This window comes from Acanthochromis polyacanthus, chromosome 9 (assembly GCF_021347895.1).
Source record: "Acanthochromis polyacanthus isolate Apoly-LR-REF ecotype Palm Island chromosome 9, KAUST_Apoly_ChrSc, whole genome shotgun sequence".
Lineage (NCBI taxonomy): Eukaryota > Metazoa > Chordata > Actinopteri > Pomacentridae > Acanthochromis > Acanthochromis polyacanthus.
This window is the reverse complement of record NC_067121.1, coordinates 5,562,813-5,634,901: the sequence shown is the minus strand read 5'-3', so window position 1 is coordinate 5,634,901 and position 72,089 is coordinate 5,562,813. Positions and strand designations below refer to the sequence as shown.

General features: G+C 39.2%; 3 protein-coding genes and 1 long non-coding RNA gene across 4 annotated transcripts in view; 2 read left to right on the top strand and 2 right to left on the bottom strand.

The window, feature by feature from the left end:
* The window catches only part of LOC127535367 (uncharacterized), a 20,823-nt gene extending 5,431 nt beyond the window's left edge, over positions 1–15,392 (top strand). Inside the window, exon 2 of the long non-coding RNA XR_007944200.1 lies at positions 14,452–15,392. This is a non-coding gene — a long non-coding RNA (uncharacterized LOC127535367). The remainder of the gene's footprint in view (positions 1–14,451) is intronic.
* Positions 1–18,791, bottom strand: part of LOC110970603 (prohibitin-2-like) — a 25,745-nt gene extending 6,954 nt beyond the window's left edge. The window contains exons 1-7 of the mRNA XM_051953191.1: positions 18,660–18,791; positions 17,236–17,365; positions 14,722–14,806; positions 10,790–10,869; positions 6,811–6,995; positions 4,862–4,991; positions 742–845 (exon numbers count right to left, since the gene is read on the bottom strand). Coding sequence (XP_051809151.1) covers positions 742–845; positions 4,862–4,991; positions 6,811–6,995; positions 10,790–10,869; positions 14,722–14,806; positions 17,236–17,365; positions 18,660–18,680 — 735 coding nt within the window. The 5' untranslated portion in view covers positions 18,681–18,791. The remainder of the gene's footprint in view (positions 1–741; positions 846–4,861; positions 4,992–6,810; positions 6,996–10,789; positions 10,870–14,721; positions 14,807–17,235; positions 17,366–18,659) is intronic.
* A 1,689-nt stretch (positions 18,792–20,480) lies between these two features.
* Positions 20,481–48,655, top strand: LOC110968722 (CYFIP-related Rac1 interactor B-like). The gene is made up of 11 exons (XM_022218677.2): positions 20,481–20,655; positions 30,598–30,671; positions 30,750–30,871; positions 32,561–32,666; positions 37,488–37,624; positions 37,722–37,799; positions 38,500–38,616; positions 41,821–41,900; positions 42,005–42,131; positions 44,179–44,249; positions 45,179–48,655. The coding sequence occupies exons 2-11, from the start codon at positions 30,599–30,601 to the stop codon at positions 45,246–45,248; spliced, it is 981 nt and encodes a 326-aa protein (XP_022074369.2). The 5' UTR covers positions 20,481–20,655; position 30,598; the 3' UTR covers positions 45,249–48,655.
* Positions 48,656–69,884: 21,229 nt separating this feature from the next.
* LOC110968724 (transcriptional regulator Myc-2-like) overlaps positions 69,885–72,089 on the bottom strand; it is a 4,499-nt gene continuing 2,294 nt past the window's right edge. Inside the window, exons 2-3 of the mRNA XM_022218679.2 lie at positions 71,740–72,089; positions 69,885–71,277 (exon numbers count right to left, since the gene is read on the bottom strand). The exon at positions 71,740–72,089 is cut by the window's right edge and continues 263 nt beyond it. Coding sequence (XP_022074371.2) covers positions 70,781–71,277; positions 71,740–72,089 — 847 coding nt within the window. The 3' untranslated portion in view covers positions 69,885–70,780. The remainder of the gene's footprint in view (positions 71,278–71,739) is intronic.

Here is a 72,089-nt window from a genome sequence, read left to right as displayed (position 1 = left end):
GAACAGGAATTCACGTGAGGCTGTTTAAACCCTCTGAACTCCAATAACTCACGTTTTCGATCATAATATAATAATAATATCAGATGTATTTGCAGCATTTATCAGCCAGAAACTGTAAAAACACGAAAAATCATCATGACTGTAACTGAACTACTCATGATGTGATGTTTTGATCAAAACATTTAACAAAAAATGATTAAAAATCAAGATATTTCCCTTTATTCTATGCGTCTCATTTCAAAATAACTCACTTTCTGTAGCTAGATTCTGTAAAAAACTACAAAAAACGTGAAAGAAATGATCGAACAACAGTCAAAAATTCAGAGAGCTTTTGGCTGAACTGAACAAGTGTGGAAACAAGTCATTTAATTAGTAAGATATCTAGAATATATACTTTATATTATATATGACTGTATTTATCAGTACGTTTTGTGCAGTGTTGGTGGACACTTGCTGATTTCTTTTTTGTAAAATAATCAAAATGTAACTTTTTTAATGCATTATTGCGCTTTAACTGTGCAGGACTTCAGACTGCAGAGAAAAATGAGTCGACAGCGAGTGAAAACTGACAGAACCTGTTTGGAGCTCAGAGGGTTAAAGGCGGCTTTAGGTGTTCATTAGATCATTAGAACCCAGTTACTACTTCCAAGAAACCACAAGAATGCATCTCATTAGTCTGCTGCGTTCAAACAGCCTCTGAAGACTCTGATGAAGAATCCTCTTAGAAGCGGATCAGCTCACCATCTTGGCGGCCTGAGCTTCTCCTTCGGCCTGGATGATCTTCTGCCTCTGGTCCTGTTTGGCCTTCTCGACGTAAAACTGAGCTCGCTGCGCCTCCTGCTGGGCTGCAGAGGAACAAAAACACAGTAACAGTCAGAAGGAGGAAGATGGAAAACCTTTAATGACTGATTTTTAACACCACATCCAGACTGAGAACTTTTTCAGAGATGAAACTACCAAATATGAAAACTAGGAGCACCAGTGCAACTTGTCAATAAGACCTCCATTTTTTTAAGTCCAACTATAACTGTCTATCATGTAAAACACGTAGATGGAGGGAGAACTTGTCAACGATCCAACTATTGAACTTTTCCAAGCAGCAGACCTACAGTCAGGTCCATTGACACCATTATCAGCGTTCAGCTCTGAACACCACGAATGAGAAATGAAACAATCAAGATGTGCTTTAAGTGCAGACGTTTAGCTTTAATTTGAGGGCATTTACATCCAAATCAGGTGAACGGTGGAAGAATTACAACTCGTTTTAGAGAAGCCATCCACCTTTTTGAGGGACCAGAGGTAACTGCTCAGATGAACAGATGTTTTTATTCCTTCATTATTTCATTTAGAAGGAGCAGATAAAAGGTCTGGAGTTCATTTCAAGGGTGGTATTTGGAAAATGATTGACAATATCGACTGTTTCATTTCAGACCCATTGTACGGAGCCAAAAAGCTGAAAACTGTCAATGTTTAAGTATTTATGGAGCTGACTGCATCCATCTGTTGCCATAACCGATTAATCAACCATTTTTCAGAGCAAAGACGTCTAAATTCCCCGATTGCAGCTTCTTAATTGTGATTCTTTTCTCCTTTCTGACAGTAAATTGAAGATTTTTGTCGCTGTTGGGAAAGATCAATTTCTCACCATTTTTTTGACATTTCAGAAACCAAACAACTACATGATACAATAATTTAGGAAATGACAATAAAAGTAACGGTTAGCTGCATTTTTTAAAGGTTTTTGTCGCTATAACACACAGTGGGGAACTCTTGATGTAGGATGTCATCTACAGTTGTAAGAAAGAGCATGTGAACTCTTTGGGATTAGTTGGATTTCTGCATAAATTGGAATATTTTCTGATCTTCATCTACACACGTGGACAAAATTGTTGGTACCCCTCAGTTAAAGAAGGAAAAACCCACAATTCTCACTGAAATCACTTGAAACTCACAAAAGTAACAATAAATAAAAATTTATTGAAAATTAAACAATCAAAATCAGCCATCACTTTTGAATTGTTGATTAACAATTATTTAAAAAAAACAAACTAATGAAATAGGGCTGGACAAAAATGATGGTACCCATAACTTAATATTTTGTTGCACAACCTTTTGAGGCAATCACTGCAATTAAACGATTTCTGTATTTGTCAATGAGCGTTCTGCAGCTGTCAACAGGTATTTTGGCCCACTCCTCATGAGCAAACAGCTCCAGTTGTCTCAGGTTTGATGGGTGTCTTCTCCAAATGGCATGTTTCAGCTCCTTCCACATATGTTCAATGGGATTCAGATCTGGGCTCATAGAAGGCCACTTTAGAATAGTCCAACGCTTTTCTCTCAGCCATTCTTGGGTGTTTTTGGCTGTGTGTTTTGGATGGTTGTCCTGTTGGAAGACCCATGACCTGCGACTGAGACCAAGCTTTCTGACACGAGGCAGCACATTTCTCTCCAGAATGCCTTGATAGTCTTCAGATTTCATCGTACCTTGCACACTTTCAAGACACCCTGTGCCAGATGCAGCAAAGCAGCCCCAAAACATTACTGAGCCTCCTCCATGTTTCACCGTAGGGACAGTGTTCTTTTCTTCGTATGCTTGGTTTTTGAGTCTATGAACATAGAGTTGATGTGCCTTACCAAAAAGCTCCAGTTTGGTCTCATCTGTCCAAAGGACATTCTCCCAGAAGCTTTGTGGCTTGTCAACATGTATTTTTGCAAATTCCAGTCTGGCTTTTTTATGAGTTTTTTTCAGCAGTGGTGTCCTCCTTGGTCGTCTCCCATGAAGTCCACTTTGGCTCAAACAACGACGAATGGTGCGATCTGACACTGATGTACCTTGGCCTTGGAGTTCACCTTTAATTTCTTTGGAGGTTGCTCTGGGCTCTTTGGATACAATTCCAACGATCCGTCTCTTCAATTTGTCATCAATTTTCCTCTTGCGGCCACGTCCAGGGAGGTTGGCTACTGTCCCGTGGGTCTTGAACTTCTGAATAATATGAGCCACTGTTGTCACAGGAACTTCAAGCTGTTTAGAGATGGTCTTATAGCCTTTACCTTTAAGATGTTTGTCTATCATTTTTTTTCGGATGTCCTGGGACAATTCTCTCCTTCGCTTTCTGTTGTCCATGTTCAGTGCGGTACACACCTTTTCACCAAACAGCAGGGTGACTACTTGTCTCCCTTTAAATAGGCAGACTGACTGATTATGAGTTTGGAAACACCTGTGATGTCAATTAAATGACACACCTGAGTTAATCATGTCACTCTGGTCAAATAGTTTTCAATCTTTTATAGAGGTACCATCATTTTTGTCCAGGCCCGTTTCATTAGTTTTTTTTTTTTAATAATTATGTTAATCAACAATTCAAAAGTGATGGCTGTTTTTGATTATTTAATTTTCAATAAATTTTTATTTATTGTTACTTTTGTGAGTTTCAAGTGATTTCAGTGAGAATTGTGGGTTTTTCCTTCTTTAACTGAGGGGTACCAACAATTTTGTCCACGTGTGTACGTCTCAACAACAGACAAACACAGTCTGTCTAAACTAATACCACACAAAAAATTACATGTTTTCATGTTTTTATTCTTCCTGACTGTCGTGCGTTCAGATGTGCAGCTACAGGAAACATCTGGCTGAGGTTACTGCTGTCAAAGGAAGGTCGACCAATCATTAAATCCAAAGGTTCTCAGATTTTTTCCACCCTGCACTGTGAATGTTTACATATTGTGTTCAATAAAAACATGTAACTTTTTGTGTCAGACTGTTTGTCTGTAGTTGTGACTTAGATGAAGATCAGGACACATTTTAGGACCAATTTACGCAGAAATCCAAGTAATCCCAAAGGGTTCACATACTTCTTCTTGCAGCTGTACTTTCTATATTAATATTCAACCAACTGAAGATGACTGACTGTCTTCCTGTGCTACTACAGCCTCCTGATGAGGATCTCATGTTGAAAAAGGCAAAAACCGCCTCATGATACGCAGGTCGACAGAGTTCAGAGTTAAAAACTGACACAGCAGCGACATGATTCATTTAAAAATGACTGACTGAAGTTGTAGTTTGGTTTATGATTATCAGTCCCCCTTGTTTTATTTCTCAAGGCTCATTCTTACAATAAATAGCTCGACATTAATTCAATTTAAGTCGATGTCTGCATGAGGGCCAAAATTAAAATCAATGTCTGGTATAAATAAAGACAATAAGAGGTGATTTTCCATCATTCACAGGTTTATTATTCATAAATGAAAGAGCTGTAATTTAATCAGTCAATGTGTTCTTTGGAGGAGTTTTAAATTTTAGATGATCATTGATGAACGTAGCAGGAAGTTCTAAGTTCTCCAGATATCCTGAGCTCCATCCGCTTCAGGAACAATCACATTAAAACGTTGCCAATATCGTGTTCTGAGTCAGTTTAGCTGCTGCTCCCTAAAAGTCCTTCATTCAGCATCGTCACTGCTAACGGACAAAGCTCATCTGGAGCCCTAGATCTGATTTAAAACCAGATGTGATAAATGACAGAAACCCCGTAGAGTCAATAAAACTAAAAAGAAGGTTGTTTAGTATTCATGTACTATCTTGTAATTATTGTGCGACGGTTCTTATGGCCTGTAATGGTTCTTTTTTTTATATTTATGTGATGGTTGCCGCTTTCTTTATTTGACTATTCAAAGACTTAATGCACTAAGAAGACAAAAAAGAACCGTAATGGAACAGGAATATGTTAGCAGAGGGTGCAAACTGATTACACAGTCATTAAATCGATGAATATGTGTTTCCAGATTAAATAATCTGAGAAGTAAAGCAGGATTGAGACAATATTCAGCAGCTACAACCGTCGGTCTGAGGACCAACTGGACTCACCGACTTGCTTGGCCTCCACGGCGGCCGTGTACTCGCGGCTGAAGCTCAGCTCGGTGATGGCCACGTCGTCCAGGATGATGTTGAAGTCTTTGGCTCGCTCAAACAGCTCTCTGCGGATCAACAGGGAAACCTGCCGGGCAAAGGCACGCAAAATCAAAGAGATAAATGAGGCGAACCAGCAAAATAATTAAAGCAGTAAGAACAAATAGGACAATTAAGATCAAAGACAAGGTGAGAAGACTAAAACAAGAACAACTGGAAGCAAAATAAGATGGAATTAAAAGCATTTATTGCTGTTAGGTTAGAAAATAATCAAGATCTGAATCTTCCTGTTGATTATTCTAGATTGTAGGAGCACAATGAGTTAAAATGGATTTACTGAGTTCATAATCCAAACATTTAGTGTTTGATCAGAGCCCATAGAGGTTAAAAAACAGTAAGAACCTTATGAATAAACCAAATAAAGAGTCTACCTCAGCACACAGATCACATTAACGTCATAATCATCAGAAATAAATCTCAGTGTAGATGATAAAGGCTCAGCTGATACATGTAGAAAATGTTAAAATAATCCAACACAGACACAACAACCAGTTTAAATGCAGTCCATTTGATCCACTCAACCACAAACGCCACGGTAAGAACGCTTCAGATGCTCAACACGGATCAGAAGAAGCAAATCATTGACCTGAACAAACTAAGAAAGTCCCACTGAGTCATTTCAAAGCAGCTACTCATCCCAAAATAAACAGTCTGAAGTTCATGGTCCAGTTGTGTTGCTGCCACCATCAGGAAGAAAACACAAACTATCACCTGCTGCTGAGAAACAACTGGTCAGGATGGACCAGAGTCAATCAAGAATCAACAAGCAGCAGGTCTGAATGAATGAGAAGCTGCTGGAACACAGCTGTCAGTGTCCACAGGGTTCTAGAGGATCCATGAAGAAGGAAGTTCTTCCTCTAGAAACAGAACCTTAAAGCTCCACTCCTCACAAGGACAAAGAAAAGGCATTCTGGAGGAAAGTTCTGTGGTCAGATGGAAGATAAACTGAAGGTGAGGCCTTTAACCCCAAGAACACCAAACCACCAAGCATGGAGGTGGCAGTATCATGCTCCAGAAGTGCTTCTGGACTGGTTTCACATGTCTTGGGTGGGTCTTGGACTTCAAGGAGCAGTTCAGATCTTGTCTTGGTTATTGGTAATCATCCATAGCTGTGATTATTTAAATACTTAGATATAAACCCACTCTCAAGGTAGGTGGTATTAGTGGGATTATGCTGAAGTATTGCACCTTTAGCCTCTTTCAGAAATCTGCTAGTGTTTAGGACTGGTTTCAGACTGTCTTGGGAGGGTCTTTTTTAAGCCCAAGAACACCAAACCTACCATCAAGCATGTAAGCGGCAGTATCATGCTCTGGGGCTTTCGAGGAGTGCTTTTGGACTGGTTTTGGACTTTGTGTTATGCTTGGTTTCAGTCCTGGTTCTCCTGGTTTTGGATGCGATTTAAAGTTGGTTTAGGATTTATTTTACTCTGGATCTGGTCCTGGATGAGGACTGGTTTCGGACTGTCTTGGGTAGGTCTTGGATTTTTATTTAAGGTTTGGTTTTCGTCCCGATACTGTACTGGTTTGTGACTTTTATAGGAATTGTTTCAGAGCGTTTCTAAAACTGGTTTCAGTTTTGGCATAGGACTGGTTTCAGACTGTATTCTGGTTCTGAACATTTATTTGGAATGCTTTAGGATGGATTTTGGTCCGGCTTTGAGACCTTTTCACGACTGGTTTCAGATGGTCTTGGGAGGGTCTTTTTTCTTTTTAAACCCCAAGAACACCAAACCTACCATCAAGCATGGTGGTGGCAGCATCATGCTCAGTGGAACTGGAGCAAAGTAAATGGAATAATGAAGGAGGATTTCTTCGACATTCTTCAGGAAAACGGTTGCTGTTAGTACCTGTGCTCTCTGTGTGATGAGCTGCGAGGCGTTGAACTTCGCCACGACGCTCTTCAGAACCTCGTTGACGATGGACGGCAGGACGCGCTCGTCGTAGTCCTGTCCCAGCTGCTGGTAGAGGGTGGGAAGGTTGGACGCCAGCGGCCGAGACAAAACTCTCAGCGTCAGATTCACCATCTGAAGATCTGAAGGACAGAAAGAGTCAGAAGCAGTTAAGTCTGCTAACAACAAGTAGCATCAGTCCAGCTAAGACAATCAGCAGGTACTGTATTTTAATAATCGATTGTAGGAGTCGCCTTTTAAGCAAACATTCTTCTAATTCCTGAACAATGAGCATTATGAAAAGCACTATTCCTACAACAACATGATACTATATATGCAATTATTTAAAAGTTTGTATTGAAAGAAGACAAAAACAAAGATTTGAGTATGACTTTTCAATATTTTCTGCCCGTTTATCCACAAAAATCAAGACAGCAACTTACAGCTGTAAATTATTCAATTAGTCAGAAAAATTAAAATGTTTTGATCCATTAAACAAAAGTTTTCAGGGTTCACAAATATTCGGGTTTTCTAGTTTTCTTTCACTTCTGAAACAAAAATGGTTTCTTGACTTTTTCATTCAAGTTGATGGTTAAATCAAGTGAAGGGTTTAGAAGCAGAGTGGTCGAACCCACAAAAAAAATCAGGCATCAGTTTTATATAATTTCTGTAATATTTTATGGTCTAGATTTTAGTGTCAGAGTGGTCGAACCCACAACATAAATGCAGTGTTACAGTGGTGCTTGGAATGCCAGACCACTCCTGAAAGCACAAAACTTTGAACCCATTTTTTCTCAAAAACTGCAGAAAGCGGATCAGACCACTTTGATTCCAAACCCTTAAAGGAATAAAAATAAGCATTAGCCGCAATATACAGGGTGACCCAAAAGTTTGGAAACAAATGAAAAGTCTATAATCCAAATAATATAATGTTATTTCAATAAATCAGTACCACAGATATATTCAGAAGAGTAACAGATTAGTGTAAAACAAACATATTTCGACATGTTCATGTTTGTTTCTTATACAAAGACGTGAACGTTTCCACCAACTGGTTACACTGGTATCTTCTGGAATGTATCTTCATTTATGCTTATGAAGGTTCCTCAGACTGGCCAGTAAATGTTGCCTCATAGTACTTTTTGATGTTTAAAAAAACATTAAAACTGTCAGATACTTTACCATCAAGAATTCTGAAATCTGACACTGATGGCCTGCATTTTGAAGTGATGCTCCAGCATACCTGGACCTTATGGTTCTATTCATTTTCTTCTGAGTTACTGCACTCGGCAAATACTATGCTTTTAAATTATTTTATTATGCTATAACAAAAATGGGTAAAATAAGAGTGAATTCATGCACCCCCAACTGAAACAGACACTGCAGTTAAACTTTGTTTCCAAACTTATGGGGTCACCCTGTCGAACTTAAGATGCTGATTTATCAATCTCATGTTGTGATGGCACTGGGATCTAAAGCTTTAATGGGTTTTAATGGAGACATTTTCATCATTGAGGTCCTGAATATAACCTACAACTTTTTTTTTTTCCCACACACTGTAATATTTATGTATAATGGGAGGTATGGTAGAAAAGCCCCACAAAATATACACACTAACACGACAAGGATCCGTCATTAGTATACTTTAATATAGGAGGCAGTACATGGACTAATGCCCACCTACAATTGTTCCTTAACTGCACAGAACATCTCCTGGTTAAAAAAGTTAATAAGTAAAGAAAATAAACTTCCTCTCGCTGACGGGCTACAGCCAAATATCTGACAGTGTCTTGAAAAAAAGAAAACATCAAAATGAGCACCGTCCTCATCTTATTCACAGCAGCGCCCCCTCCTGGTCTGTTCAAAGACATCAAACACAATCAAACTAAACCTAAACCAAATCTGTCATGTTTGTCGCATTTTCAATACCTTAGACAAACTTAGCGAGAAAAGTCACAAACAAAAAAAGTCCTGAGTTTAGGTTCTAAAGACTAAGGATTCCCTGATGAGTACCGTCCTTCCTGCACGTTGTCTGTGAGGCCAAAATATAATCTGTTTTGAATATTTTTCGATTGTTTGGTCTAAAAACCAGGATAAACTACAATGGGTATCTCAAAATCAAACGTCTTGTTTTGTCCGAGAAACAGTCAAAAACCAACAACATTCAGTCAACTGATGGAGAAAAGGCTCACGTTTGAATGACAGACATACACACGTGGACAAAATTGTTGGTACCCCTCAGTTAAAGAAGGAAAAACCCACAATTCTCACTGAAATCACTTGAAACTCACAAAAGTAACAATAAATAAAAATTTATTGAAAATTAAATAATCAAAATCAGCCATCACTTTTGAATTGTTGATTAACATAATTATTTAAAAAAACAAACTAATGAAATAGGGCTGGACAAAAATGATGGTACCCATAACTTAATATTTTGTTGCACAACCTTTTGAGGCAATCACTGCAATTAAACGATTTCTGTATTTGTCAATGAGCGTTCTGCAGCTGTCAACAGGTATTTTGGCCCACTCCTCATGAGCAAACAGCTCCAGTTGTCTCAGGTTTGATGGCTGTCTTCTCCAAATGGCATGTTTCAGCTCCTTCCACATATGTTCAATGGGATTCAGATCTGGGCTCATAGAAGGCCACTTTAGAATAGTCCAACGCTTTTCTCTCAGCCATTCTTGGGTGTTTTTGGCTGTGTGTTTTGGATCGTTGTCCTGTTGGAAGACCCATGACCTGCGACTGAGACCAAGCTTTCTGACACTAGGCAGCACATTTCTCTCCAGAATGCCTTGATAGTCTTCAGATTTCATCGTACCTTGCACACTTTCAAGACACCCTGTGCCAGATGCAGCAAAGCAGCCCCAAAACATTACTGAGCCTCCTCCATGTTTCACCGTAGGGACAGTGTTCTTTTCTTCGTATGCTTGGTTTTTGAGTCTATGAACATAGAGTTGATGTGCCTTACCAAAAAGCTCCAGTTTGGTCTCATCTGTCCAAAGGACATTCTCCCAGAAGCTTTGTGGCTTGTCAACATGCATTTTTGCAAATTCCAGTCTGGCTTTTTTATGAGTTTTTTTCAGCAGTGGTGTCCTCCTTGGTCGTCTCCCATGAAGTCCACTTTGGCTCAAACAACGACGAATGGTGCGATCTGACACTGATGTACCTTGGCCTTGGAGTTCACCTTTAATTTCTTTGGAGGTTGCTCTGGGCTCTTTGGATACAATTCCAACGATCCGTCTCTTCAATTTGTCATCAATTTTCCTCTTGCGGCCACGTCCAGGGAGGTTGGCTACTGTCCCGTGGGTCTTGAACTTCTGAATAATATGAGCCACTGTTGTCACAGGAACTTCAAGCTGTTTAGAGATGGTCTTATAGCCTTTACCTTTAAGATGTTTGTCTATCATTTTTTTTCGGATGTCCTGGGACAATTCTCTCCTTCGCTTTCTGTTGTCCATGTTCAGTGTGGTACACACCTTTTCACCAAACAGCAGGGTGACTACTTGTCTCCCTTTAAATAGGCAGACTGACTGATTATGAGTTTGGAAACACCTGTGATGTCAATTAAATGACACACCTGAGTTAATCATGTCACTCTGGTCAAATAGTTTTCAATCTTTTATAGAGGTACCATCATTTTTGTCCAGGCCTGTTTCATTAGTTTGTTTTTTTAAATAATTATGTTAATCAACAATTCAAAAGTGATGGCTGATTTTGATTATTTAATTTTCAATAAATTTTTATTTATTGTTACTTTTGTGAGTTTCAAGTGATTTCAGTGAGAATTGTGGGTTTTTCCTTCTTTAACTGAGGGGTACCAACAATTTTGTCCACGTGTGTATGATCAAACTGAACACACAGCCAAAAGGTTTCTTCATTCAAACTGAAAATGGGCGTTTTTGGGTTTTTTTTGCAGGTTAAAGTTTCTGACCTTTGCTTCCGGTGAGAGAGGAGATCTTTCTGGGTCGGGCTCGGATGTCGTAGATGATGGGGTACTGGAACCACGGTATCCTGCAGACAGCAACATGTTTAGAGTTTCTCTGGCATTAATGCGCTTCATTGAGTCAGTGGAAATGCAGCATCCACATGAGAACCAATAGAACGACTAGAAACAGCAGACAAAGCCAGAAAAACAGCTCCACTCTGTAAATCAGTTCTGCAAAACAGTGTGAGTAGTTAAAAGATAAAAAAATCCTCCTGTTCGGATGGAAAAGGTTATTTTTTTCCTTTTAAAACCAGATTATTTCACTCGCTTTCTGAGCCAGGTTAGTCAACTGTTGGCTTCTTAGTAAGCCATGCTTCTTTTTCTGTTCACACTGAACTCTCAAATGTGTAAAAAAGAAAGACAGAAAAAGAAAACCTCAAATGTCTTACAGAGACCATGTAATGCATGTCTTCTTTGAATTTCTCAGCCCTCATGATCAGCAGTTCCAAATATTTTACCATTATTTAAGTATAAATGCTTAAATAAAACAAAATTCCGAGCAGAAACCTCAAGAAACTGATCAAGACTATAAAATGAATGCATCAAATATCAGATAAATTTGTCACTTGTCAAATTCCAGGTTTAAGTCTAAGATCTTAAGGACAAAATTGTGTACATTTTTCAAATTATGGCATTTAAAGTCCAAATTGTAAGATAAAGTCCATATCAAAAACCTGATCTCTAAATTAAAGGTGAAGCTCGGTTACTACTATAGAAACAAGGCTTGTTTTTCCTCTCAGAGCTCGGAAGTTTCTGATGTCAGCTACTTTTCTGCCAATCCTTGATTATGGTGATGTGTATATGTGTGCTTCAACCAGCTGCCTGCAGTCCTTGACTCCGGTCTACCACTGTGCTCTGAGGTTTGTCACTGGCCGTAGCCGCCTCACCCACCACTGTGAATTGTACGCTAAAGCTGGCATGCCTTCCTTGAACGTAAGACGATATACACACTGGATGACTCTGGTTTACAAGGCACTTCTTGGCATGGGTCCCACTTATTTATGCACTCTTCTTCAGAGAACTAGAAGCTGTTATGCCCTAAGATCTTATGACATTTTACATCTCTCTGTTCATCATGTTGAAACTGAAATGGGTAAAAAAAGATTTCAGTTACTCTGCTCCCTCTGCTAGGAATGCCCTCCAAGCCAAATTGAAGTTGTCAAAATTTGTTTCATTGGGGGCTTTTCGCTCTATTTTAAAGGGGAACTTCGTTTTTTTTTTTTCAACCTGGGGTCTGTTTTCATATGTGTTTTCATACATGTGAGTGATGGAGAAATGAATTTTCGACATAGCTCCAGTATTTAGCCAGGCAGTCAGCTTAGCAGCTCAGCTAGCAGCTCAGCTAGCGAAAAGTATGGGGCAGCTGCCCCCCCCCCCTCGTCAAAGTCCGCCCTAACGTGCTTTTTTCCCCACACTGACCGGCTCAGATAGTCTCAACGAGTGTCCCACAACATACTAGAGATGAGAAGTGAACGAAAACCTCCACATTACCTGGTGATCGCTCTTTGTTGTGGTCTGTATCCAAATCTCAGGACGCTAGAAATCAAATCTCGTTCCGAAATCGCGCGATAGCTCGCGCCAAAACACCGGTTTTGGCGTCCTGAGATTTGGATACAGACCACAACAAATAGCGATCGCCAGGTAATGTCAGGCATGTCATTGGGAAATTACCAAATAAGTGAATCCTTGGAAGCAAGGGAGCAGAGCGACCGGGGGTGGGGGCAAGAAACCTTTGAAATTTAAAGGCTGAAATGGTGCATTCTGGTGAACTCTGACACCTAGAATTCTTTAAACATGAAGGCTTAAAAAATGTCTGTATGGGACCTTCTCGGCACCCCCCAAAAACAGCACAAAGTCATGTTAATGTGATGAAACCAAATATTTATACTGGATTCAAATTTGAATGAGCCACACGAAGTCATCACTATGTGTGCTTTCCGATCGACCATGGGAGTGAGCCTCTTCTGTTGAGGAACTTGTGGGGCAATACCACTGGGTTGTTGCAAGTACACACTACTGATCCCGTATGTTTGGTCCTGTTGTCGCGTCTCTTCCCTCCGCCGGGGGAAAAAATTGCTGGGCATTTGGTGGTTAGAGCGCTTTTCGTACAATTTCCTGGCATGATTTTTCGTTTTCATGGGGTCTATCAGCGCTTGGCATCCTCTGTCGCTGTATTTTGTCTCATCGTCGCACACCATGCACCTCGCTTTCCCAGCTACATCTAACTTTCGATAATGCTCTCAAAATCGTTGTTTCCAACTCGTGCTTTTGGTGCGTAAGCTTCATGGGTTTCGCCAACCACTCCCAATTCCACTTGACGCGACACCCATCGTCCACTTCCCTTGCTCTATTCGCTTCTTTCCTGTCAATAATTCTAGCCATAGTCCTCTTTCTCCCTGTCCTCCTTCTTCGCGCGACCACACAAACTCCTTCCACTCTAGTAAAATGGTAGTTCTCACGTTACCGAATTTGAACACGATGTACGTGAAAGTAAACATTGCAAGCCAGCGCACTGTTGACAACTACGTGCGATCCAACCCTATACCCCTTACACCCCATATTTTTTTTCTCATCGAATTTGGGCGATTCACGTTGGGTCTCAAAATTGATACCTCGATACGCGAATTTTCGCGGATCCGCGACCAAATAACATGCCTGTAATGTGAAGGTTTTCGTTCACTTCTCATCTCTAGTATGTTGTGGGAAACTCGTTGAGACTATCTGAGCCGGTCAGTGTGGGGAAAAAAAGCACGTTAGTATTTAATATTTTAATGTTTGCTGTTATCTCTCTGTTTTGTTTACTTTGACGATTACTGCTGCCTCTCTTGGCCAGGTCACCCTTGTGAAAGAGGTCTCGATGTCAATGGGTCGTTTATATGGTTAAATAAAGGTTAAATAAAACAAAAATAAAGATAACAAATGAATATTTTCCACTTTGTAAGTCAATACTGTTCAGATTCAGAAAAGTTTATTTCAAACCTGCACACAATTACATTTAACAAAACAGAAAACAACAACATAACACAATAACATGCATGATTTGAAAAGGGGATGGATGAGGCAAAAGCTTTTAAACTACTACTGTGAGACACTAACGGAAATTTGTGACGAAATTCCAGACTAAAGAAGATCCAAATTCTAATTTATAGTTTAACTTAAAGAAGCTCAGAGTGAAAATTACATTATACAGTTTAACTCTATGACTTTTAGGTCAAAATTATGTTGAAAATACGAGATAGTAAAGTTAAAATTTAAACTTGTAAAGTCAGAATGGGGAGATAGCGTCTGCAGTAACTGATTCAACTCAACATTATAAACATGTCTGGAGATTTGTGACGTGTGTTTCACCGTTATGACTTAAAAAGTAAAAAAAGAGAAAAAGTTAAGCTTTTTAAAGTCATGATTATGATACTAAATTGACTGTTTTGATTTAAATGACTTAAATATTCACTCACATTTTAACTTTGTCAGGGTCTGAAACTAGTGACTAAACTTCAGAGGAGACGAAGAGAAATTTGCAACTTTTAAATGAAATCCAACTATAACTTTTTATTGAACTATTAAATAACATCAATACCACAGAATGATGTTAATGTTTTTCCCCACAGGACGCTATAACAGGAGCTGAGGATCGTCATCTGCAGCTGCTTAGAACTATTTCCTCTGACGGCATCAGGATCTACATGAACTGAGCTCATTTACGCACCCAGAAACACAGACAACTTTGTTGTTTGTTATAAATGATGCCGACACGCAGACAGGACGGATCTGGATCTACCAGCAGGTCACAGCGTGAGGAACGTTAACGGACGCAGTGATGAAGCAGCATTCATGATGTCATGTCTAAGAAGGGAGCTGATTGGTGGACGGGCTCCTACCTGAAGTGGAGTCCTTCTGCGAGCACCGTGTCCATCTGCATCCCTCCGATCCTGTTGAAGACGATCGCTCTCTGACCTCCTTCAACTGCAGACAAGACGAAAAAAATTAGGTTTTTAAAAGTCGAATCTGCCAACTGGATGAGTTAAAACTAATAAATATGAATTAATTGTACACTACTGTCCAAACGTCTGGGGTCGCTTAGAAATGTCCTTATTTATAAAAGAAAAATAGCTTTTTCAATGATAACAATCAGAAATCCAGTCTAACTGATGATCAAAAAACCCTTGTGAAGTTACATTAGCGCATGAAAAAAAGTGTGTTTTCATAGAAAACATGGAAGAGTCTGGATGGAATGGTAGAGTAAATTACCTCATTACTAGCCATAATATTTAATATGCTATTTAGGATCTGTCAGTTATCATACTGTTGTTTTTCAGGATATTTTGTTACGTTAGTAAAGTTTTTCTCCATAATTAAGGACACTGAAGGGCATCAGCCTAAATATGTATCGTAGTCAAGAAAACCAGTATTTTATGTAATTTATTTGAAGTTTCAGTCCTTATTGTGCAAATGATTCAGATAAAAATCACACCATTAACAACATGACAGGGTTTTAAATCCAACAGCTGTTCTTTTGAATCTACTGTATTAAAAACAAACATTGACTTGACAGTTTTATTTACCATATGTTTTATGTTTGGGATTGTATTTATCTAATTTGACTTTAGATTCTGTTTTAAATGGGTTTCGCTCCAAATCCTGACTTCTAATAAGTGATATTTGGGGCAATAAGGATTTAATAAATCCCACTGAAGCTACCACATTGGTATTAACGTTATAAAACAATCTTTATCAGATCAGGAGAAGTGCATTTCAAAAATATAGATGGAAACATTGGCCCCTAATATCTCTAAAAACTGAGAAAAGTGTTCAGCGTCTACTGGCTTTAATTTCCCCGTTAAGAACAACTTCAGCAGTAAAACAAACAGCTCCTTTGGCCACATGTGGGCAGTAATGAGTCACTGACATTTACTTTCTGGAAAACGGCTGTACCGCAGCAAACTTTGTTGATTTTTAGAGGAAAAGTCTGAACTTTCACTCAGTTTTATCCGGATGTTTAACATCTGATCAACATTAAGTTCAGTCAGCTTTCGAGGTTTTCATTTTAAAACTCTGAACTTAAGCTACGTTTGAGCGCAGCGTTCAGATGAGAGTTTTAGGACCTTAAAATGGAGAAATTAGGGAAACACGACTGACCCTGTTGTATTTTGGAAAGCTTCAGGGTCACATTTCAGTGTGGACGGACAGAAACAGATGAAAGATTTCCACTGAACGGTCATGAAAATGGATAAACATTTTCATTGAGCAAACATTGTCTCCACATCGACAGTGTGATGCGTGAAGGACAGCAAATTAACTAAAACGCATCAAGTTACAACTTTTTCTGCAGCTTGATACAAGAAGATTTCTCATTTTCTCCACTAATCTGCAGAGGAGCATAATTCATTCTGATTCGAGGGTTCTTGGATTCGCTTAGTTTTTTGTTTTTAGCTTTATTTAACCCTCTGAAACCCCAAAAACAACCCACCAGCAGGTATAAAAGCAGGCAGAATTGTTGAACGTTCAACTTTCCAACAGTCCTTGAACTATTCACGTCTTATTTTTGGTTTCTTACACGACTTTATTAACCACCGCAAGGAAATAGAGTTGTTGCAGCAGTCTGGATATTCAATAAAGGGGTAAAGAATAAGACAATACAGAATATTAGGGTTTAAAATGAAAGTAAAATAAAATAAGCAGAATATACAGGAGTGACCAACAAAAGTGCAAATGACATAAGAAGGTTACAGATACAATGGATGACATTTAGAATGTAAAGCTTTGGAAAAACAACCAAACCAAAGTTAAAAATCTGGATATTTCACTTTTATTCTACACGTGCATTTACAAATATGCTTAAATTAAACGGTTTGATGTAAGCAGATTCTGTAAAAAAATAAAAAATAAAATAAAATTCTCTGCTACAATTAAGTGACAAAAAATAATCAAAAGTCCCTGCTGAACTTCAGGCTGGTTTTTTTTTTTTTTTTTTTAAAAAGCAGATTTGTACATTAGCAGGAAAGTAGCACAGCATGAAAGTGGCAGCAGTGCAGTTTATTCAAATGTGACAGCACATTTAAAAGATTTCATCCTGAAAAACTAAAAATATTTTAAATAAAATGTAGTGTTGATAAAGTCAGTGTCAGTTTGTTTTCCAGTGTCATGCATTCTTATTCTTTATCAGATACAGAATATTTGCCTGCTTAAAATTAGTCACTGTGTACATTTTTTCAGTTTTACTGCAAGACAAAGAAGCACACACTGTAATCACTGAAGTGTTTTTCTTTATAGAGATGGTGCGTTGTTTGAATAAAGTGCAAAACGTGACAAACTTGCCAAAAACCAACAGCATTCGTTCTCTGATGTGTTTGATCCAGATGTGCTGAACACTAATATAAAGCACAGCAGCTTACCTGTGTACGTGGCTTCCTTCACTCCATAAGCCAGAGCTCCGGCTCCGATCAGCAGCTTCATGCCGAGTCCTGCACCTCGAGGTCCAGACGACATCCTCGCTGCAATCTGCCGCAGCTGCTGCAGAAAACCCTGAAACACAAATATCACGGCTCAGACCACCAAAAGGACACACAATGTGCTGAATGTGGAGTGTAAATCCATACTGTCCTTCATGGTTGATGACCTTCACAGCATGATGAAGGCTGACACCCTCCCAAAAACTCTACAAGGACTGTGCCCAGCTAACAATCACGCTCTGCACAGGACAGTCAAAACTTCCTCTAAAAAGCGACTATTTTAAAATTCCACAGCACACAAGCAAAATAAGACAAACCTGGACACAAGCGATTGTTTGCCTCTAATTCATGAGCTCCATACGTAAATTCGGGTAATATAAAACCCAGAAAGATAAGCTGGTTCAAAAGAATATCGACTGTCATTATTGGATTGCTACAGACGTTTTTGTACGTTAGGGATTCAGTGTTTGAGTAAGATAAGTGGCTTCAGGCGTAACTGCCCTCACATCTGATGCTGTTCACTGACAGACACATATGCCAAATTAAAGAGAGGGTTCTGGAAACTTCTGCCAAGTGTCGCTGAATGAATTTATAACGCGTTCACGGCTGTGAATAAGCGAAGATGCGTTAATTGTACGATTTTCAAATGGAATTTGGCGTTTCTGCGCAGCACCCTGCAAGACTTATGACATGCTGCCACATTAACACACAGACGGATCCAGATGATGATCCAAAGCATTTGTTTTTAATTTATGGTCTCAAATATTACCTTCGGCTAACATTAACCTCACGTAGCGGGGTTAATTTAACAGAATATCAACGTTTTTAATAATAAATTTCTTATGCTAACGGTGGTTTGCTTGTGTAACATCGGTGGCTTCAGGCCCACCTGTCCGCACATCTGATGCTGATCAAGGTAAAACACACACGCCGAATTAAATAGGAGAGTCTACAAATTTATAGTAAGATTAGTGGAATAACTCACAACACATATAAGTCTGTAAAAAAGACAAGATTATGTTAATTTGTACGATTTTTAAACGGAACTGTGCGTCACTGCGCAACTCACTTGAACATCCCTGCTACACTGTTATTAAAATGTCCACACGTCGACATTAATTATCCTCAACGAAGCCACAGCTGTAACTTCTGTCTCACTGTTCGTCTTTAAAGCAGCTGCACGAAACTTAGCTGACATTACTGTGACAGTAAGCTAGCTTACATCAGACTCACGTGTCTAACTTTTAATAAATGCCATGCAGGGCAGAACCAAAGAAACGCGAACAGCCCAGCCGAACCGAACCGAACACACGAGCTGTCAGAAAACATCCAGTAAAAGCAAAATTTATAAAAACAAACACACTCACGCCGGGATCTTTATTCGCCATGCTCTTCTCTGCTGCAAAACCAAGTGAAGAGAACCAAGGTCACGGGTGATGACGTATTTCCGTGAGCGACAGGGCACCATGGGAAATGTAGGATCTGGTGGCTGTGTTTCATGATCATGTTTCCGTTTAAAATCAAACAATTTCTTAATACTGTAGCTGTGTAAATGATAAAATATGTTAAAAAATGTACAAGAAGGCTTAAAATGTGAAATAAGAATCATAGCTTCTTATTTTATACAATATAACAAGATAAATAAGGTATAAAGTGAAAATCTGGCTGCAACAGAGAAAGAAAAAAATATGTTAAAGTAGTGTTAGACTGTAAAAAAGTGGAAATAACAGCAAATACCTGTAAAATAATCATATTTTAAAACTGAAGATTAATTTTAAAAATGAAATTTGAGCCTTTTTAGCTCAAGATTAAGAGACATGAAGCTAAATTCAACTTACTGACTCACAAAGTAAATTATGTCATTAGTTAAATTTAAGATGAAAAATATGCCAAAAATATAACTGTTAAAGTCCAACCTACAAGATATGAAGTCAATATTTGATATGATTGACTTTTGCTTCATAATTTGTACTTTTTCTCTCATAAACATGATTTAAAATGTAAAATGTGAAATATTAAGAGTAATATTTTAACATTTTTTAACAAGGATTGTGAGCTACTGACTGAAATTGATGCCTAAAGTCAAGATTAGTGGACGTAAAGTGACCATTGTGACTTTTTAAGTCATCATTGTGAGATATGAAGTTCTGTTTACACACTTTCAAAGTAAGTTAATGAGTAAAATTACAACTTTTTGAATCCAAAATATGAAATATCAAAGTTAATACTTTAACTTTAATGCAAGATTTGTTGATACAAAATGACATTTGTGACTTTTTAGGTCAAGATTAGGAGACATGAAGCTCAATTCTTTAAACACTTTAAACTCAACTTTATGAAGCACAAAGTAAAAATTTGCTACTGGGATTAAAATGTGATTTAAAATATAATAATGTCAAAATTTAAGTGCAATATTTTAACTGTAACTCACGATTAGTAGATGTAACGTGAAATTTGTGACTTTTTAGGTCAGGATTAACAGGCATGAAGCTCAAATCATGACTTTGCACTTATAGAAATGTAATATAATTACATTTTTCTTCATATATTTGAGTTTTTTCTCACAAAAGTGATTTATAACTTAAAATGTGAAATTTTAAATGTAATATATTAATTTTAACTGAAGATTAGTAGATATAAAGTGCCATTTGTGACTTTTGAAGTCATTATTATGAAACATGAAGCTCAAATCACAACATGGCACATGTAGAAAGATAATATAATTGAATTTTTCCTCTTTATTTGGACTTTTTCCACTCATAAATTTGAAAAAATGTAAAAATGTGAAATATTAAGTGTAATATTTTAACTTGAACTCAAGATTAGGCAATGTAAAGTGAAATTTGTGACTTTTAAAGTCATTATTACAGAGCATGAAGCTCAAATCATAACTTTACACGTTTGATTTAAAACGTAAAAATGTGAAATATTCAATGTAATATATTAATTTTAAGTCAAGATTAGAAATGTGAGACTTTTAAAGTCATTATTATAGGACATGAAGCTCAAATCATAACTTTGCACTAGTAGAAATATAATATTATTGAGTTTTTCCTCATAATTTGGACATTTTTTCCCCCATAAATGTGATTAAAAAGTTAAAATCTGACCCAGTTTCCTCCCTCTCTGAGCTCCGGTTGCCTCCGTCGGCCGACCCCTCAGGTTGCCGGCCTGTGATTGGCTCAGAGCTCAGTTCCTCCTGAGGAAATCACTCCTTTTATAGTTAACGGAGCGCGCAGCGGCTGTTTTCCGGGTTCACGGTGGCGCGGCATGTAGAGGAGGCGGCCCGCCGGGAGACACCTGGACGCACCGGAGCCGGACGCAGCGCATCGATCCGCACTTATCGATCAGCTATCGGTGAAGGTGAGGAGGGGGAGGGCGCGGAGAGGGCCGGGGGAGGGAACGGGGCCGTTTGCGGGGCCCGGCGGCTCGGTGCTCAGGGTGGATCGGACATGTCAGGTCCTGCCACTGCGCAGGAGAAAAGCTGCGCCTCCGGGCTCGGTTTTAACTCTCCGCAGCAGGAGGCTCGTTCACGAACATCCCGGAGGTTTCCACCGACGGTTCAGCTGCAGCCGAGCACCGAGGGTTTACCGGAGAACCCGCCGTGTGTCGGTGCGTGTCGATCAAACCGCAGATACACCCCGATGATCAGTGTCAACACGCAGCCAGACTCTGACAGTTTCACTAAACACACCTAAAAATGTAAACCCTGATGATTGCTGAGGCAAAACCAAAAAGAACTGAACATAACCTGCATGCACAGAGCTGAGAACATCTTTATAACGTCACACTGACTCCAAAGTTTTACTTTATTTTACATTAAGTTGATGTTTTTCTCAGTTCCTTAAATGCATTCACTACAGACTGCAGTTTGTCAAACTTTGCTGTTCCTGATCCATCAGTGTGTCGCTTATCTTTTATACTTTTAGGTGTTTTATTTGCATTAAACAAAGTCCTCAATTCTGGATCCTAAAATCAAAGACACTGTTGTTTATTCCTGTCTGCAATTCACTAATTTTTACATTTTAAAAGAGGAAAACGTTTTAGTGTACAGTCATGTACACTTAATGTTTACTACAGTGGCAAAGCTATATAAAGATGGTATATTACTAGAAAGAAGTCTCAGGATTTTCCTGTAATTTTGCAGGAAAATCTGTTACAGGAAGTAAAAAGTACACTGTAAATCGTCATAACAACACAGTCAAACTAACGTGTCTTTTTTAGGTTACTTAATGTAAATATAAGAGTTCTGCTAATTTCTTAAACCTAAACTGTCTTTTTTGTGTGTTTTCATACTGTTGAACTTTAAAAACACGAGTACATATAACTTGAGGCATTTCTGTTAATGTTCCTCAAAGATTCAATCAGCCAGCGACAGAAAAAGACGCGGTGTGATGTTTGTTGTTCACATGAAATTAGACGACACACAAAGTGATGATTAACACATTATAATTAAATAATAATCAAACTAACAGCAGCTTATCAGACGGCCCACTTCATTTACGATTTCCTAAAAACCTGAAATGTTCCGTTCGTCCTGATCCATCCCGTCTCCATGTTGGAGATAAATTAGAATTAAAACTCTGAAGTTTGATGCTGCAGGTTTTTAATTAACTCAGAGGAAATATTCCTAAACAACCGGAAGCGACAAACTAAAAGTGCGACTTCCTTTTGGATCCTTAATAACGTGGCACAAACCTGACCTGTCCTGTCTCCATGTTGGTTCTAATGTATGATTTTAAGTAATTAATCAGATTCAGATTAATTCAGATGCAAATACAGTGGTCCCTCGCCTTATCGCGGTTCACTTTTCACGGTCTCACTGTGTCGCAGATTTTTAAATTGCATTTGGTATAGCGGACTTTTTGCTGTATCGCAGGTATTTGCGGCATGGTTATATATTTATTATTGTGGCGAGAAAATTAACGTTGGATAAAAGAAATATTTATAGAAATAAAACATTCCTGTACAGTGTCTGCAGCTGTGACTATAGAAATAGCTATTTAGCTTATTTAACTTTGCTTCTATAAAGTTGGACAAAAGTCCTAAAGACGTTGCTTGGAAACCAGAAGTGACTCCTGTGTGGTGAAGAATAGTAGAATCCACGAATCCTTAAATCAGTTCCAGAAACATTTCAATGACCTTTTGGCTAAAATGTCCCCAATCACAGTGAAAATGTGCAAAAAGCTTCTTAGAACCATGTTTGTGCTCAAGATTGATCACTGAGAAGACTCTATTTTTTAATCAGTGTCAGATCTGAATCTGAATCTGAACTGTCCTGTCTCCATGTTGGTCATAATGTATGATTTTAAGTCATTAATCAAACTACTGCTGTTGTTTTCTCTTTTTGGAGACGCTCGTATGGATCCTGCTGTTGTCTGTCGCTAATAAACTCAAACTAAATATTCCTAAACAACTAGAAACGTCAAAGTATCTGCGATTCTCACCAGTCTGAGGTGAAGAAAAGGACAAAGAGATCATGATCCATCCTGTCTCCATGTCATTGATAATTCATAATTACAAGTAACTGCTGCTGTTTTCTCTTTCTGGCGGTGCTAATGTGGATCCTGCTGCTGTCTGAGGCTGCAGTATAGAATAAACTCAGAGGAAAGACTCTCTGCCAGGTTTTTTTTTGATGAATAACGGTGATTAAATGGTCATAAAGTCTTGCATTAATCACAAATACTGTACTTGTACTTGACTATCCGCTAATGTGACTGGAGGTCTAGCATGACGAGTACATGTTTGATCTTTATTAAGCGATTACAGTGAACCATGTTTGCATCACTAAAGCTGGGCCCTTCCATTATTTAGTGCAGAATGATGTCGCTTTGGACCGGACAGGTTTTCTCTCACAGCCCATAGACGCCATCGCCCAGGAGATGGGTGTAAAAGTTGCCACTCAGGGGATAAACACTTTAACTGAGTGACATGCTGTGTCTGTGAAGTGTGAAAAATAAGTGTGTGTGTGAGAAAACATGCTAGAATTCAGTGGTTTGATGAGGATGTGAATTCAGAAAAGTGCCTCTAAACATGAAGCCATCTACTTTTTAATTCAGAAATGACTATTATTAGTACTTGGAGTGGCTGAAGGTGAAATTTACCATCAGAAAGTTTACGGAAAAGTGTGGATTGAGACATGAAGGCAACAAGCTGAGATAAGTTTAGGTCTGAAGGAGGCTTTGGACTTCAAATAATAACGGCTAAACATTCACTCATATCGTTTAATGACGTTAATCAGAGACAGAAGCAGCCGATCAGCAGACTTCCCAGAATGAATCATTAGAGTTAAAACTCCTCAGAGTCTCCTGTTTGTTTGTAGTTTGACAAACTGCCTTTAATAAACGTTAAATTAAGTCTCATTAAATTAGTGAATTCAGTCGCAGCGCTCGAAGAAGCTCCTTAGAAAACGTAAAACAAGACTAGTTGACTCTACTTAATGTTTTAAGTCGGCTGAACTTGTTTTCTCAGGTTTAGCTTATTTATCTGAGCTTGTTTAGCATTTTTACGTCTCATAAAACGAGTCTGGAGTAATAAATGAAGTGGAGTGAAGCTGATGGGAGCTTTCATCTCTCAGCTGAATTAGCTTTGTGTGATTCTCAGTGCAGAGCTGCCAGTTTTCTAATAAAACACAGAGTGAAAGAGCAGAATCTAAAAATAAGGATCAAAGTGAGAGAAGTGGTTTCAGAGCTGCATTTATTGTTTGATGTGTAAAACTGAGAGCAGGATTTTAGTGCTGCAGCTCAGTGTTTGTTCACTGCAGCATCACTGTGAGCGACTCCATGTTCACTGCATGAATCTGCAGCAGAAAGACAATTCCATACATATCAAGCAGTAATGATGATTAGAATACTCATTTAAGAAGCGCGCTTCAAAATACGAGTGAGAAACTGCAAACAGACAATCATAAAATCATTAGATTTAGTAAGAGACAGGCAACGACACAGTTATCTGCTGAAAAACATTTTTAAAAATACATTAAAGACAGCTTAAAAGAAATGAAACTCAAGTCTATGATAAAAGAAGTCATTAAAATGTGAAAGTCTGTCCTCAAAGCTACCAGAGCAAAGAAGCTGAAACACACCGAGACACAACGATTTAAAGTCCCGAAGTCAAGATTTTTCAGAAATATGGAGGCTCTACATTTGACAGATATTTAACTATTTACATTTTTACAGCCTCTAAAAGCGTTTTCTCTCTGTTGTATCTGAGCTGTAGAAAGACGTTTCACCATGCTGAATGCATCTTCCAACAGCTTCTGTCTCATTTTTATTGCTTTCTGTGGCTTTTTTTTTAATCTCTTTGGGAGAATTTTGTCCCTTTTCCATCGTTTTCATGTCGTCTTGTTGCCATCCAGCGTCTCATTTCTCTTGTGTCATTTTGTCTTCATATACTGTAGATATTTATCTATCTCCATGTTTCCTCTCCAGACTTTTCCTCTCTCCTCTGTTCATCATCAGTACAAAGATGTTTCACCAAGCTGAATGGATCTCCAACAACCTGCTCCTCTGTTTCTGAGCCGTGCTGCATTCGTCTTTTTGTTTTGCCTCGTGTCATTTTCTGTCTCGTTTGTGTCAGTTTGTCTTGCTTTTGCCATTGTGTGTCAGTTTTTGTCTCATTTTTGTCATTATGTGCCTCATTTGGGTCAGTTTGTGTCTATTTTTGTTGTGTTCTGTGGCATTTTGACTCTCATTTGTCAGTTTGTCTTGTTTTTGATGGTTTTGTGTCTCATTTGTGTTGTTTTGTTGTCTTTTCATGTCTCTTTGTGGTGGTTTTGTGTCCACATAGTCCAGATATTTAATTATTTCCAGCCTCTCCAGACGTTTCCTCTCTCCTCTGCTCATCATCAGTAGAAAGATGTTTCTCCATGCTGAATGCATTCTCTGTTTCTCATCCGTGCTGCATTTGTTTATTCATCCAGTTGCTTTTATTTGCCTCTCTGCTCTGCGGAAACACTGCCTGCACTTCAACCTAAAACCACTGAGTCTTTTTTTTTTTTACAGGATCTGGTGCAAACAACTTGCTTTTGAAGATTTTTATAAATGAGGTGTACAGAATAGAATGGTTTTAGTGAAATATCACCTTTTTAAGCTTTGATTTTTCTGAACTTTCCTGATGGAACTGCACGTCTCAGATGAGAAAAGCTGTTGGAAAGCGGAAAAATCGATGGATTCTATCTGTTCAACCAGTCTGTGGTTGATAAATGGATGCATTTCTTGAAAAGATTTAGTGTGTTAGAAGTTAAGCTAGAGGATAGCTTTGAAATGTTTCCAGGATGGTAAAAACATTATTTTGAGTTGCTGCTGAAAACTCAAATCACCGTCAGATTCTTTGTCCTGATTAAATCCAAAAGTTGATCGTTTATTTCACCAGGTGCTGCCACTGAAAAAGTAAAATCTCTCTTTCATCAGCTGAAGATCAAAGTTTTGTCCTTACCAGGGAGGAACAGCTGTGTGTCATCAGCGTAGAAACGAAAGTTCACGATCCACTGGAAAAACGTTCACGTGTCTGAAGCTTTAAATAGACACATCAGAACCAGACTAGCATCCAGGGTTCTTCATTTATGATGCAAAACAATCAGTAACCGATTCATAATAGTGCATTTGTTTAAAGATTGATGACATCTGGGTGACAGCGAACGTAAACAGAGAGCTTCAGTTAAAAACACCTTAATCGAGCAGATTACATCACATCCTGTAGTCTTAGATCAGGGGTGTCAAACTCAGTTCCTGGAGGGCCACTATCCTGCATGTTTTAGATGTTTCCCTGCTCCAACACACCTGATTCAAATGATCAGCTTATCATCAAGCTCAGCAGAAGCCTGATAATGAGCCTGATCATTTGAATCAGCTGTGTTGGAAGAGGGAAACATCTAAAACATGCAGGATAGTGGCCCTCCAGGAACGGATCTTGACACCCCTGTCTTAGATAATTATAATAAACTGTTAAATAAAATGAAACTTAAATGCTTCTAATTGATTCAGCTAAATCTGCTTTACTAATGTGACTGCCAGCTGACCAATGATGATGCAATCATAAATAAAAAATCCAGTTAAGTGGAATGAAATCAGATAAAAAGGATCAGAAAATGCTTTTATACACCCCCTGTCAAAAGTTTTGAGACAGGTTCTAATTTATTTGAATGAGAAAGTGTCTCAAAACTTTTTACAGGGGGTGTATGTGCAGGAGAACGGAATTAATGTTTTTGTGTGAATAAGTGTCAGATAAGTACCTTTACTCGATCACGTTTTAAGATGGTTTGCTTGTTTATTTTCATTTTCTACCGCTTGGTTAAACTTCTGCCACATTTAAGAGGGAAACAAGTAAACAGCTGTTAAAAGAGAAACCAAATGAACGTCTCCATCTGAAGCAGCTTCAACACAGAAACAGTCGATTAATCAGTCAGACCACCAAAAGACAGATTTTTCTAATTAATAATTTATCATTTAGTATGTTCTGACACCAAACAGTTGCTGGTTTAACCAATGTGATCATTTTTCTTTTAGATTTTTGCTAATACTGGAAGAAATATCAGAGAAATTGGGAAGTTTTTTAAACTAACAGAATAATCTGCAGATAAATCTTTAATGAAAGTTGCTGCTTCAAACCGTCTGGATGTAACAGTCCCACAGAAAACCTCTTTGTGCAAACCACATGTTCCTTAAAGCAACTTTACATTTCAGGAGGTCAGTTATTAGTAGAGGAAGATCTTTTTAAACAGCCGCTGAGCTGACAGTAAAATATCTAAAATTGGAACGGTTCATTTCTCAGTTTTAGTCTCTCCAACTGTCTGGACTTTATTAAGAAAACAGAAGAAATGCGGAGCTTTCACACACTTTTCTCTCATTTGTGTCCTAAAAATGTGTGAATATTTTCAGCTAAAAACAGACTTTGAAGGACGTGTTGGTTTAAAGTCACTTTATATGTAAAAAGACTAAATTGTAATTTAATTTCTTACATTTTTCAGCTGCATTTCTGTGTATGAACAGAAAACAACATGTAGACGTCTTTTGCTCGTATTTGGTTGTGTTTCTCTGAGGCTGAGTTGTGCCTCTTTTTGTTTTTGCTTTAGTGTCTTTATAGTTGTTTGTATCCGTTGCCCTGAATGTGTTTTAAGTGATTTTGTTCCTCCTTTCTGTAGTTTTGTTTCACTTTTAATCTCTTTCTGGTCATTTCTCATCAGTTTTTCTTTTGGTTCTTTTGCTTCATTTTGCAGTAATTTTTACATCTAGGAAGCATTTTGTATTCACAAGAGGGGATTTTTGTGTCTGTTTGTGTTTAATTAAGGATTTTTTGTTTTAATTTTGTGTCTTTTTGAGTCAGCTTTTTGCTCTTTCTGGTCATTTTGTGACTCTTTCCATTGATTTTGCATTTACTTGTGTTCATTTTGCATCTATTTTTGAAAACTTTTTTGTGATTGTTTTGTGTCTCTTTGCAGCCACGTTGCATCGAGTCATCCTGTTGTGTGTCTTAAAGGAGATTTTTCTATCTGTTTACATTGAATGAAGTGGTTTGCATAGTGAAGGATGGGCTTTCTCCCTGTCAAAGTAACATTGGTTTTGACTTCTTGGCAGCTCCTTGCTTTAACGAGGAAACCGTGCATGTATAGAAATTCAGTCTGGACCTTAAAACCCACCAGCAGCTTTGAAAGGTATGTTATGATGTTCAAAAAATGGTCAAAAATGATCCCATTTATCAGTCAGAAACAGCATTGTTGTTGTTACAGAATTTTCCCAGTAGATTTCTATTCAGAATTCTGTAACACTCCAAACCCAAAGCATGCTGGTGGGTTTCAAAGCCGTATTTCCTTTCAAACAATTGCCGAAGTGACACCATTTATTAGCCAGACTGTAAAAACAGAAAGGATCATCAGATTTTCAATTGTGTGACATGTTGTTCCATCAGGAAAAGTAAGTAGAATAAGGCTTAAAATTAGGAGATTTCATCATCCATCCATCCATCCATTCTCTATACACCGCTTTCTCCTCACTAGGGTCATGGGGGGTGCTGGAGTCTATCCCAGCTGACTCAGGTGAAGGCAGGGGACACCCTGGACAGGTCACCAGTCTGTCACAGGGCTACATATACAGACACACAATCACACTCACATTCACACCTACGGACAATTTAGAGTAACCAATTAACCTCAGCATGTTTTTGGACTGTGGGAGGAAGCCGGAGTACCCGGAGAAAACCCACGCATGCACAAGGAGAACATGCAAACTCCATGCAGAAAGATCCCAGGCCTAGGTCTGGAATATGAACCGGGGATCTTCTTGCTGCAAGGCCAAAGTGCTAACCACTACGTCACTGTGCAGCCCGAGATTTCATCAGAATCTCTTTATTTTATTTTATATGACTCATATTTTTAAAAAATCACCAAAAATGAACAGTTTGCTTTAACTAGATTCTGTAAAAAACTAATAATTCTGCGCTTCTAGTCCCAGTTGAGACGCCTTGAATGACTCAGCTGTGAACAAGAGTCATGTGACAAAAATTCAGGGAGTTTTCAGATGAACTGCAGGCAGTGTTTTTAGAAAAAACACCATCTTTTTCACCAAATTGAGCAATTAAAAAATGGTACACATGCTGATTCAGGTTTTTTAACTTTTGTAAATTAAATAATGCAAAAAGAATCCACTTTTTTAAAGACATTTCAGACTTCTGTCTCTTTCTTCAAGGTTTTTCTGTTTCCATAGAGGTCTAGGACTTTAGAGTGCAGTGAGGAATAATGTGTGAGGAGCATAAAACACAGAGGACCTGTTTGGAGTTTAGAGGGTTAAAGACAAGAAGTTGGTGAAAATCCACTAAAATGAGAGTTTAGAAAGCCTTAGAGTTGTGAGGATCTGTTTTTAAACGTCTGATTGTGACATTTTGTTATCGTGAGAACGTCTCTGAGCGTTTCATGATGTTTGTTTCACAGTTTTTGCCGCTTTGTGTTCGGCGCTGTGGTGTCGCAGTTTCACTTCAGATCTGTTTTCTGCTCGGCTTCTTACCTGACCTGAGCTCAGTCTGCGTTACTTCCTCTGCTTTAAATTTAGGCCAAACTTTCAGAGACTTCATCACTTCCCCTTTTCGCTGTTTTTAACACGAAGGCGCTGCTTCCAGTTCAGCTCGCAGCCGTCAGTCTGTAGCAACACCGCGTTATTTTAAGCTTTCACTCGTTTGCAGCACAGAGTCACCGTCCTGATGTACGACAAACTCCACTTTCCTCTCATGTACACGACGCTGTGACCAATATATGTGTAAAAGTACAGCAGTTACAGTGTTTTACTACATTGTTTACAGTGTGTGTTACCGCGTTCCAATCTATAATGTGGATTTACAGTCAAATACTTGCAGCTGTCGTCACAACTAAATAAGTATGCACTATAATGGATTAAAGGACTTTGCAGTAGAATATGAGGTTTGCTGTTTTATGCTGCAGCTACACTTTCCAATAATAAACCTTTTCATTGCCTTTCCACTGTCATCAACATGTTTCCTGCTGGGAATTCCATTTTCATCTTTTATAAATACAAACACTGCTGTGAACTGCAGATATATGCACCAAATAACAATCCCAGAAAACAGGAACATTATTCAGGGAACATTAGAGGAACCTCCAGGGAACGTCGCCCACATCAGATTCAGAAACTTTGAGAACAGAACCATGTGTGGTGTGCAGCTCAAAGCTTCAGATTCAGATATTCGATCAAAGTCGCTCTATTCTACACGTCTCGTTTAAAAATCCACCAAAAATGAACGGTTTGCTTTAACCAGACTCTAATTCTGAGATGCTATGAATGATTCAGCAAAATGTCAGGGAGTTTTCAGACGAGCTGCAGGCAGTGTTTACACAAAACACCACAGTTTTATCACACTGAGCAGTTTATTAAAAATGTACACATGCTGATTCTATTTTTCAACTCAAAACAAAATGCTCTGCTTGGTGCTACAAATAAGTTACTTCCGTCTCAGCTCACATGACAAAAGTCAGAGTTTTTTCGGCTTAACTGCAAAACTATAAGTAGTAAAATACCTTAACTGTGGAGAGTTCTCATTTCTTTTCCAGTACTTGTAACCCCTGTGGGAATTTGAAAAAAGGAATTTTTGTCAGCTAATTCAACTTTTTACAAATTGCAGCACCTGAAGCATGTGAGAGGACATTTCTGAGCTCTTCTTCGTGATTATTCTGTTTCCATGGAGGTTCAGGACTTTGCATTGCAGTGAAAAATGAGCCCGCACAGAGGAAAATGTGACTGGATCAAACAAAAACCACCCATAAACTATACAACGCTAACACTGTCTGAACTGTGTGTGCAGCATGGGGAACCTGATCAAGGTGTTGACCAGAGACATCGACAACAACGGAGGAAACTTCTTCCTGGACTTTGAGAGTAAGACTCATGGACAGACAGAATCTGTGTGTTTAACGACACCGGCTGGTTCTAACCTTTGCTCTTGTGTTTTTTCAGACGCTCAGCCCTCCCAGTCGGAGACGGAGGTGTGGGAGAAGGTGAACCAGGTGCTGACGGAGGCTCGGGTCATCCTGGACGACCTGCAGGCCTACAGAGGAGCTGGAGAGGAGATCCGACAGGTAACAGGATGGACTATACACAGAGGTGGAGTCATTCATGTCACTCCATCTCATGATTACAAGATAACGTACAACAGACCGATGGTACCACAGTTGGCGGCAGTTTGGGCGTCTTCTTTTCTTTTCTTCGTGACACTGATTGGCGGGATTGTTAGATCTCAGGTTTCCAGATGTGAGATTCTCTGTCAGGTGAAAGAGACACAAATTCCAATCTTATAATGACATTCTAATTTGGCAGTTAAAGGGGAACTTCGTTTGTTCGAAAGCAAATCTCGTTCCGAAATCACGCAATAGCTCGCGAAATCACACAATAGCTTGCGGCAAAACCCCGGTGCTGGCGCGAGCTATCGCGCAATTTCGGAACGAGATTTGCTTTCTAGCGTCCTGAGATTTGGATACAGACCACAACAAAAGCGATCGGCAGGTAATGTGGAGGTTTTCGTTCACTTCTCATCTCTAGTATGTTGTGGGACACTCGTTGAGACTATCTGAGCCGGTCAGTGTGGGGAAAAAAGCACGTTAGGGCGGATTTTGACGCGGGGGGCCAGCTGCCCCATACTTTTCGCTAGCCGAGCTGCTAGCTGAGCTGCTAAGCTGCCTGCCTGGCTAAATACTGGAGCTATGTCGAAAATTCATTTGTCCATCACTCACATGTATGAAATGACATATGAAAACAGACCCTAGGTTGAAAAAAAACCGAACTTCCCCTTTAAGAGAAAAATACATGAAACTTAATTCACAGCACTGAGCGACCTACTCGCCACATTTTATTCATGTAGAACCGGGTTAGACAGTTTAAATAAACCATTAATGCTGACTGAAACCCACTTTCTAATGTGTGTAGCCTTCATTCTTCATTGTTTGTGAAGATGCAAAAAAGAGCTTTCCCTGCTTCCCCCCCATTCAGACCACATTAAACCAGGTACAGATCAAAACCACTGTATTTATATATGAAACTGAAATCTTGCTGGGTCCAACCTAACACGTTCTCTTTGAGTTTTACAGTTCACTTTCACCAGGAGCTGCTATTAAAAACTGAAATGGTGAACTGCATAGAATGATGAAGAAGAAAAACTGACTCTGGCAGTGTGGAATCACAGATTTACCTAAAAAAAATAAGACGAGTCTGAAGGTGAAGCCTAAAACCTGCATTCTTTCTAGCAGCCAGCAGGGGAGGACTCTGGACGTATAGACGTCTTTGAGAAAATGAGCTTACTTCTTACATGATTTATTCCCTCATTAGATATTTTTCTGACAAATTATTGGACTCAATCTGTAGTTTCAGGTCTTCTTCAATACAGCATGGTGTTCATTTTGTAAATTCTGGTTCCTTTTGGAAGATAATGGATGATAAAGTTAGAATATGTGTTAGCACAGTGTCCTCAAGTTTGATCCAACAGTTCATTATTTATGGTTTCATAAAATGAAGAATCAGAACCAAAACTTGCCACTGATGGAGCTGATGAATGACATCATGGTTTCTACATCCAGTCTATGAGTATAATCTGTACATTTGAAATTATGGGGTGAAGTCAACAGGACGATTCTGGCAAAAAAAAAAATATCAGAAAATCTCATGTTTCTTTAAATTTCATTTGATCTCTGCTGTTTTCTTTATGTCGTCTTCAGGCTTTCGCTGTTAAACGGCGTCTGATCAGTTCAGTTTTTTCTCTGTGTTTGTGTTTTCAGGCGATCCAGAGTCCTGGAGTGGAGGGTGTTCAGGAGAAGGCCTGGTCAGCTGTGGTTCCTCTGGTTGCTAAACTCAAAACCTTCTACGAGTTCTCCCAGAAGCTCGGTAGGACATCCACCCATCCATACATCCATCCATCCGTCCGTCCATCCATACATCCATCCATCCGTACATCCATCCATCCATCCATCCATCCATCCATCCATCCATCCATCCATCCATCCATCCATCCATCCGTCCGTCCATCCATGCATCCGTCTATCTATCCGTCCGTCCATCTGTACATCCATCCATCCGTACATCCATCCATCCATCCATCCATCCGTCCGTCCGTCCATCCATGCATCCGTCTATCTATCCGTCCGTCCATCCGTACATCCATCCATCCGTACATCTATCCATCCATTCAAAAATACAAATGTGCATTGATCAGCCACCATTAAATCCACCGGCTTAATATTCTCCAAGTCGCCTTCTTGCCCTCTGATCAGTTTAGTGTGGATTCTATGAACCTGTGAAGGTTATCTGTGGTTTAAGACACCACGATGTTACCAGCAGATGCCTTGAGTCCTGGAAGTTGTGAGTTGTGGTCTCCATGGATCCTATGTTTTTTGCAGAATATCTCATAGATACCTAACCCTCTTAAGATCTGGGGAATTTAAAGGTCGAGTCAACGCCTTGAACAATTTCCTCAAGTTCCTCAAACCATTCCTGAACAGTGTTTGCCGTGTTGCTAGGAGCATTATCCTGCTGAAAGATGCCACCAGGGAGTGCTGCTGCCATGAAGGGTGGATTTGGTTTAGGAAGGTGTTCTTTAACGTAGCTGCAGACCACATCCTTCCATCCATCACCGCTAATCATTCTCGTACATATGAGCCAGTAGAGGCCTCCTCTACATTCTAGTAGGATCACTGGGCTGTTGTCACCTCATTTGGTGATAGCAGAATTCAATTCAATTAGATTTTATTTATATAGCACCAATTATAGTTCAAATTGTTTACAGAACCCGTATGCCTGAACCCCCAGAGCAGCCCTAAGGCGACAGTGGCAAGAAAAGCATCCTTTTAACAGGGAAGAAGCCTCGGTACTATCAGGTCTTTAAGATATGATGGAGGTTGGTCGTTAAGAGCTTTATATGTCAGAAGAATGAGTTTGAATTTTATTCTAGATTATGCAGGAAGCCAATGAAGAGAAACCAGTAGAGGAGAAATATGATCTCTCTTGCTAACTCCCGTCAGTACTCTGGTTGCAGTGTTTTGGATCAGCTGTAGATGTTGTAGAGAACTATTGGGACATCCTGCTGACCTGTGATTATGCGTCTACAAAGAGGAACAGATGTCTGTATTGGGAGGTTGAAGGGGCAGATGGAGGGTGTGTCAGTTGAACTTCAGGACATTTAGTCTCATTTGTTTTTTTGGTTTCACTCGCTGTTTTTACTCTGTGCTCATTTCGATCAAAGTTTTGGCTCCAAAACGACTGAGATAGTTCAGACGAGGATCTAGTTTTGGGTTTAGATACAACCTGTTGTTTACCACATGTTACTCAACAAGAGATTTTACACACAGTAGCATCATTGGGGCTATTTTTTGTTTGGGGTTGGAGGAGGTCCCATGAAAGCATGATTAAAGGTTTCCCAGCAGAATATTGTTCAGAGAATCTTCCTGCTGCCACTTATCCCCAAATAACACAACTGGCCATCCACACGATGGAGAAGAAAACACGATTCATCGGACCAAGATACCTTCTTCTGTTCATTAATAGTCCAGTTGTGAAGCTCATTTGTTTATTGTAGGAGCTTTTTTTTCTGTACACACGTGGACAAAATTGTTGGTACCCCTCAGTTAAAGAAGGAAAAACCCACAATTCTCACTGAAATCACTTGAAACTCACAAAAGTAACAATAAATAAAAATTTATTGAAAATTAAATAATCAAAAACAGCCATTACTTTTGAATTGTTGATTAACATAATTATTTAAAAAAAACAAACTAATGAAACAGGCCTGGACAAAAATGATGGTACCTCTATAAAAGATTGAAAACTATTTGACCAGAGTGACATGATTAACTCAGGTGTGTCATTTAATTGACATCACAGGTGTTTCCAAACTCATAATCAGTCAGTCTGCCTATTTAAAGGGAGACAAGTAGTCACCCTGCTGTTTGGTGAAAAGGTGTGTACCACACTGAACATGGACAACAGAAAGCGAAGGATAGAATTGTCCCAGGACATCCGAAAAAAAATGATAGACAAACATCTTAAAGGTAAAGGCTATAAGACCATCTCTAAACAGCTTGAAGTTCCTGTGACAACAGTGGCTCATATTATTCAGAAGTTCAAGACCCACGGGACAGTAGCCAACCTCCCTGGACGTGGCCGCAAGAGGAAAATTGATGACAAATTGAAGAGACGGATCGTTGGAATTGTATCCAAAGAGCCCAGAGCAACCTCCAAAGAAATTAAAGGTGAACTCCAAGGCCAAGGTACATCAGTGTCAGATCGCACCATTCGTCGTTGTTTGAGCCAAAGTGGACTCATGGGAGACGACCAAGGAGGACACCACTGCTGAAAAAAAGTCATAAAAAAGCCAGACTGGAATTTGCAAAAATGCATGTTGACAAGCCACAAAGCTTCTGGGAGAATGTCCTTTGGACAGATGAGACCAAACTGGAGCTTTTTGGTAAGGCACATCAACTCTATGTTCATAGACTCAAAAACCAAGCATGCGAAGAAAAGAACACTGTCCCTACGGTGAAACATGGAGGAGGCTCAGTAATGTTTTGGGGCTGCTTTGCTGCATCTGGCACAGGGTGTCTTGAAAGTGTGCAAGGTATGATGAAATCTGAAGACTATCAAGGCATTCTGGAGAGAAATGTGCTGCCTAGTGTCAGAAAGCTTGGTCTCAGTCGCAGGTCATGGGTCTTCCAACAGGACAACGATCCAAAACACACAGCCAAAAACACCCAAGAATGGCTGAGAGAAAAGCGTTGGACTATTCTAAAGTGGCCTTCTATGAGCCCAGATCTGAATCCCATTGAACATATGTGGAAGGAGCTGAAACATGCCATTTGGAGAAGACACCCATCAAACCTGAGACAACTGGAGCTGTTTGCTCATGAGGAGTGGGCCAAAATACCTGTTGACAGCTGCAGAACGCTCATTGACAAATACAGAAATCGTTTAATTGCAGTGATTGCCTCAAAAGGTTGTGCAACAAAATATTAAGTTATGGGTACCATCATTTTTGTCCAGCCCTATTTCATTAGTTTGTTTTTTAAAATAATTATGTTAATCAACAATTCAAAAGTGATGGCTGATTTTGATTATTTAATTTTCAATAAATTTTTATTTATTGTTACTTTTGTGATTTTCAAGTGATTTCAGTGAGAATTGTGGGTTTTTCCTTCTTTAACTGAGGGGTACCAACAATTTTGTCCACGTGTGTATGTTTAAGAACTTCAGCAGTTTGTGCTTCAGTAGCTCTTCAAATCATCCAACCTTGAATCCCCATGACTGTCTCTCTGAGCCTTGGGTGTCCACGGCCCTGTCTGTGGTTCACCGGTTGTTCTTTCTCCTTCTGGTGGTTTCTAATTTCTGCATACCAGGAACACCCCACCACAGCTGCTGTTTTAGGGTGCTTCTGACCCCCCAGCCCGATCTCACGAGGGTTCGTGAAACTGTCACGTAAATTTTTGTTTCGGTTTCGTGCGCACCAACACGATTTCATCATGTTTTTCGTGCCGCTCACCACGAAATGCGCACCAATGTATTTTTAACGACGGACTTTTCGTGCCACTCAGAACGTATTTCAAACGAATGTGTATATTATATTTTTAATGTAAAACCGTGGCGAATCCAACGCTATATTTTGCATGACATCGTCCCTAATCATAACCATAACCTAACCATAACCATAACCCGGTGGTACACTTACCAATTTGCATAGGAATTTAAAGAATGTCCGGCCGCAAACGCGATCACACAAACAGTATACGCCGATGGACAGCTGAGATCGCCATGAGTCCGCCGGTATAAACCACTTTCAGATGTGATTACTACAGCGGGTTTCGTTGTGAGCAACACGAAAAACATTTCGTGGTGAGCGGCACGAAAAACATGACGAAATCGTGTTGGTGCGCACGTAAACCGAAACAAAAATTTACGTGACAGTTTCACGAATCCCCGTGAGACCGGGTTGGACCCCCTCATCTACCCTCACAGTTTGTAAAAGTCTCTTAGATCTTCTCACTGCACATTTTTCTTGCTTCATCTTCAAGAACCGACTTGTTCATCTGCTACCTAATATGTTCCACCCACCGATTGGAGCCATTCTAGCAGATCATTCATCTCTTCACCTGTCAGTGGTTTTAAAGGTTGGGTTGATCGGTGTACAGCACAGTCAGTTTCATCCAGTGGCTCCTAAACATCAGGGCACTCTAAAGGCTCACCTTTCCACAAATGTATTTTTACTTGAGTTGAATGTATCTGAGATGTTTAGAGAGGAAATAACAGTCATGTTGAAACTATTGATGTTGTCTTTCCTACTGTCTAATGGGGCATCTGTTATTCTGAGAACAGACCATAATATATAGCAGTAAACACCTTCATGCTGATGACTTGTTGGAGGCAAAATCTTTGGAAACACTGGTTTAACCTTCACCAGTGTATTTTCTAAAGGTTTGTTTTCATATACAGTTGTGTTCTGAAACAATTGGGGTGCACCTCTGGCAACCAGAATCCAACAGACTCTCTGACACCATAAAATGTACAGATTTAGTCCAATTCTAAACCTTGTTAGTGGTGTGTGGAGTTAGAAGTGGTCACCTGAACATATCCAGAGTGTAAAATGACAGTAAGTTGACGTGTTTCTTACCTTTTGGTCTGCTATTTGATGTATTTTAAAGACGCTTTCCTGTATCCCACCAGAGTCCAGCCTGCAGTGTCTCCTGGACGTCCTCACCAGCTCCAGCTCGACTCCGACTCAACACCTGGAGCAGAAACAGGCTCTGGCTCGTCAGTTCGCCCACATCCTTCACTTCACGCTGCGCTTCGATGAACTCAAGGTCTGACTGAGCTGCTCCTCACCTCGTCTTCATCTCCAGCTGTCCTCACCTGCTCTCCAGCTGCTCACCACCGTCCTCTTTATCTTCTGTGTTTCAGATGACAAACCCGGCAATCCAGAATGACTTCAGCTACTACCGCCGGACCATCAGCCGCATGAGAATCAACAACCTGTCTGTAAGTCACCAACACACTGCTCACAGCAGAGATGTAGAAACAGGTCAGATTGGTAAATGTGATCAGAAAAAGGATGGAAAACGACCCAACAGAAAGGTTTAGGGCATTTTTTCAGATGCAGTGAACTATCGAGAACTACACAGAAGGACTAAGGTCCATGTAAACAATATATTCTGACCTTTTTAATCTAGAATGGTGAGATTAAACATGAGAATGTAAAACGTCAAAATCCTGAGAAAAACTCATTCTGAATTCCATCATCTGTCGACTCGTGTGTTTCCTCTTATTAAAAATCAAACACAGCAACTTCAGAAATACTGCATTGAAAACTGAGTCCCCAAAGTAGAAACAACAACAAAAGTGAATCCAGCTGTAAGATGCCAAGATGCTGTCTGATAGATGAGTCCCAGCCTGCAGAAGACTGAAGACGAGAAATATCCCAGCTTTAAAACATCCACAGAACATGATCACACAGGAGTGTTTAAAACAGAAACCACAACCCCACTATCAAAGAGCAGATAAAAAACAGTTTTTCAGAAATTTGGTATCCTCCATTAGAGTCTGTCACGAAAAATAAAGGTGGACAAACAAAGAATTGGAAAAATAAAGGATTTGAATGTCAGAAATGAAGGGTAGGCTGCTCGCCTGTATTTTTAATGTAGTGAATTTAAGGTGGTCATTTTTTATTTGTTTTTTCAAGGCAAACACAGGAAATGAGGTCAACAACGAGCTGGCCAATCGGATGTCTCTGTTTTACGCCAGCGCCACGCCGATGCTGAAGACGTTAAGCGACGCCACGTCAAAGTTCGTCTCAGATGTGAGTCACAGTTACATGATGTTTAAGGTGGTCAGCATGTCGGAAAGTTTTCAGATCATTCCAAAAAAAGAGATAAAAAGAAGTCCTGCTCTGGCAATGTTTATGAAAGTTGAAGGAGATGGTGCAGAAAGTGTTTCATTAAATCATTACTACTCATGACTTTATGTGATTTAAACTTTATTTTTTATTAATCAATAGATTGTTTCGTTTGTTAAAAATTCAGAAGAATATAGTGAGAAATGTTATCACAGTTATCCAAAGTTACATCTTCACGTTGCTTTGTTTATAGAACAAATAATCCAGGTACGAAACTATTGCTTATTTAAACCGACAATAATAAGCAATAGTTTCGTATAGTACATAACGACAAAATGAACCTAATCCAACTAAATAATCCAGATGTCAAAATTACAACAAAAAAATGAGTGAAACAAACAATCACCAACATTATTCACTGATAAATTCATCACTCTGTTCATGTGTTTAATTCATAGATATGTTAGAAAATGACGACTATTTTTTTTTTTTTAGAAAATGACGACTATTTAACTAAAGCTGACATAGCAGAAGTAGAGCAGAAGGTGCAATGTTTCCCTCTGAAATGCAGTTTTGGTGGAGAAGTAGAAAGAAAATACTCAAAGTACAACAGCTTCGTGCTACAGTACCGCTTCTACAGACTTACACACGTGGACAAAATTGTTGGTACCCCTCAGTTAAAGAAGGAAAAACCCACAATTCTCACTGAAATCACTTGAAACTCACAAAAATAACAATAAATAAAAATTTATTGAAAATTAAATAATCAAAATCAGCCATCACTTTTGAATTGTTGATTAACATAATTATTTAAAAAAACAAACTAATGAAATAGGGCTGGACAAAAATGATGGTACCCATAACTTAATATTTTGTTGCACAACCTTTTGAGGCAATCACTGCAATTAAACGATTTCTGTATTTGTCAATGAGCGTTCTGCAGCTGTCAACAGGTATTTTGGCCCACTCCTCATGAGCAAACAGCTCCAGTTGTCTCAGGTTTGATGGGTGTCTTCTCCAAATGGCATGTTTCAGCTCCTTCCACATATGTTCAATGGGATTCAGATCTGGGCTCATAGAAGGCCACTTTAGAATAGTCCAACGCTTTTCTCTCAGCCATTCTTGGGTGTTTTTGGCTGTGTGTTTTGGATCGTTGTCCTGTTGGAAGACCCATGACCTGCGACTGAGACCAAGCTTTCTGACACTAGGCAGCACATTTCTCTCCAGAATGCCTTGATAGTCTTCAGATTTCATCGTACCTTGCACACTTTCAAGACACCCTGTGCCAGATGCAGCAAAGCAGCCCCAAAACATTACTGAGCCTCCTCCATGTTTCACCGTAGGGACAGTGTTCTTTTCTTCGTATGCTTGGTTTTTGAGTCTATGAACATAGAGTTGATGTGCCTTACCAAAAAGCTCCAGTTTGGTCTCATCTGTCCAAAGGACATTCTCCCAGAAGCTTTGTGGCTTGTCAACATGCATTTTTGCAAATTCCAGTCTGGCTTTTTTATGAGTTTTTTTCAGCAGTGGTGTCCTCCTTGGTCGTCTCCCATGAAGTCCACTTTGGCTCAAACAACGACGAATGGTGCGATCTGACACTGATGTACCTTGGCCTTGGAGTTCACCTTTAATTTCTTTGGAGGTTGCTCTGGGCTCTTTGGATACAATTCCAACGATCCGTCTCTTCAATTTGTCATCAATTTTCCTCTTGCGGCCACGTCCAGGGAGGTTGGCTACTGTCCCGTGGGTCTTGAACTTCTGAATAATATGAGCCACTGTTGTCACAGGAACTTCAAGCTGTTTAGAGATGGTCTTATAGCCTTTACCTTTAAGATGTTTGTCTATAATTTTTTTTCGGATGTCCTGGGACAATTCTCTCCTTCGCTTTCTGTTGTCCATGTTCAGTGTGGTACACACCTTTTCACCAAACAGCAGGGTGACTACTTGTCTCCCTTTAAATAGGCAGACTGACTGATTATGAGTTTGGAAACACCTGTGATGTCAATTAAATGACACACCTGAGTTAATCATGTCACTCCGGTCAAATAGTTTTCAATCTTTTATAGAGGTACCATCATTTTTGTCCAGGCCTGTTTCATTAGTTTGTTTTTTTTAATAATTATGTTAATCAACAATTCAAAAGTGATGGCTGTTTTTGATTATTTAATTTTCAATAAATTTTTATTTATTGTTACTTTTGTGAGTTTCAAGTGATTTCAGTGAGAATTGTGGGTTTTTCCTTCTTTAACTGAGGGGTACCAACAATTTTGTCCACGTGTGTATAGGCTGTTTGGCTTCATCACGTCTTCTTTTAGACTAATGGCAAAAAAACAGCCAAATATAAAGTTATATGTTAAGTTTACAACACTTTAACTGGACATTTATACAAATTCAGTCACATTCAATGAAAAAATACATTATTTGCACCTGGAAATGTAAGATTTCACAACATTTATGACGCAAGAAGAATCAACTGGAGGCTTTTCATGGTGAGAACTGTTGGTTAGAATAATGTTCTGCAATAAACTAGTATATGTAATCTTACTAAACATATCTCTTAAAGTTGAGTTTTGACTAAACTCTCCAGTCCAGCAGCTCTTACATCCAACACACTCTCCAGTTTTATTCCTTCAGTCTGATCTGAATCATCATTACTCTGACATGTCAACAAAATGAAAGTGAATCTGGAGCTGGATTTGTTTTACGGTACAGATTGACTTTTTGAAAGTTTCTGCAAATTAGGACATATTTAATTAGATGATGCCTCATTAGCATAGACAGACATAAAACTCCAGAAAACCTGTAATACAAAGAGTAACTGTCCTAATGTCAGGAGAAGTTTGATGCAGTGACTCGCTTTAATTCTGTTCATTTAAAAAAAGAAGATATAACTGAGAAACAAACAGGAAACATAGCTGTCTTCTCATTTAAAGTTCGTGCAGAGGTTATTTAAAACTCTATATTTTGGGTGTAATGAACATTTTTGGCAGAACATTAGACTGTTGTTTCATGAAGCACCAGCAGAGGGCAGCGTCGGTACATTTTACAGTAAACTGCAGGTTCCAGGATGTCAGAATGTCTCTGGTTGGTGTGGTTTTCTAAAATGAATGACACTTTGACGTTTCATATTTGTTTGTTTTTGGCTGAAACTTTATTGTCGTCGTCCAGAATCCAGACTTGCCGATTGAGAACACGACGGACTGCCTGAGCACGATGGCCAGCGTGTGTAAAGTGATGCTGGAGACGCCGTGAGTCCTGCCGTGTTCCTGAACGCATCGTCATCGTCCACCCTTCAGCACCGACCTGCGTCACGACTGTCTGTTTTTATTGTGTGGTTTTTGTGTTTGTGCAGTGAGTATCGCAGTCGGTTCGCCAGTGAGGAGACGGTGTTGTTCTGCCTCCGTGTGATGGTCGGCGTCATCATCCTGTACGACCACGTCCACCCGGCCGGAGCCTTCGTCAAGACGTCCAACATAGACGTACGTTGTTAACGAGACACGAGTGGAAGTGTGCTGATCTTTAGTTTGATGGGTGGACTCCATGTGGTAACAGGAAGTAGATCTGAACTCCTGAACTCCAATGAGTTTCTGGGTGTTTTTTACATGTTTGCGTCAGTTTTCTTCACTGTGGGTTCATTTTTCACTGCAGTCTAAAGTCCTGAATCTCTACGGAAACAGAATAAAGGAGAAAGAACTCAGAAATGTCTGTACACAGTTAGAATGACATGAATTGAACAACAAATTCTTAGATTTTTTGAATTTAAAGAGCTGGAAAAGTTGGATCCAACATTTGTCCAAGCGCTCATGTGTCTCTACATAATAGAGATAATTTACTGTTTACATCTCAACAGCCTGCTCCTCTGTTCACCGTTTTTGAGCCATGATGCTTTTATTTTATTGATCCAGTAGGTGTTTAATTTTTCTCGGTGTCTCTTGTTGTCTCCGTTTTGTGTCATGTTTTCGTGTTGTGCATCTTGTTTCTGTCATTTAGTGTCTATATTAGTTGTTTTGCATGGTTTTTTTTGTCATTTTGTGTCTTTAGTTGTTTTTAATCTTGTTTTTGTCATTTTTATGTCTTCCTTTGTTGCTTTGTGCTTTTTCGTTGTTTCTCCATGCTGAATGTATCTCCAACAACCTGCTCCTCTGTTCACTGTTTCTGATCCATGCTGCATTTATTTTATTCATCCACTTATATTTTCCTCTGTCTCTCTTGTTGGCATCATTTTGTGTCTTCTTTTATGCTGTTTTTGTCATTCTGTGTCTTATTTTACTTGTTTTGCATATGTCATTTGTCATTTTTATGCCTTTCTTTGTTCTTTTGTGCTTTTTTTGTCATTAACTGTCTTATTGATGTCTTTATGTGTCATTTTTGTGGTGGATTGGTCTCTACATACTATAAATATTCAACTATTTTCATTTTCCCGGCCTCTCCAGTCTTCTCCTCTCTGCTCTGTTCATCATCAGTAGAAAGATGTTTCACCATGCTGATTGTATCTCCTCTGTTCTCTGTTTCTGAGCCATGGTGCATTTATTTGATTCATCTCGTAGATTTTATTTCCTCTCTGCTCTGTAGAAACACTGCCTGCAGTTCATCTGAATCCTCTGCATTTTGACTATTGATCTGAACTGAGTCGGTCGTGGCTTCTTAATTGAACTGAGGAGCTCAGAAAGTTTAGATTTTGTTTTCCATAGAATCTGGTGCTAACGGCGTGTTTTTGCCAAATTATTCGATATTCCAAACAGACTCCTATGCATTGTCTTACTTGGAAAATTGCATTTATTAGCGACGTTTTGTTGCTCAACCTCTATCAGTCGAATGATTTGGTACCAACACAGACGCCATCTTAAACAGGAAGTTGCTTCACATACTGCATCAAAGCAAAACATCCAACTAAACCACAACTGTTAATAACATACAGAAAATATGAGTCATTTTTTATTTATATGGCTTCCCTTTTTGTACCAGTTTATTCACCTGATGACAGTCAAGCTCCAAAACAGATTTTATTGCAGAAATCAGAATTTTTCATGTCTTGTCTCTCTTCAACACAACAGCCTCATGAAATAGATGTCCAAGGAATTCCTTTGTCTTAAAACATTCGATTAGATATATATAATAAATAGATTTTGATGAAATATCACAATTTTAAGCTTAGATTTGGGTTTTTTCCTCTCAGAACTGCATGTCACACGGCTGTTGACTGCAGAAATGTATTTTTTAAATAAAAAGCCTTTCAAACATGGTGGTAGGTTGTGGGCTTCAGAGGGTTATCTAATGTTTTTAGCGCTGTAGCTCATAATCAGAACCTCCCAGATCTGACTTCCTATCAAACATGCTTTATTTTCTTGGTGCAGCTCAGATGACTCCTCACATCAGCAGATGTTCTGGACCAGATTTCTCGGATTGACAGGAGGTTTTAAAGGTTTTAACTCAGCCTGAAACTTCTGCAGTCTGAGGTCGACATCATGGGTTTAATCACTGACCAGAGAGGAAGTTTAACCTTTGATTTCTTTTGGCTGTTTGCAGATGAAAGGCTGCATCAGGGTGCTGAAGGAGCAGCCGCCCAGCAGTGTGGAGGGTTTACTCAACGCTCTCAGGTCCGAAAACCTGCTCACAAACGTTCATGGATGAATTATTAAACATTTCTAGTAGTTTGAAATGAGATGTAAAACATTTGCAATGGGATTTTTTTCAATCCTGATTATTTTGCAGCTGTATGTACAGTTGAGGCAAAACACTGCAGCTGAACACATTTAAAACTTTAACACAAATCAGTTATTTTATTTACTACGTGTTTTCTGACATTTTCTGTTTAAATATGCAAAAGAGTGTTTATTATTTATTTATTTATTTCCATGAACTTCCAGAGCAGAAATTTAAACATTGCATGAAATCAGCTTCAACATTCTTGTTTCATGTTTTATTTATTTGATATTTTCTGAAATTTGAAAGAAAAAAATATGCATATTAAGGACATTTTTTTAAGTATGTGATTTTTATAACTCATAATTTACTGATTTTCCTCACTTTGTTAAATTACAAAAAAATCATTGATGGTAAACATATGTAGTAAAATTAATGTAATAATTTTCTGTTTGTAATAAATATCCATTTACATGTTGCCTATAAAATAAAAAACAGGTCAAAACTACATAATATCCACATCAAAAAACATTAATCTTACAAGTAGTAGGTTGTTCTTTTACAAAGTGACAGCTAATTACGTTGTTTTACTGGGTTCAAATCAGCTTAATATCTTTATTTTATAGATCTTTGTCTTTATTTTCACTTGTTTTGGTTTTTCATCTTCATAGTATTCTGCCATTTTGACAGATTTTCAATTTATTTATTCATTTATTTATTTTTAAACAAAAATTTATCTTGTATTTATTTATTGTATGTTTTTTCGGTGCATGATCGGCTAATGTTTGAAGTTCGCTCATTAATATTTTGTTGCAGGAGCATCAAACAAGCATCACAGAAGGAAACAAGCTTTTCAAAATAAACTTCCTTTCCTCTCCTGCAGGTACACGACCAAACATCTGAACGATGAGGCTACCTCCAAGCAGATCAAAAACATGCTGCAGCCAAATTAACTCATTGGAGCTGAAACTGGAACGATGGACGCAGCGAGACGCAAGTGTTTTGGTCCAAATTTCGACGGAACTACTGAACAAACCTTTTAGCTAATATTTCTTTGTGATTGTTTTTGTTTTTTTCACTCTCATTTTTAAAAAAGCTGTTTTTTGTTATTGTGGTTAAAAAAGAAAAAAGAAAAAAAGAGAAAGAAGTCAAGAACAGATGGAGTAAAACATCAGCTCAAGTTGCCTTCAGGTCACGTCAGATTTACATGTTTGGGTTATTCTGCCACCTGGTGGACGGTAATGGTAGTGCAGGTAACTTTTATCTCAGGAAATTTAGTTTGCTTGGAGTTACAAATTTTCAGAAAACACTGCTATCATTCTGCTAGCGCCACCTCTTGGCTCATTACAGGCACAATCTGATGAGTCTGTTACCTGGTTATAAATTAGCGACGTCCATAAAAAATGACAGCAGAAACATTGGTGTGAAAACGGGAACAAGTTGCTGAATGTGACTTAAACTGACGAACTTCGCTGGATGTTTTTAACGTCAGCAGCAGCTTAGTGTGACTCAGCAGATTTGGACTGCAGGTATATTTTCAAGCACTGACAAAAACTCCAACATTTTTAGGTATAAATTGTTCACGTGGAGTGGAATCTATTTGGTCCAAATGTAGTGATGTCAGCCACTCTGGCTGAAGAAAAATTCAGGATTTTCAAAAAATTCTAAAAACCGTGAAAGATATCAAAACACGGATTTAGACAAATAACATCTAAAGCCTTGTGACCCGTTAAACACTTCATATGACGTTTCTACTGTAAAACCTGTTGGAGCTACGGGGTTCAAAGAAGTTTAGGCAGTTGTCAGGCCGACTTCCCATTCATTTCAATGAGTATTTTTAACACAACTGTACGGCAAATCGCTAACAAAAGACAGCGCAAAGTTTATGTTTTAATGTATATTTTGTATGGGATTTTTTAAAAATCTGGTGGACGAGTTAAGTGCCAGAAACTGTGAGAATAATTTATCATAAGAATAGGGCCAAGCCTCAGAACTTTAACAAATGAATAACGTAGTCGTGCACTTCATTATCCATTGTAGGAGGTGGCGCTGTCTCCAAACGAAGGGTTTTAGAGTTTCAGTCCTGAAAGTGGAGCCTCTGGTGCTGCAGACACGTATTAAAATCAGCTTCATTACAAAAAACGACAATAACTTCTACGTGTCCTTGTAGTCCGGCTGGTCGATCTGCTCAATAGTCTCTGGTGTAACTTTCATGAAGAGAAAACCATCAGCTGCCTTCCAGGATGAATCCATTGTTTTTTGCGGCGGGAGGCACAAACTACCTGTGGACACCACAGCTTAGACCTGGTCCAACCTGATGGAGACTGTTGGGTTGAACTTATTTAACGTTTACTGGAAATCATCAGCGTTGTACTTTCTACTGAGGCTCTAAGTCAGTTTCATCATTTCCCCGAGACCACGAGAGTCGACTGGACTCCTCCATACATGGAAACAGGCCGAAACCTGTGTCGGTACGAAATACGTAGATGTGTTCCACGTGTGCTGTAGACTCCAACAACATGCCAAAGAAGTCATCACTGTAGCCGCCTCTTGTTCTGATGGCCAAAAAGTCCAGTTTGAACTCTGCCAAAAGCAGTTTGTGTATCGCAACAACCGACATGCTGGAACAACTGAAACCAGCAGCTAACTCATCTGTGTTTTAGTCCTCAGAGCTTCTTGCATTGGAATCGGTAGAAAGCAACCAGGTTCCACTGATTAAATACCAAATGCCAGCTTTTATGCTGATTTAGAATTCATGTAGGCTGACAAGGCTGCAGGTAGAATCACTCAGGGGTCCGTGGAAAGATTTTTTGTTTCTCTGAGACCAGTCGATTGGTTGAAGAGTCGGTACGATTTTCTTTGATTCGCTGCAGCTTTCCTTCATGCAGGAAATGTCTGGTTTGACGAGGATTTGCACTGTGCCTCACACTTTTCCACTTCCTGTATGCCACCGAAACAATTCCTCCATCACTGTTATGCGGGGAAACTGTCACTAAATCCCGGGTAAAAACACCACCTAGTTGGTTTAAAGCAAATCCACAGCATTTCCCCCCCATAGTAGAACGATAGTAGATGAATCCACTGTGGTCTATGTGAGGCCAACAAGTCACTTAGTCATCAGGACAAAACCAAAAACTGTTTACAAAAAGACTGTTAGGTTCCACAAACAGGTCGATTATCAGTATTTAGTTTTAAACATGTGGAACCAAGACAACATCTGAGGGTGATTGATTAAAATAACCTACTACATCTTGACAGTTTTCCATGTTGGCTGCTTGTGTTCTCGGCTGATCTGTACTTCTGACGTGACGTGAACACAGCTTTGACAATTTTCAGGCAGATCTGTTAGTGTCCGTCTGTTTAAAATGCTCTGGTAATTCGACAGTCTTACAGATCTTCATATTAACCCGTTTTCCATCACCTGAAGCCCAGGAGTTCTTCCTCTGGTTCGATTTAAATTCCTCGGCTGCAGTTTCTACCTCAGAGAAAAGCCTCTGTGGCCGAAGTTGCACTTTTCAGTTTACCGCTGGAGTCACAGTTTTACAGGATAAACAACTTTGGTGGGAATCCTGTAGTAAAATTATGGTTTATTCCACTTTCTTGACACATTAGAGGTAATAATTTTAAGGTTCATCATTGTTGGATCTATTTCAAAAGCTCTGAAAACCCAGTTTGTCAACTCATGACTCCAGCATGCGACCAAAAATCTGTCAGACTGAGACTAAACATTTTCATCCATCGCGCCGGTGCGCCTGATATTCAGCAGATCTGTTTGTAAAATCACTGTTTCAGGTAAATCTACAAGAAGAACACATCTTTTCACAGTTTTCAAACTCTTTTCTGTCTGAGCTGCAGTAACCGAGGGGAGCCTAGAGGCTTCTCTGAGCATGGCCAACTTGTAGCTTCTACTGATGCTTGTGAGACGTTCAGGGCACATCTGTAAACTGCAGCTTCAGAAAATCAACCAAAGGAAAAGCATTAAACGGTTCAGTAGCCAGATATGTGGGTTGAACTGAAACAGCTGTTGAACAAAGACATTTCAAACTGTGTTCTCTCTTAGAATCTTTTTTAAAGCTCGTTGAATTCAAGTTAAAGGTGAACTGAGCTGAGCTGGACGGTAGGAAATCCATCTGAAACCCGATCTGTTGGGAGTCAGTCGATGAAAGAAGCACTGTGATGAGGACGATACGGTACAGATACGAGGAAAACCTCAGACTGATGTTGGAACACGATGTGATTAGACTGGAAGCTTTTCATTTTGCTCTGTATGTTAATGCTGCAGCGTCAGGGATTGTCTGGCATTACCTGTTTTAAATGATGTCTTTGTCGGCCAAATAAAGTTTTTACATTTTTAAGAAAAGTCTGTCCCTTGTGACTTTAATTCAGTTTTATTTACTTAGAGACAATTCCCAGCATGTCATCTGATGGCACTTTGCACAATTTAAAGAGAGAAACGTTAAAAACAGCTCTGATGTCTTCGGTTGGACAGGATGGTTAAGATTAACCTGCCAAAGCGTGAGAAACAAACTATGTTCAATCTGTTATTAGGTGGTGAGTACATAAATACACAATTTGTTCAAATACAACTCTTGGACGTTAAACAACACAAAGTTGTATTTTAGGTGGAATAAACATTTAAACCTTGCTGACTAAAGAGTACTGTCTGGGTGGAGTTGTAAATACTTGAACATAAAGTAGGAGTAGTTTTTGTCTTTAATATCTTGAACTTTTAAATCTATATTTATTTTTCATTACTTAGTTTATTTGACAGGGACCATGTAGAATGTTAAACAATCCCTGGAGCACGCAAAGATGCCAGAAAAAGCAGAAAAAGGAGTACATCATATTCTAAAAGATCTCACATTGTCACATTCACACGGTAAGAAAGTCATTGTAGGGACTGTTGGTGCTGACAGGCTTTGTTTCTCCAGATTCTTTTTTTTTGTCTCTGTGGAAAAATCTTTAAAATCTGTCATGGTCTTTAGTTCAGAGAGGAGCTTATAGTATTCCGTTAATGCTTTGTCGGAAAAAGCTGGTCCTCCAAAGGCAGTTTTACATAAAAGTATGCGCCACTGCCACCTAGAGGAAGCCCTGGTTGTTCTGGTCGTATTTCCAGAAGTGCAATGAATAAAAAACTTGAGAGAAAGTGCCGTTTGGGTAGCCTAGCCACGCTAGACAACCCACGGCAACAAATTTAATTCTCTGCCAGGGTGGGTCTAGTTACCCTCCATAAGGCTCGAGGCTGGATTCTCCTAAAACTGGCCGGACCAATCACCATGAAGTGTAGAGTCAGAAGGCGGGCGTAACTAAGTGACGACAGAGGCGCGACGATTCTGACAGAAACAACCGGCGCACAATAAACGGTTATCTTTGGACCCGGCTTTGGCCACAGCCCTTAAAGATTTGAAGCTAAAATTCAACTTGAAAGATAAACAAAGGACGGCACTGAAGTGTTTCATTGAGAAGAAAGACGTATTTGGACTTATGCCGACGGGATATGGCAAATCCTTAATATACCAGTTGGCTCCGCTGGTTGGGAAGCTAATGGGACTTAGCCACAATCCGGTGCTCTAGGAACTCCGTCAGCCTATTCGTTGCGCTGATTGGTTGTATACCTACCCAATTGCTGCAGAGTGATTTGAAAGACAACCTTTTAGCCCGCCTCCCTCCCTGTCGAGCGGCCCTAGACCCTTGTGTCTTAAGAGCTGGGTCTAGCGCGGCTAGGCTACCGTTTGGGTCCAGTACAACTTTTAAATTACAAGTAGAGCTTTGAGTTGAGTAACCTTTGAAACTGAAAGTACTTTGTCTGGAAAACTCTTTGCATAAACCGTTAAAATTACAAATATTTCAGGTGCAATCCGCCTTTTAAACCGTGGAACCAACAGCCACAGCTCAAAAACTACACATTGTATTGAAAAAATCTTTCACTGTGTGAAGCACAATCTTGTTCTGAACAGACTGATGTATTTTCATGTGTTTTATACAGATTTGGTGGCAGGTTAGAGAGACTCACCGTTTCTGATTTTTACCCAAAATCTTTGGTCTCTGCTGTGAGAGTCAATGAGAGTTTTGTCGACACACTCTGAGCTCTGAGGGGATTTCTGAAAAAACTCTAAGTCCTACAGCAAAAAGACTTATAGTGGATGGAACAGGACAAAAATCCAACATTTTAGGTTTGAAATTGTTCACGTAGAGTAGAAGTTTTGTCAAGCACACAAAGTTAACTGCACTTTTTTCAAAGAATCTATTTGGTCCACATGTAGTGATGTCAGCCACTCTAGCTGAAGAAAAATGACTGGATTTTCAAAAAGTTCTGAAAACTTAAACTGCGAGTGTGTAAAAACCATAAAAGATGTCAAAACACAGATTGAGACAAATAACATTTACAGCCTTGTGACCCGTTTCCCCTAAAATCTGCCGGAGCTACAGGTTCCAAAGAAGTTGTCAGGCCGACCTCCCATTCATTTCAATGGGGATTTTTAACACATTTTTTTCTGAATTTTGGACAAACTGTATGACGAATCACTAACAAAAGACACAGCATGTCTTTCTCAATTGAGAAACACATTTTGACATATATTTTGTATGGGTTTTCTTAAAGCTGCTGTACGAGTTAGGTGACAACAATTGTGTTGGAAGAATTTATCAAAACTTCCGGTGAGTAATCCTGCAGTTGTGCACTTTATTTTCCATTTCAGAAGGTGGCGCTGTCTCCAAATGAAAGGTTTTAGACTTGGGGTCCTGAAAGTGGAGCCTCTGGTGCTGCAGACACATATTATTGATTGTAGCCTGCAGGGGGCGCTGAGCTCCACCGGAGAGAAACTGCAGCTCTGTGGTGTTTGAACGTTTTCTTATCTTTACAGCCAGAGTGTGTGAAGATTAGATGTTATAAACTGTGTGAGAGTGTTTCTACAGAGAATACAATAAAACCTACTACACCAATAAAATAAAAGCAGCATGACTCAGAAACAGGGAACAGAAGAGCAGGTAGTTGGAGATCCATTCAGCATGGAGAAACATCTTTGTACTGATGATGAGTAGAGGAGAGAGGCTGGAAACATGGAGACAGTTAAATGTCTGTAGTACGAGGAGACAAAATTACCCCCCAAAAAGATGACATCATTAAAACAAGATAAAAAAACAACAGAGATGTGACACAAAATGACAAAAGTAAGACATAGGATGATACAAACTAGGCTGAAAACAACCAAAACAAGAAAATTATGACAAAAAATGAAGCTCTCTGCTGCCAGTTTGTCCTGGTGGTCCCTCACTCTATTGCAATAAAAGAACAAGCTCCAAATCTCCCACTTTTCTCTCTCTCTGTTCACAGTTTACTGCAGCTGCCTTCACAAACGTGCAATCCGCACATTCCTCAATAAATTCTCCATAAAAACTGAGGCTGTAACCTGAGACCACGGCGCTCTCCACCGCAGACAAAGACAGAAGAAGTTTGGCTTCCCCGCCTCCACTCAGGTCAAACATCATTATCTCATCACACATGATTTCCTTCAGCTGTGGCAGTTAAATATAAACCTGTGTGTGGTTTTTATTATCACTCTCGCTGATAACAGAACACCTTCCAGTGGAGCCGGCTTTCGCTGCTGCTCACTTTCTCCTGGTGCTTCCTGCTCTACCAGCGTGACCACATTAGAGCCAGAAATGTGTCATTAGGGTGAAGAAACAGCTCATCCAGCCGCATTCTTTTTCGCTCATGCCATGTGGTTGTGCATTTTTAAACACGGTTTGGTTTCACTGTGCAGCAAACATCTGCATTCATGTGGAGTTTATCACAATAAAGTTACACATAGAGTGAATAAAATACTACAATCAGAAAGTCAAAATCCAAAGCCAGAAATAAACACATAAAGTGAGATAAAAACGCGGTAAAATAAAGCAAACATAGATACTATTTGGGCTTCCTGTGCCCTGGTTTTGGTCTTTTTGTGGCGGTTGTTGCTGTAAATAGTTTTTCACCTGCAGACACAAACTGGGGCAAAAAAAAGTCTTTTCACTCTGTTGTTGTGGTAAAAAGGATGAATTTACTGATAATTTTACACTTTATTAACTTAAAACAGATAAAAACAAATGCTAGTTAATGAGTTTCAATCATTTACATTGGAAATTGTGGTTACATGTGATTTTTATGTTAAAAAAATCAAGAATAAGCAAGTTTTTAGCAAAATGTATGATGTTTAATATAACGCAGGAACAACAAATCTCATCACTATTTCACTAATTTATATAATCTAAATACTTTTAAAATGAAACCTGGATCATTTTACTGAGTAAGGGACGTTTCATAGTGATTTTGTTGATAAGAACTGATATTTTACACACTTAGACCCCAAATTATTACCAGTTATTTATTCCAAATTTAGATTTATAGCAAATTCTTATGTGACAAATGACTTTCTTCTGATTGGAAATGACACAAACAAGCGACAAAACATCCTAAAACATGGTGTTTAGTGAGATATTAATGATAAATTAAACATTTTTACTGAAAATAACATGTTCATGTTTATCCATACCATTTGAAATTGTGGCAGATTTTTGAGAAAATTCACTGTTTATTGTTTTTCACTTCATGCTGGTGAATTTCTGTCATGTTCTACCTTGTTCTCAGTTTATTTCTGCTAAATAAATTGAGAACAGCCGATTCAGTGGTTCTCTGGTTAGTCAGTGAATAAAAAAATAAATAAATTCATTAAATAAAACATCTCACACACAATGTTTTGCCAGGTGTTTTGTGTCCTTTACAGCCAGAAGAAACCTGTTTGTCAAATAAAAATTCACTATAAATAAAATTTTAGCATCGATACAAAGAATTTTGGTTTTAACTAAAGATTATCACAAATACATTATTTATTTATACTATCATTATTTATATTAATATATTTATTTAGATCATATATTTCACTTTAAAAGATGATTGTTGCTATAATAAAAATGATTTTTAAAGGCACCTTTAACATTATCTGACCAGAAAACACACATTCCTGCAGCTTTTTGTCCTTTTCTTCATCAAACTTTCCTCCATTCCTCAGCGCTGCTCACACCTGATGCCCATATAAGGAGCTTCCTTCCTGCGGCTCGGTGGGATTGATGCTGGAGGGAAACAGGAAGCCGCTCCTCTGTTTGACTGATAACGCCGCTCGGCATCGTGGGTAAACTGGAGGCTTATCAGCGGCCACTTTGAGCTGTCAGGTGTTTTCAGGAGTTTTACTTTTTGGCCGGTTAAACTGCAGCTGCCTGATTAGATTAGCGGCGTTTCCTTTTCATCTGGATGTCCTCGTTTCTGTCAGAGGCTCGACTTTTACTGCAGCAAAAACACTCGTAGCACATCATGATACAGCCCAGGACTTACTGTTTAACTTTGCTGCAAGAATAAGGTGCTAATAAAACACTCACTGGTGCTTTATGATTCCCAATATTCACAGTAAACAGCTTCCTCCAGAACACCCAGATGTTCTCCTGCTGCTCACGTTTCTGTAAAAGTTGAGGGTTTCAAACTTGGCCCACACATAATTTATGCACTTTGAGCTTCATGACAAAATCTGAGGACTTTTCCTCATTTTATCAACATATTGGACCAAAAACAGTAAAAGCGAGTTAGAATAATGTAGATTTTTGTTTCTTTTCACTTTGCGTAAAGCAAATAATCAGATACATTATGCTATTCATGATGGGTTTCTGGGTTCTCTCTCCTTCTTCATGGTTGTTCTGTTTCCTTGGAGGTGCAGGACTTAAGATTGCAGTGAAAAATGAACCCAGAGTGAAGAAGAAGGTGACAGAAGTACAGAATGAGAGCCAAACTGGTGTTTGAGGGGTTTACTGTGTTCTGTTTAAAAATATGACTTTTGCAAAGAAAATGACTGAGATTCACAGAGTCAGATTCAACAGTCACATACACTACTGTTCAAAAGTTTAGGGTCATCCAGACAATTAACTCCCACTTTTATCCATGCACTAACTTAACTGCACAAGGGTTTTCTGATCATCAATGAGCCTAGACATTTGAACGGTAGAGTATATGAATAAAAGTTACTCAATATTAGCTAAAGTTGCTCTACATTAGTTAAACTTGCTCTATATTATTTAAAATTGCTTAAAAATAAATTACAGTTGCTCTACATTAAAGTTGCTCTAAATGAGTTAAAGTTGACCTACGCTACCATTCAAAAGTTTGGGGTCACCCAGACAGTTTCATGTTTTCCATGAATTCTCCCACTTTTATCCATGTGCTAACATAACTGTACAAGAGTTTTCTAATCATCAATGAGCCTTTCAGCACCATTAGCTAACACAATGTAGCATGAGAACACAGGAGTGATGGTTGCTGGAAATGTTCCTCTGTACCCCTATGGAGATATTCCAGTAAAAATCAGCCGTTTACAGCTAGAATAGTCATTTACCACATTATCAAGGTCTACACTGGATTTATCATTCATGTTATCTTCATTGAAAAAGCTGCTTTTCTTTCAACAGTAAGGACCTTTCTAAGTGACCCCAAACTTTCGACCGGTGGTGTATCTTTACCCTGTGTTTTGTTTTCCATTTGCAGTTATGTGTCTTTCCACTCCTCAGTTTTCTTCTCTGAGCTCGTTGTGTAAATTCATCCACTTACAGAGTCATCGCCACGGCAACCAGCAGAATAAGAACAACAAAACGTAACGGTAAAATGCTGTGTCAGGAACAGATAAGATAAAAAGTCAGAAGTTGTGTTGTTATTCTGTAGCTTTAAGCTGCACAGGGGGGAGGTTGGGGTGGATGGAGGGGCATTAAACACTCAGGATGGCAAGAAGGCCTCAGCAGAAGTTCTCTGAGGGTTGATTTCAGGGAAGAAAAAACTACTTTGGGCACAAGTCTCCTGCAGCATGCTGATTAAATTTTTTTATCCATACAATGAAGGAGCTTTTCCAGTCACACCATGATTACATAAAAACTCCACAGACAAAAAATGTCTGCCATATTTTGGGTTTAACACGCCAGTCTCTTCTTTTATATCATATAAACATTTAAAGGATCCGTCTCGTGTGCTGGTCTAAACCTGGAGAACTTTGACTTCATCATTGCTTCCTGTTGATTGGCACTACGAGCCTCGTCTCTCACAAAAACATAATTTAATTTATGGAAAAGTGTCTCAGTGATTTCCTAAAACCGCCACAATCAGAGCAGTTTTTATGAAACAAAGAGGCGGATAAAGTGGATCTGTTGGAGACTCTTTTCAGCAGCAGATTCATCTACGTTTGGTGCTCTGGTGAATGTTTTGATGACTGACGTGAAGACGAAGTGTTGACTGTCTAAAGGACAAACGGCTGAGAACTCGATTAGCGAAAATCAGAAAGGCTTCGCAGAAAGCGCTGTGTGGTGCGTTTGAAGTTCAGGAAACGCTGCGGTATTTTTAGATTATCGTCTTCCTGACGAGTCTCAGCAGCACCTTGATCACAAAAACTTGACTTTCACTTTCTTCTTCTGCTGCTGTCGTGGGTGGAAAAACCGTCTTCAGTGGACAGTATGAGCTGAAGGAAACTAAAACATCACAGAGGAGGTTACCAACATATCCACGTCACTTAATAGAGCTCAAAAAGTCAAAAGCTGATTTAATTTATTAAGTTAAGTTTATAAGAAACAAAATAAGCAGATGTGCAGACCTCCCAGAATGCACTGCTGGAGGGCGATAACCATCATGAACCACCCACAGATGACTGTACTGTGACGGCTAAAATCAAAAGATTGTACCTGAATGCACCACCTTTGGGACTTAGACTCAGTTTGGAGTTTCAAATGAGACTTAAGTCCACTTTTCTTCAAAATGCTGACCCGTGATTTTCAGATTTACTGTTTTGAAATCCTGTTTTGCAGAAATTATTAAGATATTTATCACATTCATGACACGGTCTACACAGTGGCATGTTGGGTAGCACTTTCGCTTGCAGCTAGAAGATCCCCGGTTTGCATCACAGCCTTCAGGGATCTTTCTGCATGTAGTTTCCATGTTCTCCCTGTGCATGCGTGGGTTTTCTCCGGGTTCTCCAGCTTCCTCCCAAAGTCCAAAAACATGCTGAAGTCCATATGTGTGAATGTGAGTGTGCTTGTTTGTCTCTATATGTGGTCGTGTGACAGACTGTTACCTGTCCAGGTGTCTCCTGCCTTCACCCTAAATCAGCTGGAATAGGCTCCCCCATCACTCTGATGAGGGTTAAGTGCACAGATGATGGATGGATGGACATTCATGACACCATGTAGGAGGAGTATGGAGCAGTTTGACCTGTATTATGGGCTCACAAAAACATCTAAAGCTCAGAAAGAAAATGTCAAATACAAACAGAACTCACGATAAATATTGAGTTCAGCCGGCCCTTTGAAGTAAAAACTGAAGTAAAATCCATCACAAAATTTTTGATTAAAGCAAGATTTAAGTCGAGATTTAATGGCCAATGTTTCTAATCCCATTTTGTCCAAATAATGCATGTATTTACCCCCACTGCATTCATTTTCAGCTCACCATGTTTGAAGAGTACGAGGCAGATCTGCAAGGACTGGTCAGAAAGAAAAACACAACAACTGAACTCTCTAAAAATGTTGATGTTAAACGAAGTAAAATCTACTTTTAAAAAGCACCAAATCTTTGAAAAAAGGAGATATAAGTTGAGTACTTTTGCACAAATTCTCTTCTTTTTAATATTTGCATTTGCTCACAAACCATTATTGTGACACCATATTAGAATAATGTGAAGCATCTTGACCTGTCTCTATCAGCTTATTTCAAATAAATCTGCAAAAATACCTCAGTATTACCACAGCACATCTCAAACTCACTGTGAATGAGGTTTTTGAACTGAAAACGGGAGTAAAATCCACTAAAATAAGCATTAAATATGAATAAAAAACCCATAAATAATAGTGTGACTGTGTGAATACTATACAGAGTTAATATGTTGAATTAAATCAACAAAATTAATCAAATGTGTCAAGAAAATCCTCCCAGGTAAGGAAAGTCTCATTCTTTTAGAAACCCTAAAGGTCAGAAACGAGCTTCCAAATAACGTTGAAGATCAAACATCAACCAGGAGAGTTGAAAGTTTAAAACGCATTTGAAATAAAGGCTGGATTCTTTTACAGAAATAAAAATGACAGAACAAGAAAATGCATCACAAAGCCGAAGGAAAGATCACAGCTGGAGGATTTCTGAAGATCTGAGGGGGAATTTCCCTTTGAGGCAACAATCTGAGCGGAAAAAAGAGAAGAAAACGTGTGACGGAAGAAAAACGTGCTGCTAAATGAGGAAAATATGAGCATGTGAGTCACCGGTGTCTCCCCTCGGCTCTCTACGCTCCATCGGTCCGTTCAGAGTTTCAGCGACAAGACTTCTGCAAAAACATAAACCGAAACAATCCGATTCTCAGCTCAGGTCGACTTTAAGACACCGTGCTGCACTTATGAAGCAGAAATCAGAGCTTTTATTCACGTTTACAGAGCAGAGCAACGCCTGAAGACCGTTCAACAGTTTGACTTTAAGGCAGAGTTTGTGCACAGAAACACAAACTCTAAATTATAGAACCACAAAACTGTAGGTGGATCTCCATGCACATTTTCAGTCTGCACATTACATAATCAAAAATAATAATACTGAGACCTTATTTGTTTTTTTAAAGCTGGTACATGAAAGCAGAATGTGACAGTGTTCCTGGTGAAGGGATCACCTCTCTGAAAACCATCCAGCCAGTTTAAAAAGCTGCCAAATCCCCACCGTTCACCAGCACAGGAAGTGCAAAAACACAAAGAATTACCAGATTCCTGCCTTTTTACTTCAGCTTCTTTGAACATTTTGTGCGTGATGTTTGGTTCCATGTGGAAAGTTAGCCAAATCTCAATCAATAAAACTGTGATTTTTCATCAAAATCGCTTTATTCCGCATGTCTCATCTAAAAATTATCCCGAAAATAAACGTTTTCCTCTCATCAGATTCTGTAAAAGACAGAAAATTCTGCGTTTCTCACTGCAACTGTAAAATCATGACTGACCCAACTGCAACCAACAGTCAAGTGACAAATATTCTGAGAGTTTTCAGAAATATAAAATAAATGCAGCATGGCTCAGAAACAGTGAACAGAGGAGCAGGTTGTTGGAGATCCATTCAGCATGGAGAAACATCTTTGTACTGATGATGAGCAGAAAAGAGAGGAAAAGTCTGGACAGGAAACATGGAGATAGTTAAATATCTGAAGTATGTGCAGACAAAATGACTAAATAAGAAGGATAAAATGGTAAAAACAAGATAGAAAACAACAGAAATGTGACACAAAATGACAAAAGCAAGACAGGATGATACAAATGAGACTGAAAGTAACAAAAAAGAAATAAAATGACCACAAAGAGACAAAACAACGAAAGAAAAAATGCAAAAATACTACAATAACACACAATGAATTCCTCAGAAACAGTGAACAGAGGAACATGTCGTTGGAGATGCAATCAGCATGGTGAAACATCTTTCTGCTGATGATGAACAGAGGAGAGGGGAAAAGTCTGGAGAGGAAACATGGAGATAGATAAATATCTGTAGTATGAGGAGACAAAACCACGAGAAAGAGACACAAAATGACATAAATAAGACACAAAAGACAAAAACAAGACACAAAACATGCAAAAATGAGACAAAATGATATACAAGACACAAAATTCAGAGACAAAAAACGGCATTCTTTTCAGATTTCTGTCATTCTAACTGTGTGTTTCTGAGTTCTCTCTCCTTCTTCATGATTGTTCTGTTTCCGGAGAGCTGCAGGACTTCAGATTGTGGTAAAAAATTAACTAACAGTGAAGTAAAATGTGTTATAAGCAACAACAATAGGCCCAGAAACTGCTTTAGTTCTGAAGGTTGACCTCCTGAGTGGCCAAAGGAAAGTGTCCACGGTCAGTGAATGCACCACAGGCCCTCATTTGACACCTGATCGTGCTCTCCATCAAAGATCTTCTTTACTGAACTTTCAGTCACGTTTCAGAATCTTCACCAACAAACCGAAATTCATTCTGGGATTTGACAGGAAAACTAGCTTCATGTAAGAAATGAACTTAAAGCCCTTTTCTCTCCAAACGGCACCACAACAGAAGAACTACCAGACCACTGAGCTGCAGCTTCTTTCACGTCGGTGGTCTTCAGACGCACAAGGTTTCGCTTTCCGCTCAGCGTGGGGAGAAACCTGACGTTCGGGGAAACCCTGCAGGGCCGAGTGGGAGGGCTGCTGTCAGAGACGCTTCGTCAAAGGAGAATTTTCTGTCTATTATTAGAGACCACCACTAACAAACTACAGCTGCAGATGCAAAGCTGCTGCTGATTAGATCTGCTCAGTGTGAAACACCAAGGACCGTTTAAATATCAACACTCTTCTCACCTCAGCAGGTTCAAGAAAATATCAATGAGCCGCCCACAGAGTCCTGAAGAAAAGGTCGAACCAGAACATCAAAGAGACAAACAGCGTTTCTCAGAAGCAGAAGGCAGACATGGGTCATTCCAGAACGGGATGACATTTGGGCTTTTTGAAGAGTAAACCCTCTCTTTTACAATTTTCTGCTCCATATTAACTCAACAATAGGCAAAAAAAAAAAAACCTATCAAAGGCTTGGTTAGCTTAGCTTGCACATCAACATGTGTTGTTTGCTAACCCTACTCTAATCACAGTAACAGGGTTGCTAATCCATGCTAATGTGATCTTTTTCTCAGCAGTAGATGCTAGATATTTAGCTAGCTGTTACTGCTGACCAAGAGGACAAACTGACTGATGGAAAACAGTCCAAAGAATCAGTCTGATCCTGATAATATGAGGTAGAGTGAGACATTCAATCAAGGCTGACAATAGGATGAAAAGATAAAAAAATAAGAGAGGACAAAGCTTTGCTCTGCCCATTCTTTAGGAAAACTGCTTGACGATGTTAATTCCAGCATTTCCTGTGATTCACTGTTTTCTTCTTCTACCAGATAAAAAGATTTTGCTAACATGTTGTGGGACAAATGTTCCATATATAATAATTATTATGTAAGATATTTTGCTGATTAAATTTTTTTTACTAACAATTACAAGAGATATCAATGAAAAAAAATATTAACAAAAAAGACGTTTAAATTTAACTTTAACTGTTTTATTTATTTGAGATCCAGTTTAGTCATCAGTTGGTGGAACGAGAAAAATGCCCTTTCAGGGGGAACCCCAGACTTATTTGGTATTTTAAAAATAGGTTCAAACATTCTTTTCTCCTAAATTTTTTAGATTTGGTCTCAGGACAAGTAAATGTACACAACAACTGCATGTTTTAGTGTTTTGTACATGGATTATTTGAAATTTGGTGGGTGGGACATGATGTTCAGACAGAATGGAGCGTTTTCACTTTTATACGGTTGACTGGAAAAAATAAGCAGAACCTTTCATTCAGTAAGTTTCTGTTTTCATCTGACACAAGCCAGTGAGAAAATTAGCAGATGATTCACACTGATGGGTCAGAGGTTCACCAGAACCAGCCACATTCATCTTCTGGGAACCAAGAATTGATGGACAAAAGTTCATTCCAAGCTGTCTGACAGTTTTAAGGTGTTTCAGTCTGAAAGGGCAGCAAGAACTACAATTTTAGCAGCTTTTTAAAAAAAAACTCTATAAACAATATTAACAGATGCATAGACCTATAAATAGAAACATTATTTTTGGGGGCAATTTTTAGCTGTAATTTGTAAATTTTCACTGTTATTTCAAAGACTTTTCTTGCTTTGTAAAAAATACAGATACTATCTTGTAAAATCGCATAAAGAAATGTACATGTTGACAGTAGAAAAACAAGCCAAAACTGTAAATATAATAAAAATTATTGGATTAAAAGCGCAGGTGCACCGTGAGTTTAAAATCACGATGAATAAAAAACACACTGAAGCATCAGCAGGTTGTGAAGGGCTGCAGGGTGAACTGAAGGTTTTGTGTGAATGTTCTCAAGCAGGAATGTTGAAAAAGCGCTGCCACCGGTTAGTGGTGGCCTGCAGGCCGTCGGACCGGCTCTGACCGATGTGAAGCTGTGAAATTACATCCGCTTCATTTACATGTGAATGTTTTGAGGAGTTAAACGGCTTCGGGGGGATTCTGCTGCTGTTTGTTTCAGCCAGAAAATCTCTGAGAAACCTCCTGAACTCTGGAGAAAAACTCTTCATTCACCGTTCACGTAGTTAGCATGCTAATGTAGCACAGGTGCTGCTCATGTTATCACTGATCAGTTGGATTTGAAAAAGCTACTTGAAAAAAATTAATTTATCGTCATTAATATCACAGATTTCAACAGCAGAGTGATAAACAAAAATAAAAGTTACGAATTTACCTGACTAGTTTAAATATTTGGTCTAAGGCCCTAGAATATCATTAATTATTGAAGTCTAGCTTGTTATTTAATCATTAATATTCAAATTTTATATGCCAGAATGTAATTTATCACACAAACGTGACGCTTTCATGCAGCGTGTTTTTGTTCGACCCAACAAGAGCCAGCTGATGGTTTCACAGTGAGAAAGCTGGAATCACGCAGTATTTGACTTTTGCAAAAACAAAATTACTAAAACAACTAATTAAATAGCTGCTGATTACTTTTCTGTCCATAAAAACTTAATCATTTTGAGTTGAAATGTATTTAATTCACACCTGAGCCTGTATGAGACGCTTCATAACATCGACCCGGTAAAACATCCAACCGACCGTGTTGATGCAGATGTACAACAGAAGAATGATCTGCAGAAAAAGACAAGATTAGACCTTATTTTGCTCAAAGTCAGCTAACCTTAGAAGCACTAATAAACTCTGATAAAAACCTAACAGCCTCCATCAGGTTGGACCAGTTCAAAGGTGTGAAAACTCGGTGGAGATAAACTAGCCTGAAAAATGTTGATTTAATTCTTCTTCTACTGATTAACGTAACACTGAAGGTTGTTCAACCAGTGAGACGTTGGTCAGATGAGAGAATGTTGACCAGCCAGTCCACCTGGAAGCTACCAAATAAAAAGAAAACTCTGGAGAATGTTGGACTTCTAATGAAGTGACATTTAAAGAAACACGCATTTATGATGTGAAACTCACGCTTTTAACTCTTCAGCTGCGTGTGAACCTTCTTCTGCTGCTCCAGCTGCACAATCAGAGCGTCTTCATTCTGCTGCAGCTTCACCTGATGAACAGACTTCAGCTGCAGCTCATCGTGTGATTCTGTTTTTAATCACATCTAAACAGCATTTTACACAAACCTTAACAGCTGTCTCTGCTTTTAAAGGCTAGCAGCACTTTATTGTTATTCACGTGAGAAAAACACGTCAGGAAGCATCACATTAGGATATAAATGTTCAACAAATGAACAACTTTCTGCTTTAAATCTATTTTGTGACAAACCAGAGCATGAATAAACTCCTGATAATAATGTCAACAGTTTGGTTTCTCCAAACAGTCTGAGCTCCAGAGAATCAGGATCAGGTCTCTGTTATGCAAATCCCTCAAACTGGTTGCTGTCTATGGAAATTCCCGCTTGCCGTTCACATCTCAGTGTGGATGTTTCCTGGTCTCCAGTGAACTGTTTGTTTTTATTTGAATACCTCAAACTCTGCGGTTAAGCAGCGGATTCTGTGAGGAGGAAGCTGGAATCGCAGCTAATCATTTAACCTGCATTCATGCAGGAACGTTCACTGACCTCACATGTTTACCTTTTACACGTTACAGAGCTTTAACACTTTCACAGCCGATTCCACTGCCTGCAGAGCTGATCACACGAAACACCACAGATAAGACCCTGAGGGAAGCCTTAAAGGATAAAATCACAAAGACCCCAGTCTTACAAACATTTCTTACTGATCCAACAATGAAACTCAACACTGTTTGGAGTGTAAAAGCTGCCTGGGACACTTTTCCTCATTTTAACCACAAATAGGACCATGAAAAATTCCCCAAATTAAAGTCTAAAACTACAATGTTTCATTTAAAAAACATCTTCAATCTACATTTCGCATTTGAAAATTCTACAAAAATGAATTTTCCTGCAAAAAACTAAAAAAATCTGTCCTCCTCGGCACGACTGATTCTCCATGACCGATTCAGCTGTGACCAAACATGGAAAACTCAGGAAAAATGCAGGCAGTGTTTCCACAGAACAGAGGAAAATTTTAAAAAAAACAAAACGTTTTGATAAAATAAATGCAGCATGACTCAGAATCAGTGTTGGAAGATAATCAGCATGGTGAAACATCTCTCTAGAGATGATGAGCAGAGTAGAAAGAAAAAATCTGGAGAGGAAACGCGGAGATAGAAAAATATCTACAGTATGAGGAGACACAACGATCACAAAGTGGCACGATACGATGCAAAACATGAAAATCAGAAACACAATGATGCTCAAAATGACAAAAACAAAACCACAGCAACAGAAAATGTCAAAAAAAGAACAAATGGCAAGAAGTAAAACACGAAACGACAGTAACAAGACATAAATGGCAAAAACGAGACAGAGCTCCAGAAAACAAAACAAAATTACATAAATGGGACACAATAAACAAAATTAGACAAAATGACACAAACTGACAAACAAAATGCAAAACCAGACCAGAAAACAACAAAAAGTAGACCTAAAACACACAGAAGATGACACAAAATGGCAAAAAAAAGCACAAAGTGACAGAAAAAATGCTAGAACAACACAACCAAGATACCAAAAGACACAAATGAGACACAGAATGCCGAAAAACAAAACAAAACGACACAAAATGACAAATGAGACGCAAAAATAAGACAGAAAACAACAAAAATAGGCACAAAAAAACCTAAATGACAGAGAAAATGACAAAAACAAGACCAAAAAATGACACAAAATGACAAAAAAACAACACAAAGTGACAGAAAAAAGGCAAAACAACACAAACAAAATACCAAGTTACAGAAATGAGACACAGAACGCCGAAAAACAAGACGAAGCGACGCAACATGACAAATGAGACACAAAAATAGACAGAAAACAACAAAAAATAGGTACAAAACAACCTAAATGACACTAAAAATGACAAAAACAAGACCAAACAAGAAGTTTTACCAAACTTGGACCGCCCGGCGAGGTCATCTGTATGTCATGGCGGAAACCACATTTACAAAGGTGACCCCTGTGACCTTGAAATTAGGTCAAGGTCACCAAATGCGAACTTGACCTGTATCTTATTGTGGTACACCTGTGTACCAAATATGGTGAGGCTACATCAATATTTTATCGAGTTATCACGCGGAAACCAAATTGTTACAGACAAACAAGCAAGCAAGACCATGCAGCTCAAAACAATACCTTCCAGAAAACGACGTTTTTTCCGGGTGGTAAAAATGACACAAAATGACAAAAAACAACACAAAGTGACAGAAAAAAGGCAAAACAACACAAACAAAATACCAAGTTACAGACATGAGACACAGAACGCCAAAAAACAAGATGAAACGACGCAAAATGACAAATGAGACACAAAAATAGACAGAAAACAACCAAACATAGACACAAAATGACCCAAAAGACAAAAACGAGACCAAACAAATGGCACTAAAGAGCAAAAAACAGGACAAAATGACAGAAAAAAGACAAAAACAACACAAATTAGACACCGAATGTCAAAAACGTGACAGAACGAAACATCTTTCTACAGCTGATGAGCAGAGAAAACGTTTGTAGAGGCTGGAAACATGGAAATAGTTAAATATCCACAGCATTTAGAACCACCATTTGTCATATTAGAAACACAATGGCAAAAAATATCACCAAAAACACCAAACGACTGCTTGGCGTTCAGAGGGTTAGAAATGTTTCAGTTGTAGATGACAAACTGACCAACCAAATCAGAAATATCTTATCACGTGGAAGCAGAAAACAAACTTCAAATTTTGACTTTTGCTGATTTCTTTCATGACTTAAAATAAGCGTCTGAATCATGAGCATACCGTACGTTTCATGTTGCTCTACAACAGTTTATAGAGAATATTCGACTTGATCGGAGACTCCGCAGACATTTATCTATAAACATCATCTCCCATTTCCACTCATACAGCCCCATATCATCACACTCCCTCCTCCGTGCTTCACTGTCGGGACGATGCATTCACTGTACAATCGAATCACAAAGCCCAAATCCTATGACCACATTTATTTTATCTTTATTTTCGTCTGCCTAAAACTGCTAAAAAAGACACCTCAGAAACACACGACCAAGGCCATTGAACACCCCTAAAGACCTCCAACATCGTAAAGGACATTTCAACCCTCCCAATGTCTCCACTGTGGCCTCTGGCTCACCGCTAAAGTTATGTGAAGGCTGATTAAGTGTTTCCAGGGACATCTGTTTGGAAGTGATACCACCTGCTGTGTCAGAGCGGCTGTTGGATCAGTTTTACAGCTGCCGTCTCACACTTAGTGTTTCACAAACTGACTCAGCAGAAACAAATGACGGCTCCATGGAGCTGGAATGGACCTCCTCAGGCGGGCGACAATGTGCCACCATCACCCTCGACAACGTCGGAGCACAAGATTAGTCAATAATCTGCCTGCTTTACTTTGGTGTTGCACATTCTCAGTGAATGAGATCACCAAAACCCAACTGTCACACTGTGAACCTGTGGCTTCTGGGGACCCAGAGGCAGTTTGTCAGATTGAATAAGTCTAGAGTCGAACAATCACAACGCAGAATTATTAATGTAAAGCAAAAGCTACGATCAGGAGATGAGTTTTCTTAAAATCTTAGTTTTACTGGTTTCCAAATAAAGCACTCTACATGGTCACAGTGCTAAACAGAAATTAAGATAACTGAACTTTAACCTGCAGATATTTGCATTTTAAATCTGTTTCATATGGCATTAGGGTTTCTTACAGACACAGTATACAGCAGAAGTGTCAACACCCTGTTTAACATCATTTAAAAGTCAAATCATTCAGTAAAGTAGTTGAACAGTGAGGTGTTTGTGCTAGTGTTAAATTAAAACCATCAGTAGAATTACTATATTAACAATACAGGCTCCACATCTGGAACAGAAAATCAACTCTTTCATGTTTCCAGTACTTCAAATGTCCACCTTTAGGTTTGATGACAGCAGGGAGGATACCAAAGTTCATCTTCATCTTCAGAGACTTTCTGTTGATATTTAAGGGAGGGATTGTGTTGCTCTACCTTTCTCTCCAAGATAACCCAAAGTAGTTAATTTGGATTTAAGACAGGCGACATATTTGACCAGGCTGTAGATTTCACGTCATTCTTCTGTACAAACTCTTGCCTGATTTTGTGTTTTGGATGGTTCTCATGCTTCTGCAACTTCTACAGGCTGGGACTCTTCCATTCAAATGGTATTTTTATCCACAGACATTCAACCCAACACTCATGTAGTCTCATACCATCACATTCCCACCTCCGTGCTCCACTGTCAGGACCATCCATCCACTGTGGTAGTCCTGGTCAGGTTCAAACATGCTGGACTCCGTCTGAGCCAAACTCATTTATCTCCATCTGACCAAAGAATGTTCTCCAACATTCATCAGGCTTCTTTTTATGTTCAAGTTCCATCTGGAAGATTTGTGCCAAAGAGCAGCATTCATGGTTTTCTTGTCCTCCGTCCACAGAGGTTGATGTTCTGAAGTGTCCTTCACACTGATTTCCATTGATAATCCTGTACTAAGTCTGGAGTAACTGTTGTTTGCTTTCACAGCTGGATTGTAAAAGTAGTTCACTGTCTTTGGAGTCACTTTAGGATGAAGATCACTGCAGCCCTGATTAGTGCTACTATGGCTCCGTCTGTACCTCCTGATTACTAGGGCTGGACCCGAATATCCCGAATATCCGAATATTCGTTCGCTACAGCGGTATGCAAATATTAATTTTGGTATCCGAATATTCGCCCCCACCCCGGTCGGAAGATATCGGGTGGAACGAATATTCGGCGTTACTGTCTTCCCTCCGCCTTCGGCCCACATCGGCTCATCCCGTCCTGTGATCACATAAACATATACACATATGTCTACGTGATCACCCCCTCCTCCCCCAGACAAAAATAGGAATATTCGGAGCTCATCTCTTCCCTTCGCCTTCGGCCCACTTCGGCTCATCCCGCCGTGTTTGGCTCATCTCGGCTCATCCATTCCTGTTTCTTACCACCACCTGAATGGCCGGGTTGCTGCAGACTCTGACGTCACGCTTCACTTCATTGCATAAACACAAGACAAGATGCTGAAGACCTCCGCTGTTTGGACGAATGGATCCGAATATTCGCCCCCCTCCCAGACGTTACGGGGCGGAACGAATATTCGGATATTCGTCTTTAATAGGGCCTGAATATCCGGAGACCAGAAACCACTATTCGGGCCAGCCCTACTGATTACTGCTACAAATGTGTGTCACTGATTTTTTTAGTTGCTCATTGATCTTCCTGGATCCTTTTCCATCTTTGTGAAGTCTCACAATCAGATTTTTCAGTTCTTTTGGAAACTCTTTTCCCCATTTGGAGCCGTGATGCGGACAGACCCAGCCCATAAAGGTTCTGATGTTCACAGCTCATTTCAGAAACAGGCTAAAGTAGTTAGACTGGCTGGAAACAACAGCTGGACTCAGGTGTTAGTTTCTACTTTAAGGCCTCACTTATCAATATATAGTCTTTATAAGGTTAATTTCTGGTTGTTTATGGGAGTGAATATTCCACTGTTGAATTTAATAAGGTCGCAGATAATTGGAGCCGATTCAATTTGGAATCATCTGAGATGTAAGTGTCTGGATTTGATGATTGTATTTTGGATGGCCATGCATAGTTCCAGACGCAGAAGCCAGAAGCAGGATGAATGGATGCAGGACTGGAAAATTCATCTTATAGCGTAACGATATTTGTGTCATAAGTGTAAAAATGTATAAAAGCAGTTCATGTCTTCATGATTTATTCAGTGTAAACCGAAGGGAAATATCAGTTTTATCCATGAACAGAAATTGTACAAAATGTGTGAATACTTTGGTACTTTCTGCTTGTCCAATCAGATTCATGACTTCCAATCGTTAAATATCAGTTTGTGTCAGAACAGTCTGGATAAAGTTGCTCAGTGGGAATATTTCAGTGCCACCGTCAGAGTTTCAGATCAGCTGCTCAGGGAGGCCTGCAGCCTTTCCTCTACTACAGATTCTGTCTTTATGTGAAAACCTAAGGGGTCCAATGAGGTCTTTAAAGGATCAGCTGCATCTTCTGGACACCTGGAAGCTGACCATCATCCCTGTGAGATAAAGTCTCAATGTGGAATCCCTTATATAGACAATTTGTGAGTCCATTTCTCCCTGTTCTGTCCGTTCATCAGACAAACTTCCAAACTTGAAACCATTAAACTGCTCAGGGAACAGTAAAGAGCACATTTGTGGCTATGCAGCAGAAGAACCAGCTTGTTAAAGATCCTGAAACTTCTGGTTGGGTTGAATTTCTGAACATGAGCAGTGAAATTTTAGGAATGTGGTCCTGAAAGAAAAACCTTCGGAACAAAATCAGTTTCAGCGGAAACAGGAAACCCCTATCTCACCGCTGACCGTAAAGTGACTCAGCATTCTGGACTGTTGTGACTCAGCAAGGAGTCACAGGCATTCATCAGTTTCTCCTCATCCTGTGTCTGGTCCAGTCCAGCCGCTCTGCCCTAATTAACTACAGGGTAATTAACTACAGGGTAATTAACATGTAAACGAACTACAGCTCAGTTAACATGTCAGTTAAATGCAGGTTAATTAGAGTTTTAATTGACTACAGGATACAAATTAATCACAGCCTAAATAAGATGTAAATTAGTTAGAGACTAATTATGACACAAATCAAATATAGTCTGTAATTAACTGTAAATTAACTAGAGAGTAAATAAGATCTAATTACTGGTTGAATTAACTAATGGGTAATTAGAATGTAAATTAATTACAGGCTTATTATGGTGTAAATTACCTGCAGGCTAATTATTATTTTTTAATTAACTACAGGGTAATTAGGATATAAATTAATTACTATCTAATTAAGATGTAAATTCAAGCTAATTAAGTTTTAAATTAACTGCAGTTTAATTAAGATTGATCAAAGACAACTAATTATAAAATAAATTATCAAAAGACTAACAAGGTAAATAAAGGCTAATTAAGGTTTTAATAAACTACAATCTAATCAATCACAGTCTGATTAAGATGTAAATTAATTATAGGCTACTTGAGGTGTAAAATAACTACAGAATAATGATGCTAATTAACTACAGGTTAATTAAGAAATACATCAAATACAGATTAATTAATTAACTGTATATTTATACAGGTATAAACTACAGACTAACTGGTCTAATGAAGGTTTTAATAAACTATAGGCTCAATAAGATGCTGATGAATCACAGACTAATTAGGCTGTAAATAAACTGTAGGCTAATTAAGATGTCAGTTAATGACATGTTAATTAAGAAATGACTCAACTACAAACTAAGTTTAAATGACTACAGACTATGTAGTATCCTATATAGTCTGTAGTCATTTAAACTTAATTTTAAAAAATACCTAGAGATTAATTAGGATTAAAACTCAGGTTATTTATATCAGCCACAGGTTATTTAAGGTACAGGATAATTAACATAGAAATGATCTACAGAGTAATTAAGGTACAAATGTCCAGCGATGGTGAAGCAGCAGCTGTTTAACTTCATATTTACAGACTGGGGCTGAACTTTCACCCGTTTCTTTTCCCCTGAACTCAGAAAAACAACGTGAGTTTGTCGATGACACAACCAGAGCTGATTAATCTGTGAGACCAGAACCTCTCAGGCTCAATCTGATGTCAGAGCAGTGAAATACTTCCCAGAAACCCAAAAGAACACGTGCTCTTAATCTGCATGGAGCCAAATTCATCCCTGAGGAGCCAACGTCACATCTGCTGCCCTGGAATTTCAAAATAAAGCTACAGTAACATAACAGAGCCGTTAGCGTCTTCATAACATGACTTAATGATTTGTTTAGTTTTGGGTTTAGTTTCTCTTAAAAGTGCAGAAAAAAAATCTCTTTTACACTTTGTAACATTGGCAGAACCTTCAACACATGAAGGGCTTTTATTTTCCAGGGTTTGCAGTTCGTCTCTTGAGCAGCTTGAACAAGTATAAAAATAAAAGTATTCTGAAGCTGCTAATTGATTAAATAAAGACATTATATAACATTAAATGATAAATTACTGATCATTATCAATTACAGTCAGTCACATGCTGCATTTAAACGTATTTCTCCTAAAAAAAACGTGAATTATGTACAAAACACAACCATTTCAAATTAAATGTGCAGAAGTCGTCGATAAAAACTAAATAAATACAGACAGACAGACGCTGAGCTGCGTTCAGGCCGCTTTGGTCATTTTTAGTGGTAGTTAAACCACAGTTCAGTTCTCGACGTGAAACATTCAGGGAAACTAACGGGGAAATGGAAGTGTTAACGTAAAGTCCTGAGCTGCTGCAGTCTGTGTTTCAGCTCTCTGCTCCTCTTCCTCAGCTCGTCCTTCGCCGTCAGCAGCCTGCTCTCATCCTCTTGGATCTCCCCGATGAACTCTGCCGCCTTCTTCAGGATCACCACCTTCGCCGCCTTGTCGTTGTTCGCCACCGCCGGGATTTCGTCCCTCAGAGCCAAGAAGCTCATCTTCAGCTCGCTGCGTCGCTGTCTCTCCAGCACGTTGTGAGTCCTGCGTTTGTCGTCGTCCTCGCCGTCCGACCGTGGGCTGCAGCAGCGACGGCCGCCGCCCCGCCTCGGCGACGAGCAGCCGCTCTCTGCCTTCAACCGTTTAACAGCGGGCTGCTGGGCGGCGTAGTTGTGTTGGTGGGTGTTGATGTGAGAACGTTTGAGGACCAGAGGGGAGGAGTCCGACCGGCGAGACGCTTTTCGTCTGTCCACCGTGACCACGTCAATCTCTTCATCCTCCTCCTCTTCTTCTTCTGAGGAAGAACAAGAAAAGCAATCTGGTGTAAATTCAAATGATCACCGTTTGAAATAAAATGTTAGTTTCTGTTTAGATGCAACAACAACAGACTCATGGAAGAATTACTGGAGCAGCCACCACACCTGAACCTCTGCAGTAAACCATGAAGACACAAAACAACCACAAAGAGACACAAAACAACCACAAAGAGACACAAAGCAACAAGAAAGAGACACAAAGCAACCACAAAGAGACAATAGACAACCACAGACAGATGTAAACCAATGAAAGAGACTCAAAACAGCTACAAAAACACAAAATGAGAGAAAAATGGCTACAAAGATGCTAATAAACCATCAGAAAGAGATGCAAACTAACGAAAGAGACACAAAACAACCACAAAGAGACACTGAACAACCACAGAGACCCAAAACCAGATGATTGATCAGGAGTTCCAAAATAAAAGCCTGCTTCTCACCTGATTCACTGTCACTGCTGCTGAGCGGCGGCGTCTCCAGACACACCTCTGGTTCCACCTCCATCACCGCCTGGCTGCCGCTCTGCTTCCCGCCCGGCGTGGTGAACACCTCGGCGGGGTCGATGCATTCTGCTGCTGCAGCTTGGAGGTCCTGCAGGTACCCGGGGTTCACCGGACACCTGTCCACCTGCCGGTCAGCTGCTCCGCCTGCGATGCTGCTGGAGGTGGAGGAGTCCCGCCGAGCCCGGAGCGACGCCAGCCTCTCCGACACCACTCGCTCCAGCTCAGTGGCGGCGGCGAAGCTGCTGCTCCACATGCAGTCCTGGATGATGAAGGACTGAAGGAAGGCG

Coding starts and splice junctions, on each gene's coding strand:
- LOC110968722 (XM_022218677.2), top strand. CDS start 30,599: ATGGGGAACCTGATCAAGGTGTTGACCAGAGACATCGACAACAACGGA. Junction 37,625..37,721: donor TGCGCTTCGATGAACTCAAG/GTCTGACTGAGC, acceptor TCTGTGTTTCAG/ATGACAAACCCGGCAATCCA. Junction 41,901..42,004: donor AAAGTGATGCTGGAGACGCC/GTGAGTCCTGCC, acceptor GTGTTTGTGCAG/TGAGTATCGCAGTCGGTTCG.